The following is a 72,089-nucleotide window of genomic DNA, read 5'->3' on the forward strand; positions in this document are numbered from 1 at the left end:
CCGGTTTCCAAGATGCAGGAGTACAGTTTTACAATTGAATATGTGTCTGGGAAGGGAAGCTAACTCTGACAACAGTCTGCTGGCCCAGGTAACCTGTAACGAGCGGGGAAACGAATAACACAGGTGATATGGATGTTGTCTGGACAGTAAGTGATTACATTCTTTAGGGAGGTTTTCTTTGAGGAAGGTTTTCCAAATTGCCTTTTAAAAGACTATCGTCTGCAACTGATTTCGCAAGATATGAAGGACCTTCTTAAGAATAGTAGTGTGGACCACATCACAAAGGGCCTTTAAGTAATGAGCGGTTTGTGCGGTTTAGTAGAGTTCCTAAAAAATACACCAGAGAGGCGAGGAGTTGCCACGGTGATTGGAAAAATTATATTCAGTAAGATTATAGAGTTATCACATCACTCCGCAAAGTGCTAGATGGGTGAGTTTTTAAACTGCTTGAATGACGTGAAACTGCTTCTGACTTGCATTCATGGCAGCTTAAAAGACCTAATGTGATTAGGAGCAACAGGGAGAGGAAGTAGAACAGAGGGCTTTTTTGTAAGTAGTACAAAATGAAGGAGAAATAGGATGAGGAAAGGAAAGTGTGATTGTCTACTTTCAAAGAAGGCGATTGGGTTTCAAAATCAGCTCACACACCATTTGAAGGAGCAACTAACATCGGTCTACATAAGTGACAGCCTAGTAGAAGCGAGGCCCCCATCCATACACAGCTGAGCATGAATTATACGAGAAAGTGAGAAAGACGTGCTAGCAACAGAGACCTGGGGCAGAACCAAGGCAGCACCACCCACCGGGCTCCACCTCACATGATCATATCAGGGCTTGAACATGTCTGCTCCAGTGTGACTCTTTCTGCTGTGCCCCCTCTGGAAAACTAGATGTAAATTATATTGATAAAGACTTACATTTGGGTTTTCCGTTTTAAATCATTACGTTTTAGATTTCTTTACGGGCCTAAGGAGCTCAAGAGCAGCGAGCTATACAGGCTCAGTCAGGGCTGTAAAATAAATTATATTTTCAAGTATCCACTGCCATTTAAATGGCAGAGCTTGGCCCTCCATGGCACCAGTCTGTCGAGAGCAGCCAGTGAGCAGAGCTACAGGGTCAGTCAGGTTGAACATTTAAATGCAATTTTCAAAAAGTAATTCAGACCTGAGCGGGCCACGGCTACGACGAGTCTCCGCCAGTCTCTTTGTAATAAAGCTTGTGGGATGTCCCTTCCGTCCAGTCGCTAAAGGCACCAATTAACGGGTGGCACAGGCAGCAATGTGAGCAGTGCATGCAAGCAAACCAAAGAAACATAACTGCCCCTTTTTGGCGCCTTGGCCCACCTCACGAGTGACTACTTCCTGTCACTACGCCCGGTAAATTGACACAATGTATATTGTTGCAGTCACTTGACGCCATGTCAGGTGAATGCAGCCCCAGATGTAAATGCTAAGCGTGATGCGTGGTACTTGGCAGGACTGCAAGGGAAGGGCGTTAAACTGACTGCAGGCAGCCACTTCACACCATGTGGAGCAGTCATCCAGTCAATGAATCCACCCTTGGAAACATGGGCAGATCTCACTGTCTCTGCCATTTCACATGTGAGCTGGCGACACCTGGATGAATGTAGCACCTACCTGTAGGGATAGGGTGGCCGGTTGCTAGGCCTGCCAAGGTATCGGGGCTTCACATTTTCAGTTCTGGGGAGTCATGTAATGAAACGGTGCACTCTAGGAGCTCTATTCTTGTTCCGTTCAGTTGCACCCACCGATGTCATGCATTCTCAGCTACCATGAAAGTATGGGATATTACTTACACCCGTGCGTTTTTATCCATTGTTAAGTATTCGCCGGGAGCCATAAAATAATTCTGTCCCACAGAGCAGGTGTCCCGGGCGTGGAGCAGGTGTGATCAGCAGTGTGGCAAGGCAGCCGAGCCCCATGATTCCGGTGCTGCCCGCTAACCATTGAGCAGCCAGCCTTCACCTTCAATTTCATTACAAAATGTAACTCCTGGAGCGCACCCTGTCAGTAGGACTTGACGTTGGGTCCCCACACAGCGCCACGGCCAAGTTGACACACATAACTTATCTGCGGCAGCACGGCATCGGGTCGCAGGGCAGATCAAATGTAACATTGTGGCACTGAGAGCAGAGCACCTCGGATCTTTAACTGTTACATACTGAGCCTGCTGCCAAGTGAAGTCTGCTGTGGCCCGGGCCGAGCGCACAGCACACAGGTGTCAGAGGCGCCAGCGCGCGCGCTAGCATCTGGCGTAGGCTAATTAGAGCAGAGACCGCCAACCTTGTGCTGTAATAGTGACCACCTCAGGCAAGATCACATTAGTGGCCACCCCATGCTAGATTACTCACAGTGATCACTTCAGTACATTCGGCAGGACTGCCAGCAGTAAAGTAAAAAAGCCTTTTCAGATTGGAATGCCTCTATACGGTTAATATGACATCCATAGCTGCAATGCCCCTAGCATTAAGGTATAATATCAGTAATAGTGTATGATTTATCACTCAGATACTAGCTTTACATATATTTTGGACATTCAGACATTTTTGTCTCCAAACATTAACTTATGAGTTCTAAAAACACACACTTTTTTGTCTTAAATACACACATTTGGTCTGTAGATATCAATTCAACAAAGCAAAATGTTCCAATTTAGTAGGCTGGGATGCACATAAGAGAGCTACTTCTATCTTCTTGGAGAGCTTCCAGTAGCTCACAAGCTACTAGTTGGAGAAGCCTGTTTTACAGACTTTTGTATTAATTATTGTTTGCTTTGTGCACGGACATTGTAGGATAAACATAGTGTATATGAGATTCCCCATGCTGTGGGTATGCCACAGAACAATACTATGCACTTGTATTACTTTTGCCCAGGACCACTTCTGACCAAAGGGGGTCAGTCACTAGTACAATACATGCCCACTGCAGCACATGACCAACACCTCACCAAGACCTGCCCTTCTGAAGAAAACAAAGTATGAAACATATCAAAGGTGACCAAGCCCTCGGCTGCAACTTGTCATGCAAGAAAGCACTCTACAGCGGGTAAAATATGTGTTTGCTTACATGTAGCATCATGCATTGGAAATGGCTAGGACAGTCTTGCCAGAACCAGTGTGCAACTCAATACCTTGTTAATATTTTGAGCTCATGGTGCTTACGGTTTGTTCTAGGCCAGTCATCGCTGACTGGCACTGGGTTCATCCACAGAGACTTACATAGGGGGTCATTATGATTGCGGATTTTCCGCATCCTCGGGGCCGGCGGAAGCCACCGCCGGCCCCGAGGATGTGGAAAATCCGCAGCGGACTGACCAAGGACCCACCGCCAGATTAGGATGGCTGGTGGGTCCTGGTTTCCGTCCGCAGCTTTTCCGCCGCGGTCGGATTACAACCGCGGCGGAAAAGCTCTAATATGGTGATGGTGTCTTCCAGACACCGTCCACCATATTAGGATGGCCAGTAAAGTATGCTTTTCCGCGGCAGGTTTTCCGCCGAGGAAAAGCATACGGAACTTCACTGCGGGGGCCCGTTGCGGGCCCCCTAGGTGAAGGGAGGGTGGGGGGGTGCACATGGGGGGTACCTATGGTACCCCCCTGCATTTGCAGGCAGAAAGCGGCAGGCACCGCGCGGTGCCTGCCTCTTTCTGTATGCAAATGCAATGCGTGCATTTTTAACATTGCTGCGGGTGCAGCTTGAAGCTGCACCCGCCGCAATGTTAAAAATAGAGGATGTGACCGCCAGGGTGGCGGTCACATCCTGATTGCACAGGAGGGAACTCCGCATGCCATGCGGAGGTTCCCTCCTGCTCTGGGGTCGCGGACGGACGCAAGTCCGTCCGCGATCCTAATCGACCCCTTAGTTCTTAGTTTTAAGCCTCAGATTCTACATGAAAGCACATTTATTCTGAAACATAACAAAATAAATACACATATCCCAGAAAAGTAGGCTGCTCTAAAAGTATCTACAATACTGAATTTAGTCAGAAGTCATTTGTGTAGGTCAGTGCAGTAGATCAGTTTGCCACGATCCCTGAAGAATCAGGGTTGTCATGTTCAGTGGTTGCCAGAACCTACCTGCACCACTGTAGAATAGAGGCGGTTGGCAGTGGCACTGTAGAGCTAGCTGGTCTAATGGCTGACATATCCTGTGGGGGTTTCGGAAGCGGTAGGGACACTAAGCCCTCAGTTTAGGTCGTCCAAAAGACGCAGGTCCTGGGGGATTCCTAGGAACTACACGACAAGATGTCTTACGAGGTGATTAGACAAGTGAATACCAAGTCTGTTACAGCACATAAGCATGACACACTTTCAAGTCATACGCAGCACTTTATTAAACAATCTGAAGGAATATCCTGTACTATGAGTAAATATGACATGATGAAGAATGGTAGATGCGGGGAGCCTACACAGAAAGTAAATGTGCACAGGGTTAAGGGAGAAAATATTATGGTCATTTTGGTTATTATGATTTGCACAGTGTGCTATTGTCTAAGGCAACAATACTTTGACTAACCAGGGCTCGACAAATCTGAAAAATTGTACTAGTCCTTCAGGTCTAGTAACTTGGAAAATCCCCTCGACCCAACTGCAACCTACTTGACCTCTGTCTTTGAAAACAGAGCAAAAGTGACAAGTTAACAAGATTTAAAGGCATCTTTATTGCTTAGTTCCTTTGTGAGCAATAAAAATGCCTTTAAATCTTGTTATCTTGTCACTTTTGCTCCGTTTTCAAAGGCAGAGGGCAAAAGTTAGTTTGTTTCCTACTCGCCAGAAAGGGCGAGTAGGAGCTAAAAATAGCTTGTCCTCATCCATTCTCCCTCGCAAATGCGAGCGGGCGAGTGGATTTGTCGAGCCCTGCTAACCTTTCAGATATGTAATCAATAATATGAAATGACAGCGCAATTTAGAGACATAATTAGATTGTGATGCTGAGTGGTAATGGGTTAAATAACAAATTTAAGGCTAGCACAATAGATTTATGGCTGAGAGGCCCCTCCCCGGATGCAGTATTGATTCAGGAAACACACTAGATTGAGACAAGCATTGGAAATGCAATAGGTCTCGCAGCATTAGAGTTAGTGCTTTTAGAATTGTTTATGGGTTTTTTTGTAAATCTTTAGCATTTTTGTTTCCTGTAGCCAATGCTAAAGAATTAAAAAAAAAAAGCCATAAACATTTCTAAAAGCTCTAACTCAAATGCTCCGAGACCTATTGCACTGTGTGAGGGTGAGGGGTTGAGGGTGAGTGAGGGTGAGTGAGGGTGAGTGAGGGTGAGGGTGGGTGAGGGTGGGTGAGTGAGGGGTTGAGGGTGAGTGAGGGTGAGGGGTTGAGGGTGAGTGAGGGTGAGTGAGGGTGAGTGAGGGTGAGTGAGGGTGAGTGAGGGTGAGTGAGGGTGAGTGAGGGTGAGTGAGGGTGAGTGAGGGTGAGGGTGAGGGTGAGTGAGAGTGAGGGTGAGGTATTGAGGGTGAGTGAGGGTAGAGGGTGAGAGAGGGTGAGGGTGAGTGAGTGTGAGGTGTTGAGGGTGAGTGAGGGTGAGGCGTTGAGGGTGAGTGAGGGTGAGTGTGGGTGAGGGTGAGTGAGGGTGAGTGAGGGTGAGGTGTTGAAGGTGAGTGAGGGTGAGGGTGGGTGAGGGTGAGGGAGGGTGAGGGGTTTAAAATGTTACTCAACAAGTGATTAAATTGCATCCTAAAGTACGTAACAGCTTTTTACTAACAGAGCCCCTTCTATCACTCAGAGTAAATTATTTATTGAAAAGTTGCAATTTGCACTTAGCACAAAAAAGTCTATGTGCACACTTATAATAAAAGGTGCCCCTCTTTTATTATGTGCATTCCGGTGATGATAAGGTTTTTTTCAAGCAAAGCAGTGAACTGAAAGAATTTGCTGCAGTGGTGTGTTTACCAAAACATATGGTAATAGCATGCGAGATAGTTTGTTTAAACGCTCTCTCCAAATATTTGTAGGTGAAAGGTATAAATCCATACAGGGCCTGCCTAGCATTCCATCCTTTTGAAGTAGACAAACAAGAACCACGGCGTTGGCTAACAAGCCAGTATATAAGTAAAAAGCGCTTGTGTTTTTTTGCAGTGCTGTAACAATGGAAACGATTATTCCACATTACATTCGTACAGAATTCCACCCTAACAATTGTCAAGCAAAAGCTTAGATTATGGAGTGGCGTGTGTAAAATCATCTGTAATCAGGCTTATTACAATACGGAAGTTAAGCTCTTTCTTTCGAAAATGTAGCCTACTTTAAAGCTGTTAAAAAATGTAGCTCATGTCATAACAACAAACGTAACTATAGACTGCTTGGGTAAATTAACAAAAGGCACATCGAGTTTTCCCGCGCTCACTTGACACAGTCGATCATCGGACAGAGTATTCTGAAATAGGACAGCAGTTTCTACCTACGATTCTCAGGAAAAAATATTTAGGCCCAAAAAGAAATCCACTGAATTATCCATCAACTGCGTGGACGCTTCGTCCAAAAGGGGCCGCGATATTATCAGAGGAAAAGATGGAAGCCAGCTAGTCATATTATTTATGACAAGCCGCACGTGACAAGCTGAAGGGCAGGTAGAGAAAAAAAACAATATCCCAACTGGTAATATTTAGGAGACAATTAAGTATGTATGCTAAAAGCATTACTAGTACCGAAATAAGGAGACTGAGAACAATTTAAGGACTTGATTTGTTATTCATCATATGTTAAACAAGAGGAGGGAAAAAAGAACAAATAATAAACAATTATACAGTTATGGCAGCACTGTATGAACAAATCAAAAACAACCCGATTGTACTTGGTGCTCAGGTATGTGCAGGTGACATAGGTGGCGACGCAAGTAACAGAAACGGACAGCGTGAGCGGCGCAAGGTGAGTGATAGTGTCAATATATACAGTGAAAAAAGTGGCTCAAGAATGAATTACAGAGGTGAAAGAATTTAGAGAGTTATTGATTTGAAATGAGTCATCATGGAAAACTGCGCCATGTCTTGCGCTGTGTTGTCGACGACGTTTCGATCCTCGTCAATTGGGATCGTCTACAGGACAAGATTGTGTTGTTTAGAGGGTGCTGTGGGAGGGAAAGAAGAGGTCAGGGAGGGAGGGTAGGAGGTGCGTGCAAGACTATAGAGCGGCTCCTAGGTGGGCCGTCTAAGAGACTGCTGCGCATAAGAGCAGGGGGCATGAACACTACCAGGGTGGTGAAGTAAGAGCCTGGACATAAGGTTGTGTGTCAATTCTGGGGCATCTGGGTGAGTAGGCAATTGGTAGGGGAGCAAGGGCGGCCAGGTGGGGGGAAGGGGTGAAACACAGAGTGGCGAAGAAGCTCACGGTGGCTGTGCAGTAAGCGGGAAGAACAGAATGAAGAGAGTAGCCTCAACGTCTGCAATCATGTCATGGTAATGGGCTAGGAAGCCGGCAGGTAGGTGAGTCTAGAAGAACATACCGAGGCGGAATAGCGAGAGGCAAAGGACCCGAACTCGCGATGTGCAATTAAGTCAGACTAAGGGTGACAACGAACAGTTTCAAGGTGGGGGCCAGGAATGGGAAGTACAAAAGCCGTGGGTTAGTAAGGTCAAAGTGCAGGAGGAGGGATGTCGAAATCCTGGGGCTGATTCACTCGCGTAAGGCATAGTATCAGTGTGGCGGCATCTGGAAGTAAGCGCTCAAACCATGGCCAAGTTGTCGGACCGGGTGGGGTGACATACCGGAGCAGTGCGAAAGAGAAGTGGCCAGATGAAGCGCTTAGGCGGCAGAGTTACCTGGAAAAACAATGTAGATCGGAAGATCAGTAATTAAGGTGCTTCCAGTCGGATGGGCAACATCTGTAGTGGGGGAATAAAGGAGTGGAATGAGGGACGAGGGAACATTGGTGAAGCCGGGCGGGTGAGCTGGGGGGAGCGTGTAAATACCTGAATAAAGCGGGAGGCACAGCGCGGGCGATCGGTGCCACATCCGTGGACGTCAGGTGCTTCGCAGTCCGGCGTTCCACGCGTTGTGGTAGAATACCTGGCAGAGGAAAGGGAGGGGAAAGGCTAAGGATAAGGACTGGTGGAGGACGGTCGAGGAGAGGGGGGGTAAAAGAACACGGCGGGCTGTGTACCTGAGTCAGTAGAGGAGCTCTCATGGAGTCAATCCAGGGGCCGTTGTTGCTTCGGCAGGGTTACTGTGGAGCCGGTCGACAAAGTTGAATACCAGGAAGTGGTGTGTCACGAGGGGTGTGATGTGGTAGCAAGGGGCCAATCTGGATGTGGTGAAGGGGCGGGGCCGGGGAGGGGAGTGGAAAAAGGGGAGCCTGGCTCTGTATAACAAGCAAATATTTTATTCAAACTGCTGAAGTAAAAAAAACTCTAGCAACTGAATAATATTTATGGAAACAACAAACCTTTGCAAGTCGATGGTTTTCATAAAGTTGTTTTTAAGGAGGGAAGAGAGGGGAGGGGGGAGGAGAAATGCGAGACGGCGGGAAGGGGGCAGACATGGCGGGGAGGGGGCGGAGCGGGGGAGAGGGTGTGTGTGTTGTTAGGAGGGCATTGCGAAATGTGAGACGGCGGGAAGGGGAGGGGGCGGAGCGGGTAAACAAAGACGGACGTGCACGCGCTTTTAAGGTCAATGCGCATGCGCATAAGCTCAATGCGCATGCGCATTGACCTTAAAAGTCACGGGCACTGCAAGGAATCGCCACGATTCCTTGCAGTGTGGATAAAGAGTGGATAAGTCGCAATACTCTCGCTTGCTCGATGCGCATGCGCATCGACAGGCGAGACCTAAAAAAGGAACCAGATTTCAAAATGTTCACGCAATGGGCCGGATATCAAGTGTTTATCATGTGCAAATGCAACAGAACAGGGGGTGTCACTGTATGTGAGAAAGCATTTCCCCCTACAAGTTACTTTTCCCAAACAGATACGGAAAGCAGATGGGCTTATATTTTAGTGGATTTCTTAATAACAAAAGGATTATGATGGCTACAATATACGCCCCAATTACTGGTAATCCAGCCCCAATTATAGATTTAGATGAGGTCCTACCTAATATCCCAGGTTTTTTTATTGTAGGGGGGGATTTTCATTTTCTTTGATAGCCGGAGGTGGATTCATTCAAAAGGAAACATAGACAAATTAAACCCACAATGGCAGTAGCCATTTCAGAAGTTAAGCAAGGGCTAGGTTTATGGAGAGAAAAGTTCCCGTATAAACGGGAATACTCATGTTACTCAGGCAGGCATATGTCAGCGGCCAGACTCTCTACACAAAATCGCAGCTAAAAACATACTCTCATGTGTGAAATGCTTTGTCAGATAATGCCTTAGTAAAAATGGAGGAAGCAGGAATTAAGGTAAAAAGACTGATGATGTAAGTTGGACATTTACCAAAGTGAATCTCGAAGATCAGGAATGGTGCAAAGATATGGAGATATAGACAGTTAATTATTTTAAAATAAATAATAACTCAACTAATATTGAAATTGTATGGGAGGCTTATAAGGCCATGATATGTGGATATATTACATCGAAAGAGATTGTAAAGAAGAGGAAAAAGTCGATATTAAGGGCCGAGCTTGAAACAGAAGTAAATCAGGCATGTTTAAAAGTACAATGCTCAGCAACAAAAGCTAACAAATACTTACTTAGGAAAGCCAGAATATGCATGCAAGAGTATTATGATGAACAAGGATACACAACTAAAAACATATATTTACAAAAGGTATTTGAAAAGAGTGAGTTTGGGGGTAAGCAACTGGCTTGGCAGACAAGAGATCGCCCAGAGAAAAATAAGATAATATCAATAATAGATCCAGAGACAAAGACAAGTATCAAAGACCCTGAAGAAATTCAGAAGTAATCTTTTAAGCATTATAAAGCAATATATAGTACCCAACATCAAAGGGATATAAGAGCACGTACTGAATTTTTAGTTAAGCTAGAAATCCCAAGGCTGAAAGAAAACCAACGTAGGACGTAGGTGTTCAGCAGCGAGTACCTGCGGGGCCCCTGAAGGGAATGGTTGAAGCGACGCAGTCAGATTTGAAGGAGAAAAACCTCAAACGCATTTCTCGACAAGAAATAATCTCTAATAATGGGAACTGTACTTAGTAACATGACTGCAAGGAGGAGAGTAAACCTCCGAGCGTGATTGAATTGTACAAAGTGGCGCCCTTCATTTCATTTTATCACAGGGCAGTAAACTCGCGCTTCCCTCAAAAGTGCATTGATTGAAAACAAGCACTGGCCGCACCCGCGCCTTACGTTTAAAGTTAAAACAAGCAACAAGGAGGGGCAGGACAGCAAGCACTCCCCTGAGGACGACTTCTTCCGCCGGCGGTCGGGGGGAAATGGCAGAACAAAAGTGCCACCATCTTCGCAATTCGGGGGGGGGGGGGTTTGCTGAGTGACAGATGACGTCACTGATTAAAACATTTTTAAAAACACGCCCCCGAATCTGCTTAAGCCGGAGCTAGAACCGAGTGACGCCCCTCTTCTCCAATGGCTGGCCAGCATTTACGAGGCCAGCCAATGGAGAAGAGGGGCAGGTTCAAGCCCCCATACTAAACAAAATTAAATCTCCGGCTCCGCCCACTGCTTTGCAGTGCGACAGTAGAGTCAACCTAAAAAGTCAGATAGAAGACTCTGCAATGGTATATAAAATGAAAGGCACAGATATTCAAGCACTGCAAAATCCCAGTGATTAATGGTGTAACTAAATTGACGGCTGTGTATGTGGGGGTTCGCCACCTAGTAGAAAAGAAATGCAAATCAGTCTTGACCCAGTGCCTCATGGGAACAGTCCAGACCTAACTGCCAAGCCAGGTCCTCCCTGGTTGGGTCTAAACTGGGGTGGCATGGTGAGCAAAAGAATGATGGATTTAACCCAGATCTCTTGACTGGGGTGAATGTATGATTTATTCAGTATTCCACCCATCATTTGTTTGCATAGCACTTTTCACCCTAAGTGTGATGGGTATGCCCAGACGTGGGTCCCTTTCTCACTGTGCCACTGGATTCAAGCTAGCCTGGCTGATAAAGGGTACTACCCAGAACAGGTCCCAGGATGCTTGTTTCCGGTCCAGGTAGGACCTGGCTTGGCAGGTCGGTCTGGACTGTTCCAATGAGGCACAGGGTCAAGACTGATTTGCATATGATTGGGTCTAAACTGGGGTAGCATGGCGAGCAAAAGAACAATGGATTTAACCCAGATCTCTTGACTGGAGGTGAATGTATGATTTATTCAGCATTCCGTCCATCATTTATTTGCGTAGCACTATGCACAAAACCTAGGCATAATGCTAGACTCATCGCTCACAATCTAAGGCCAGATTAACATCGTATCTTCGGCCTGCTTCAACACCCTTCGTATACTCTGAAAAGCTTTCAGATAGATCCCATCCGAATCCAGAAAAAGGGTCATGCGCGCCCTCATCAGTAGCAGACTGGACTACGGCAATGCTCTCTATGACAGAATCTACAAGACACGACTCTGTTAAATCCAGAACGCCCAGAACGCCACAGTCAGACTGATCCTAGACATCACCTGTCGCAACCACATCACCCAACACCTCCGAGATCGCCACTGGCTCCCCATTCAATGAAGAATAACCTTCAAGCTCCCCCCCACCCATACAAGACCCTCCAGAACTTCGGACAATCATACTTAAACAACCGCCCTGTTTCCACGCACCCAAGAGACACTTCCGATCACCTGACCTCTCTCTGGCCACCGTCCCACGCATCTACAAAACCAGGACTGGAGGAAAGGCCTTCTCCTACCTCACAGCCAAGACCTGGAACACCTTCCCACTCCACCTCCGGCCCATCCCTACACTGCTTCTGTTCAGCAAGGACCTCAAAACCTGGGTCTTTGGATGACCCCAGCACTCAGCGGAGCCATCCCCCCTCCCCCAGCACCTTGAGACCCTTGTGGTGGAGTAGCTGCGCTTTGATGGAGCAAGGTTGCGTATGAAAAGCAACTTGCTCGGACTCAGCCCTCTCTAAATAACTTGTAAACCTACTAAACTACATGTTTTGTCTTATTAATATTCCACCACGTGACATTTTTAGTATCATGGGGAAGCTTGCCTATGTGCTTTTACTAACCGTAATCCTTTTGCATTATTATGGGCGCCACAACGCAGGATCTGTTCTGCGCATGCGTCAGTCATACTCATGTGACATGATGTACCTTTCGCTTGAGGCGAAAAGTTTGCTTCTGCGCACTAGAACTTAAAATGGGTTCTCTATGTCATAACCTGATAATGCTTGCTTTGCTGCTTTCACTAAATTGTTCATTCTGCTTAACCCCTAACGCTATAGTTAAAATTATGTAATGGGAATAGAGTAGAGATAAGTGGTCTACAGAACATTCATTTATTCTTTGTTCTAAAACTGTTTGTTTTCTATTTTTACATGTATCACATTTCGGGCCTGATGAAATCCCACTGTACCCATTTTGGACATGCGCAGAAGAAACCAAGAAAGCCCAAGTCATGGCATTGAAGGAGTGCCAGGGACAGTCTTGACTGAGATGCGCCTGGGAAGATGACCTGCTGAACTCTCAAAAGGAAGTTATATTATAACATTGTTAAAGTTCTGCGAGGGGTTTGTGAGTATTCAGAAATGTTTTGGTGCACAACAGGTAGTGGTTGGGTCAAGAGAAATGTTAGCTTATGGTTGGTGCAACTGGATCAGAGAGAACCCTAAACTCTGAAAAACAGGGGAGGGGGAAATCCTTCCCTGTGGTTAATTATAAGCAAAGTCCGATGCACACAACAAGTCAGTTTGATATGAATGATCACCCATAAATGATAAGGATGGAGTCACATAGATGTGTTCTTTTTGTGTCGTTTTATTGGAATGCATATATTAGGAACATGAGACCAGCCGACACGTGTTTCGTCAAGCAGGGTGTTAACCCGTGACTCTTCAGGGTTGTTAAGAAGTCGTGAGAGGCGGGGTTGGGGGAATGGTGATATTTCCAACCCGGTCCTGATCGGGTGTTTTCACAAGATTGTGAACGTACTATTATGGTACGCTTTAAATGTTCCCAGTATAGAAAGCGTCGGGAAGCAATCCTGACAAGTAATGCTTGTGGCGTGTAAAGCCGTCTATAGTTGCCGCAGTGTTTAGAACTGGGGTTCGTAGTGGGTCCGGGTGTTGTTGATGGCAGGTCTCGCCGGGTACGGAGAAGACCTGGACCCACTACGAACCCCAGTTCTAAACTTCCCCCGACCCCGCCTCTCACGACTTCTTAACAGCCCTGAAGAGTCACGGGTTAACACCCTGCTTGACGAAACACGTGTCGGCTGGTCTCATGTTCCTAATATATGCATTCCAATAAAACGACACAAAAAGAACACATCTGTGTGACTCCATCCTTATCATTCATGGGTGATCATTCATATCACACTGACTTGTTGTGTGCATCGGACTTTGTTTATATTATAACATTGTATTGACTATTAGAACATCCATCGTTGGGTGGAATAAACGTGCATGGGAAAATAAAGTTATGGGAGGGAACGCTAATTTCAATATTCTAAAGAAAAGTTTCATTTTGATATGGTGTGATGACCTCTCCTCGTCTTTTGTCCAATCAAAATTTGGGATCCTTACACTTGCAACATTGGGGGGTGGTACACTGCCCTGAAAAATAGTATAACTAGAGTAGGCTTAGCTAGTTAGTTTTATCCGACTTGTCTGAATAGCTGACCTTTCACTGACCCAACGCCAGGCGCGGTGCGTCCATTGGGCGTGGGGGCGTAGCCCCGCCGCCCGCAGCTCCGACGTTTCTGAACTTAAGTAAACTGAATAGTTTACAAGTTCAAACACCAACGCCGAGGGAGAACTGACAATGCATGCCAGTCAGCATGACGTCAGACCGCCCACCCCCTTCACAGACTGAAGGGGGTGGGCGGTCTGGCGTCATGTTGACTGACATGCATTGTCAGACATGGGGGCAGCAGGCAGCAGCACAACACAAGTGCGCATGAGTGGGGACGGAGGGCGAATTTTCGTACCGTGCCCACTCATGCGTACTTGTAAATGTAAATGTAAATTGATACTTGTATAGCGCACTACTCACCCGCAAGGGTCTCAAGGCGCTTGTACGAATACCGCTGTGGAACCCATCCTGGCTTTCCCTGTGAGGTATCCACTCCTGGGCACCCCCAAGGTGGAGGCCAGGCATCCTTAGCGTTGTGGGGGCCGTTGTGTTCTTACTTGTTAGCGCATGCCCATTAGGAGCCCCTTGGTGTCCTAATGGGCGTGCTGCGGGCGAGGAGTAACTCTGCTCTGGCGCTGCAGATTGGCTTAGGGGTTGCCACTCAGTGCTGCTGCTCCTGTTCTGGTTCCTGTTTGAAGATGAGGCGCCAACGCGGAGCAGAGGCGGTCAGGTAAGTTTTCTCAATGTTATTCTCCCTTGGCGCACCCCCCACCGTGACCCCCTCCCCCCGCAACCCTCCCGCCACCCCTCCTCGCGAGTACTGCGAGCCGTGACTGTTTGAATGGTTTTAATTAACTGTGAATAAATAAGCACTGGGCAGTGAGCGAATGCTACACTCACGGAGCAATGCACGCACACTACAATCATTGATAATTCCTCTATACCCCTTGCACTGGGTCTTGGGGGCACACTTTAGTTACTGGGCAGCGCGTGTACTCTACTCATAAAGCAGTAGGCGTCGACTGCTGTCACCGGACTGCACGTATTCGTTTATTACTGCACTACCGCTGGCAGTGAGTGCACATTCAGATTACTGGCCAGCCCTTTAACCGAGGGACAATGCGCTTCACCCGCTGTGCATTATGTGTGCACTGGTAGCTGCAGCGCGTGGACTCTATAACCGCTCGCTCGTACTGGTGTTCTGGCGCCAGTCCCCTGCGAGGCAGACTGTATTTATGGCAGAATTCAATGCTCAAGCCTTAATGTGGCAGAGATGTCTGGGTTGGGAGCGTGTTCAGGCAGCGCTAGGAAGGATCCTAACAGAAATAGTGACACAAACCCCAAATACCTCCCAGGGGTGAGCTTCTACCTCTGGGCACGAACAGCTCACGTCACTTCTTTGTTCCTCTTGGGTACAAACCTGCCAGACAGCAAATCCCTTATTACTAGAAAGCGGATAATAAATCCCTGGGGCAGCGATTTCAGCCAAGACCCATAAAAAGCATCACTGACAATAGAGCATGTGGCGAGTCTGATATGAGAATAAAGCTTGCAAACGAACTAAATTAAATTTGGGCAGAGCGCGAGCAGGCACATTGACCCATGGTTCTATTCTGGCTGCTGCATCTAAACCCACTTTCCTTTGCAGTGCAGGCTGTTGCAGTGACGAATATCCTACAATAACAACACCAGTGTCTGTGGGGGGGCTGCTTGCATTCTTGGGTTTGTGCTGAGCACCCCCAGCTGCTCAGAGGCCCCAGCTGACGTGGTGTTATGTACAGGAGTCTGCACCAGGCAATGTCGGGCCTACACAGGCTGAAAGACATGAAACCTATTGAGTGTAGTGCATTGAAGGGTGAGTGATGTCTGTGTGAGTGCAGGGTGAGCAGTGCGCCTGTGTGAGTCCAGGGTGAGTGATATCTGTGGGAGTATAGGGTGAGCAGTGTGCCAGTGTGAGTCCTGGGTGAGTGATGTCTGTGTGAGCGCAGGGTCAGTAGTGTGCCTGTGTGAGTGATGTCTGTGACAGTGCAGGGTCGGTGATGTCTGTGTGAGCGCAGGGTGAACAGTGTGCCTGTGTGAGTCCAGGGTGAGTGATGTCTGTGTGAGTGCAGGTTGAGCAGTGTGCCTGTGTGAGTCCAGAGTGAGTGATGTGGATGGGTGAATGCTGGCTTAGTGATGTGTCAGGGAAGGGTGAGTAATGGGTCTATGAGTGTAGGGTGGCTGTGCCTATGCGAATGCAGGGAGAGAGATGTATCTGTGCAAGTGCAAAGAGACTTCTCTGGCTACTCCCAGAGATGTATTGGCCAAGATATCTCTTTCTCAAATGTGCTTGAGAATGCACCATTTGCCCACTCTTTTTTCAAAATGTTCTCGTGGGAGAACCCCTGAATCCCCCATAGGTGTTTGGGACTTGCTCGCTGCGCTCGCTCGCCACAGTGCAGTATTTACGCCTACCACTTTCAAATGTCACCAGCCGCCCCTGCCCAACGCACTCAATAGGCAATCGAGAGCAGAGGTGCTGGCCGAGCACTTTGTCAGAAAAATCGATAGTAATTTCGGTGTTTCTAAGGGAGAAGATTTGATGACCCAATTGGGGTTCGACTGTTAGCTGTAGAGAGGGTTGTTACGCTGGCGGAGCAACTTTAGCTGTGGGTGTCGGTCTTAACCTATGGTGGTCTTGTCCTGATCCAATTTGGCTTTACCTGACCTGCTTCTGGTCTGCACCTGTTTTATCCTGGCGGAACCTGTATATTCGGGGTTCTGTCCTTTATCCCAGCCCGTTGCCAGGGTTGGTCTTCACACTATTTTAGGTAAATATAAATAAATGCGGGTATGTTATCGTCTGTCATCCCTTTTCTCTTCCCTACCTTTGTTTAAATGGCAAAATTAAGTTTCACAGCGTCTTTGCATATTATTGCTTTCATCATTATCTTCCTAATTGAAAGAGCTTTGATCTTGCATATTTGGACTGTGACATTTAATAATTTTCATAGATAAAGATTTGAAATCTTCCCTGAGTTTGTGGTTATTTAAGGTAAATTAAGTATTATTGTTCTACCTATTTTCTTGCTAACTCCCTTGATCCCTTAGGACTTTAGGTACCGATGATAAGGATTGGTAAGACAATGGTATAGGTCCTAAAACGAAATTCATAAATCACTGATTAGAGTTGGCGCCAAGGTCACCTGGTGGTTGTTAGGCTTAGTCATGCGTATGGGCCCAGGTGAGGATGGTAAGACTAGTCGGGTGACCTGCGCGCTCTATCAGCTTCACCAACCTCTGATTGATTGATTTCCTGCTCCCTGATCACCTCCTGCCCCTCCCCCCAGGGGGCCCCATAGAATCCTTTACCCCTGCCCCCACCCCAGGGGGCCCCATAGAATCCTTTACCTCTGCCACCCCCCCAGGGGCCCCAATAGAATCCTTCACCTCTGCCCCTCCCACCCAGGTGGCCCATAGAATCCTTCACCTCTGCCCCCCTGCCCCTCCCCACCCCAGGGGGGCCCAGAGAGTCCTTCACCTCTGCCCCCCGCCCCAGGGGGCGCCATAGAATCCTTCACCTCCTGCCCCCCTCCACAGGGGCCCCATAGAATCCTTTACCTCTGCCCCCCAGGGGGCCCAATAGAATCCTTCACCTCTGCCCCTCCCACCCAGGTGGCCCATAGAATCCTTTACCTCTGCTTCTCCCCCCCCCCCCCCCCCCCCCAGGGGGCCCCATAGAATCCTTCACCCCTGCCCCCACTCCAGGGGGCCCCATAGAATCCTTCACCCCTGCCCCCACCCCAGGGGGCCCAATAGAATCCTTCACCCCTGCCCCCACCCCAGGGGGCCCAATAGAATCCTTCACCTCTGCCCCCCCAGGGGGCCCATAGAATCCTTCCCCTCTGCACCCACCTGCCCCCCTCCCCCCAGGTGTCCAGTGACTCCCCTCAGCCTGGCTCTGGTTCAGCCCTCACTGGTGCTCGTCAAATCCCATAATCAGGGGTCAGCTGTCAGGACAACACACTGGTCCCTCAGCGCATGCGCAGACGCCTACAGGAAGCAGTCAGGGGTATCATACTGGTCGCACTGCGCATGCGGAGACCCCGGCGGACCTCTTTCAAGGTATCATACAGGCCGTGATGCGCATGCGCAGGCCCTTAAACAGGGGGTTTCCCTCTCAACTTGTAACGGAAGGTGCGCGCATGCGCAGTTATAGTCGATCTTTTCACAAACGCGTAGCCGCCGTTGCGCACGCGTAGATCTACACTCACTACCTGCACTGAGCTCACTTCCCCATAAATACGTAGCCAGTGGGTGGCGCATGCACAGATCCGCATTCACGACCTCCGGAAGTGACGTCCTCCGTACTGCAGCCAAGAAGTGCACTCGCAGACAGTGGAGCTGCAGCCCCGGGGGCGCCTCGAAGCGGAGGCTTCATCTGCAGGCGCTGTGAGGCCTGGTGAGTCAGAGGTGAGGCTGAGGAGGGGGAGAGAGGCCCGGTGAGTCAGAGGGAAGGCTGAGGAGGGGGAGGCTGAGGAGGGGGCTGGGGGGCGGGGTCTCGTCCATGTTCCCCCCTCTCTGTCATCCACCCTCATCCCTCAGCATTGACCCCACAGACCCTGTGTTGACTCCTCCTGGAGGCTCCTCGAGGCCCTGAGCTTTTACAAGAAAGAGTTCATCAACCATTCGTGAATTCTGTATCTATGTCCTCAGAGCACAGGCCCTGAACAATCATTGACAAAACCAATAGCTGTCACCCATGCACAATCTCCTGGCTTTGCCAATGTCTGTTTGTTTGTTTAATGCTTGTAAAAGAGAGGAGATCTGCTGAATTTCTCAAATGGAACGGCAGATCATTCCAGACCTTAGATGCGCAGGCGATGAAACTCCTAGCTCCCCAACTGGCTTTTTAGGTCTCGGTAATATCCGGTCAACAGACCGGATGTCCGAGAATTAATGATTCTTAGTGGGACTATTTGTCCCACCTCTATTTTAGCCTCTCCCCCATTGGCTGGCTTCGTAAACAGAGGCCAGCCATTGGAGGAGAGAGCTGTCCCTCCGAATAGGCTCCGTCTTTTTCGGATTCGGGGGAGTGATTTTTTGCGTTCTTTAGCCCTGTGACGTCATCTGTCACTCAGAGCGCAAAAAACACGCCCCCGAATCTGAAAATGGCGGTGCTTTTCTTCATGCCATTTCGCAACGACCGCCGCCCCAAGAAGTCGCCGAGTCCTCGCCCCTGCTGCTGCATTACTGCAACGGAGCTCATCCCAGGACAGCAAACCCGTTCACTTCACTCTAGTATACTTTGGTTTGCTGAGGAGCCAGTGCTTGGCTTTTCTGTTCCTTGAATCCACGCGCCTTCCCTCAGTTCTCTGCCGGTTTGCTGTCTCTAGCCCCTTCCATCCGTTTCCAGCGTTTATTGCCTTCCCTGGTTCTCCGTCCTGGGTATGCAAGCCAGTGTTACTGCACTCCTTATCCTAAAGCAGTCGTCTTGTTCCATTCCTCACTGCCGTTTAGGAAAGGTCACGGTGTCCGTGTTTCCCGTATTCCGCAATCGCGTCTTGTCTTACCTTGCCCCCTTTCATCGGAGCAAGCTTCCGCTACACATTCTCACTTGTGCAAACTACTGCAAAACCAGGATTTTTTTTTATTCTAAATTCGCCTCCCCTGGTTCTCCGTCCTGGGTGTGCAAGCCAGTGTTACTGCACTCCTTATCCTGAAGCAGTCGTCTTGTTCCATTCCTCACTGCCGTTTAGGAAAGGTTACGGTGTCTGTGTTTCCCGTATTCCGCAATCGCGTCTTGTCTTACCTTGCCCCCTTTCATCGGAACAAGCTTCCGCTACACATTCTCACTTGTGCAAACTACTGCAAAACCAGGAAATTGTTTTATTCTAAATTCCTTTATTCCTCATTCTGCTGCAACTTGTTAAACCGGCTACAGCGCCAAAATGCTGATGTCCGAGTTGTGACTGTCTGTGTCTGTCTGGCTTGTGCATTTAGTGTTTAGTGTATATTAAGGGTGTGTGTATAAATGCCTGCATGCATCTATGCCCCGAGTGGGTGTTTCAGGGAGCTGGTCTGTGTCTGAGATATGTGAGCTTATTGTGTTCAGTGCATCAGTTGTGTGAATGTTCAGTGTCTGTGTGTATGCTTCTGGGTGGTGTATGAAGTGTGTATGCACGTATCTGGTTCATTTATATGCATGTATGTGTCGTGCTTGTGCATGCTTTGGCATCTGTATTTTGTTGTCTAGTGTGGGCGCTATGTGGTGTGCTTTGTGGTAGTTATGTGGGTGGCATTGTGCAGGCGCCTGCAGCCTCTTTAGCACACAGAAGCCCCCACACTTTAGGGGTCCTATTTACTCTGAGGCCTAGGAATGCCTGTATGATTAGACTCAGCGGCTCCACCGCAATCTGTAGGGGGGTATGATTTAGCATCCACCAATGTGTGTGTGTGAGAGAGTGCAAGTGAGAGGGGAGAGAGAAATGTATCCCAGGCGGTACATACGAATACGGTGCAAGGGTGACTCAGGCATGTGTCTGACGTGTGTGTAAACTGATGAGCGTGCACAGCGGATGGGTCTGTGCAGGACATAGCTTCTGTACAATGCATAGACGGTAACAATGTATGTTAATTACCTTTGCACTAATTAGAACAGTCTTTGTGCACACTGCAGGCTATGTACGTTGGTCACAATGTCATATAAAACTGTTGTTTAACAGACGCTCCTTCGCCACTTCTTATTGGCACATAAACAGAGTAAATACAATGAAGAACCTTTTACAGCGTCACTTGCTATGGTATGCCATACTGAAAATGTCTCATAGCTAGGAAGTGAATGTTAGAACTGAAACTGGGTTGCTGCTATTCTCCTCACGATAAACACAACTGATTTTATTCATTCTCGTGGGGTCACATTCCTATTGGTGCATGTGGCACCAATATTTACCAGTGCCGCTGCAATTTTTCACCGCTCGGCACAAGAACGAAACCAACAGTTGCATTGAATGACCAGGGCTTAAGTGAAACCCGATAGTCAGTTGGTGCAAGTGTTACTGTTGTCATTGTTGTTTTAATGATTGTTATTAATCACAGAATACATTTTTAAATTAATTGAATTAATACAAAATGTTGCTGCAAGTAGTAGAATCGCTCCTACACTGGTGCACTCTATGTAAATAGACCCTTAAAGGTCTGCATGTTACCCATGCTTGCTTTCCCAGTGCAGTATTTTGATACTATGGTAGTTCTGTGTGCAGACCTCCTTTGAGAAGAGACAGAGGCTGCATGGTCCTCTATTACTGCTCAGTATTTCCAGAATGTGTATTCATGGCACTTAATACACCTGACTCTAATCAATTATCGTACACCAATCAGCCTCGACGAGGACTTTGTGTGATGGCTTTGATTACCGATGTGAAAAGACTGTGATGTTTTCAGTTTAAGTACTTCATTGTCAGCATGCGCAGTGAAAAGACATGTAACAATCGAGGGTACACTAAAATTAAATAAAAGTATTATTTAGGGAGAAATTCACAGCCCTTAACCATTTACTCCTAACACTATAGAAGATTCTAAGCCATGTTTCATGATAATGGATTCCTGGAACATTTTAACAGCTGTACTATATGAAGAGAAATACAACTTAACTTCAGTTATTAGTTAAGCATGTTTGCCAGTGAAGGGCTACTTTTGTTTTCTTGTCTTTCGAGAAAACAGGCAGCTATTAAGGCGGTACAGCGCCACATAGTGACGTGTGCGCATACCGCCAATAAAATGTCACAATGTTTTGGGCTGTCAGCTGGAGACCTTTTTTCCAGCCTAAAAGTTTAATTTTGCGGTCATCAGGCTAGTCAGCTGATTTCCTAATTGTTTTGTGCATCGCAAAATCCTGGAGGGTCTGCCTACTGTTGTAGAGTCTGCTCCACCCACAATCTAGTGTCAGGCATAAAAGTGGCACACCTGGCTACCTTCCTTATAACACAACTGAACCTGTGGAAAACAGAAGGACTGCACCTGATGAACCAGAGGACTAGAACTCAAAAGACGGACTGTGTAGGAAAGTGGGATCTGCTTCTTATGGTTACCGCCACTTTTCTCTGGATGTAATGCTGTTTAGGTCGAGGATCGGAGGCTGCGCTTGCGCAGTCTCCGGGAGGAGATTTAATGATTTGGAGTATGGGGGCTTGAACCCGCCTCTCTCCTCCTCTCTCCTCCATTGGCTGGCTTCCTAAACGGAGGCCAGCCATTGGAGGAGACAGTCGTCACTCCAATAAAGCCCCTCCTCTTTCGGATTCGGTGGCGTGTTTTTTTGCCTTCTTTCGACTGTGACGTCACCCGTCACTCAGAACGCCAAAACACGCCCCGAATCTGAAATTTACGTCCGTTTGCAGCCGCCATTTTTTGTTGTTGTGGTCTTCGGGGGCACCGTCGCCCGCACCGACCTGCCTCCTTTCCCGCAAATGCCGGTCTTCAGATTTCTAGACAACCACAGGATGCTCAGAAGCCGCTTCAAGGAAATTAAACACTCATACCGTAAGTTATAATTTCATTTATACAAAAACTATACAGCTCTCCCAGCATCCGTAATGCAGTCAGTCTGGAGCCCTTGCAGCTGGGAGGGCAGGTCAGTGCGGGGGCTTCTATCAGCCCTACGAGTTGGGGGTCAGAGAAGGAGGCGAGGGGGCACCGCGGTAGCAGCTGGCACCTCTTTTAGGCTGCTCTCTGGCCTTTCTTATGCAAACCACAGCACTTACTCTGCGTTTATACGAGCTGGGAAGCTGGGTCCATCCCACACGTCCTAAACTCAAGGCGTGCGAGCGGACAGAGCGAGGCTTTGTATTGTGGGTTGTACGAGACTTTGTGGGAAAAGAGTGCCATCTGACTCAGCCACCCCACACCCCAAGACCGATTTTAGGAGTAACATAGCTCTCAACTTTCCCAGTTCTATTGGTGAATAGCACATAGGTTCCCGTTTTTTTTTCCCTTTGCGTGATGGGATTTATAGTCTTGGTTAACCTAAACACTTTAGGTTTGGAAGCATCCAATAAACCAGAGTGATTTCCACATGCCAGGAGTAGGACGTCTGGAATGATTTACACACCCATGGCCACCCAGGCAGTCCACCACGGGGGTGGGGGCTCTGTCCGAGCCAGGTGAACCTCTCATCAGAGGAACCACTGGCCTTGTCCCACACCAATTTTGTTATGGTCTGTGGAGGATGTGGTGAGGGGCGCTGTGGTGAGGGGCGTCAGGCTCTGGCTGTAAATACAGAACTGTCAGCAGGAAAGCAAAGCTGCCCGTCGGATGATAGGACTGTCACCATGAGGATGCGTCTCTGGCCTGGAGAATGACGCTGCTTACTGGGGAGGAAGACCTGGGCTGCAGCACATGACAGGCTCCTGGAAACAACATCGGCCACGTGAAGCAATCAGCCTGCTGTAGGATAATGGATTAGTCTTTTGCTTAATACAGTCGCCCAATGGTGCACACCGATGCCCAACGACGAGAGCCTCTGCCAACTGAAGAATAGGGCTCGCCGCTGCAGATCACAGCAGCCAGTTGAACACCATGACTGCTCACCGGAGACTAGATTTCCGCTGCTCAATCCAGGTGTCCACTGGAAAGCACAGCTGTCCAAGAGCCCAGCTACCGGCCAATGAACCCAACTATTCACTTGGCGAAAAGCTTGCCGTGCAATGATCAAAGTTTCAGCTACATCAAAGAGTCGAACATGTGAGCTTCTCTTTAAAAATATATTCCCAGGCAGCAGTGGGGCCGACAGAAAGGACTGCCCGTCCCCTCCTCCGTACGGCTTTTCGGGAGTGACTGAGGTTTCACAGAGCCTGATGTCTTACAGATGTACGGAAAAGCTGCATTCTCAGCTTACCCTTCCTGGGGAAAAAATAATTTTTACTGAGTTCAGCGGTTTTGTTACGACTCCTTCTCCCTTTCTCAGTTGGACCAAGTAGCTTTCTGGCACTTCAAAAGACATAGCCTGGCATGTACAGGGAGGTGAAACGGTCGGGTGTAAGTGCGCTATAAAAGTACTTTTAACATAACATAGCATTTCAGGTGGGATGGGGGGCGCAGGAAGAAATGAAATCTGCAGCCCCCTGGGAGACCAGGGAGCTTATTAAAGGGCAGTAGTTACGAGGCAAAGCTTTTGTACTGGGCCTGATGGTTCGCCGGCCCCTTTACCCACTCCACCCGCCTACAGCACTACCACTAGACACTCTGATTAAGAAACTATCGGCCAGCATTTGACTGAGCCCAGCTAGCTTTGCTTGAGTGGTCTAATTACGCCTTCCTCACCTCTTTGCAGAGGCAATACCCCCAAACACCACAAGATGCGTGTCAATCCCCCTGGCTGTGCTTGCTTCCCTGCCCCCTCGCTGTGCTTGCTTCCCTGACCCCTCGCTGTGCTTGCTCTCCTGTGGGTGTATGTGGCTCTGTGTGTGCGTGGCTCTGGGTGTGTGTGCCTCTGGTGGTGTGTGTGTGTGTGTGTGTGTGTGTGTGTGTGTGTGTGTGTGTGGCTTTGGGTGTGTGTGTGGCTCTGTGTGTGTGTGTGTGTTACTCTGGGTGGGTGTGTGTGGCTCTAGGTGGGTGGGTGTGTGTGTGGCTCTGGGTGTGTGTGTGCGGGGCTCTGGGTGTGTGTGTGTGTGGGGCTCTGGGTGTGTGTGTGTGGGGCTCTGGGTGTGTGTGTGGGGCTCTGGGTGTGTGTGTGTGGGGCTCTGGGTGTGTGTGTGGGGGGCTCTGGGTGTGTGTGGGGGGCTCTGGGTGTGTGTGGGGGGGGCTCTGGGTGTGTGTGTGGGGCTCTGGGTGTGTGTGTGGGGCTCTGGGTGTGTGTGTGGGGCTCTGTGTGTGGTGGTCTCTGGGTGTGTGTGGTGGTCTCTGGGTGTGTGTGGTGGTCTCTGGGTGTGTGTGGTGGTCTCTGGGTGTGTGTGTGTGGCTCTGGGTGTGTGTGTGTGGCTCTGGGTGTGTGTGTGTGGCTCTGGGTGTGTGTGTGTGTGTGTGGCTCTGGGTGTGTGTTACTCTGGGTGTGTGTGTGTGTTACTCTGGGTGTGTGGGTGTGTGTGTGGCTGTGGGTGTGTGTGTGGCTCTGGGTGTGTGTGTGGCTCTGGGTGTGTGTGTGGCTCTGGGTGTGTGTGTGTGGGGCTCTGGGTGTGTGTGGTGGTCTCTGGGTGTGTGTGGTGGTCTCTGGGTGTGTGTGGTGGTCTCTGGGTGTGGGTGTGGTGGTCTCTGGGTGTGTGTGTGTGGGCCTCTGGGTGTGTGTGTGGGGCGTTGGGTGTGTGTTTGTGGGGCGTTGGGTGTGTGTGGGGGGCTCTGTGTGTGCGGCTCTGTATGTGTGTGTGGGTGGCTTTGTGTGTGTGGCTCTGTGTGGGTGTAAATGCATAGGTCCTGCATTTGCGAGCGATTACGCTATTGGCATTGTAAATGACAATGCCATTTATTTAACGATTAAGCTATTGGCAATGTAAATGACAATGCCATTTATTTATGATTTAAAAAAAAAGTCAAGAGCAATGCCAATAGCTCTACCTTTAATAATGCCGAGACCATTGCATTGTAAATGCTTGTTTAAATATAGGAACTAGGACTTGTCTTGCTCCTGTGGACCGAAGAGTCCTTCCAGGAACATACCATTTGAATCTTTGCCTCAGATGGTCAGGCCTATTCCATTGAGGGCTTTAAATGCCGTACAGAGGGCCTTAAATCTTACCCTTTGTTCCACAGGGAGCCAGTGTAGTTATATTAGTTCTTTTTTGACAATATTTAGCTGTCCCTGTCAACAACCTAGCCGCCGTGTTTTGCACGATATGAAGCCTGTTAATGTGCTGTTTTTGGGCGTTTAGACTGACGCTGTTGCAATAATCCATACGTGCCATAACAAGTGCCGTGGCCACCGTCCTGAGACTTTCTTCTGGAAGATAAAGCTTTATTTTTCTTAGGATTCTGAGTATCAGAAAACAAGCTGACACCACCGTGCTTATTTGGTCACTAAACGTAAGTTTGTTATGCACTAACACCCACAGATTTGTTGCTTGCTGGAATCAGGGCAAATACCAAAATCTTCTTTCTGGTCACCAGTCTGGTTTCCATAGGTGTGGATTATTCCTGAATATGATGACCTCTGTTTTGTTTGAATTTTCCTCGAAACCAACAAATCCCTCGACTCCTCATAGTCCGGCTTCCGAGCCAAACACAGCACGGAGACCGCCCTCATCGCAGCAACAGACAACATTCGTACTCTACTGGACAATGGAGACACAGTCGCCCTCATCCTCTTAGACCTCTCCGCAGCCATCGACACAGTCTGCCATAGCACTCTTCTACAGCGCCTCAAAAACATCGGGATCCAAGGAAAAGCACTGGAATGGATCACCTCATTCCTCACCGGAAGAACCCAGAGAGTCCGCCTCCCACCATTCAAATCCGAGGCCACTGAAGTCATCTGCGGCGTACCCCAAGGTTCATCACTCAGCCCCACCCTCTTCAACGTATACATGAGCCCCCTCGCGACCATCGCTCGCCAACACAACCTCAACATCATCTCCTACGCAGATGACACCCAACTGATCCTATCACTCACCAAAGACCTCAACACCGCCAAAACCAACCTACATGAAGGTATGAAAGAAGTAGCAGAGTGGATGAAGCACAGCCGTCTGAAACTGAATGCAGACAAAACAGAAGTCCTTATCTTAGGCACCTCCCCCTCCGCTTGGGACGACTCTTGGTGGCCAGAGGCCCTTGGAAAAGCACCCATCCCGACGGACCAGGCACGGAACCTGGGCATCATCCTGGACTCCTCACTCTCTATGAACAGACAAGTCAACGCAGTCTCATCTTCATGCTTCAACATCCTCCACATGCTCAAAAAACCATTTCGCTGGATCCCCACCGAAACCAGAAAAACAGTCACCCATGCACTGGTTACAAGTCGCCTGGACTAGGGAAACACCCTATACGCCGGTATCACCGCAAAACTCCAGAAAAACTCCAACGCATCCAGAACGCATCAGCCAGACTAATACTAGACATCCCCCGTAAAGACCATATCTCTAACCACCTGAAAAACCTCCACTGGCTCCCCGTCAATAAGAGGATTACCTTCCGCCTCCTAACCCACGCTCACAAAGCACTCTACGAACTCGGACCCGAATGCCTCAACACACGACTTTCCTTCTACACCCCCCCTCGCCAGCTACGATCTTCCAACCAAGCCCTTGCTACCATTCCTCGCATCAATAAAACCACCATGGGAGGTAGATCCTTCTCCTACCTCGCAGCTAAAACATGGAACTCACTCCCCACTCACCTACGTGGCACTCAGAACCACCTAGCATTCAGAAAGCAACTTAAAACCTGGATATTCGACAAGTAATTCCCATCCCTTCCTCAAGCGCCTTGAGACCCTCTGGGTATGTAGCGCGCTATATAAATTTCTGACTTGACTTGACTTGAGTTTCAAGCAGTTGGTCGACATCCAATCCTGAGATGGCTTTCATACAATCATGAAAACGTGCCCCAGTTTCTTTTTCCTCCACATCTCTAAGATATAGCATAATTTGAGTGTCGTCTGCATAGGAGGTGAGTTGGAAGCCAAAGGATCTTATCAAACATGCCAGAGTTATCATGTACATATTAAAAAGTGTTGGGCTTAACGGTGAGCCCTGAGGCACCCCACAAGAATCAGGAAACGGCTTTGACTTGTTGTCTAGATCGACTATTTGTGTTCTTTCAGCTAGAAAGGACTACAGGAGGTTCCAAGCATCAACCTGTACCCCTGCTTCAGACAGCCGGTCCATCGGAACTTCATGATGGACCGTGTCAAAGGCCGCTGACAAATCTAGCATAATCAGTATTGCCTTGCCTCCACAGTCCAAGGCCTCCCTCACTTCCTCTGTAGATTTAATTAAAGCCAGCTCTGTGCTGTGTTCACCTCTAAACCTGTATTGAGATTGGTCGAGTAGATTATTGATTCGGATAAATACACTGAGCTGGGAATTCATAGCTTTTTCAGCATTTTTTGCAAGAAGCGGAAGCCATGAAATTGGCCTATAACTACTTGGGTCCTTAGGAACCAGAGTTGTTTTTTTTAATGGGGGAGGATAGAGGCCTTCTTTCAGTCCCTGTGAAATATGCCGGTGGTGAATATGGTGTTGAGCAAAGGGGTAAGAGCTTACCCTTTGACTTCCGGAATTAATTTCAATACAAACGCCGGACATGGGTCCATGGAAGACCCTGATCGAATAGAGTTCAAAAGTTTGATTGACTCTTATATTTCTAGCAATAAGAATTTATCTAAAACTGGTGTAGGGTTGGGTCTATTAGGTTCTAATTTAGGTGGCTGCACCTTTTCACCTTTTTGGGCTAAAGTGAATGTAGAAAAAATACATTCCACCTTTTGTTGGAAAAAAGGAGCACATTTTTCACACAATTCAGGACCACTTAAGGTCTTAGGGTCTGGTGCGGCAAGTTTAGTAATCGTTTTAAAGAGTTCTTTGAAATTGGACTTAGCTTGAGAAATTTGTTCTGTAAAAACTTCTTTTTTGTTTCCAGCAATAGTTCCTTATAGATTCTGAGACTTTGCTTATAAATTTCTATATCCTTACTTTTATACCCTTTCCTCCATGCCCATTCTAATATTTTACAGGCTGTTTCAGGTTTTTAAAATCATCTTAGTACCAGGGGTCTAAGGGTTGGGCCCGTTTAAGGGTTCAATGTTTAACCGGAACTAATTTATTGCATGCTGTGTCTATCCAATCTGTATAGGCCGACGTAGCCTCGTCCACCCGAGAGGGGAGAGAGCACGTGGTTCTCTTCAGTGCACCTTCTAATGCTAAACAATCTGCATTTTTCCAGGCTCTTTCTGCAATCTTCCTTATGGGTTCAGGTCTGGGTTGAAGGCCTTTTGACTCCTTCAGGTCAAATAAAATGGGACTGTGATCGGACCACGACAATGGAAGTACCACAGTGCAGGTCACATTTGGATTATTAGAAATTCTCAGCATATTACAGGACTGTATTTTATATGGATAGCTCAGTAGGTTAATGCGCCTCCGGCAAAGAGTCTGCCATAATATTACAGGACTGTATTTTATATGGAGAGCTCAGTGGGTTAATGTACCTCCTGCAGAGAGTCTGGCAGCATTTTACAGGACTGTACTTTATATGGTTAGCTCAGTCAGTGGGTTAATGCGCCTCCTGCAGAGAGTCTACCAGCATATTACAGGACTGTATTTTATATGGGTAGCTCAGTTGGTTATTGTGCCTCCTGCTGAGAGTCTGCCAGCATATTACAAGACTGTATTTTATATGGATAGTTCAGTGGGTTAATGTGCCTCCTGCAAAGAGTCTGTCAGCATATTACAGGACTGTATTTTATATGGATAGCTCAGTGGGTTAACACGCCTCCTGCAGAGAGTCTGACAGCATATTACAGGACTGTATTTTATACGGATAGCTCAGTGGGTTAATGCGCCTCCTGCCTAGAGTCTGCCAGAATATTACAGGACTGTATTTTATATGGATGGCTCGGTGGGTTAATGTGCCTCCTGCAGAGAGTCTGTCAGCGTATTACAGGACTGTATTTTATATGGATAGTTCAGTGGGTTAATGTGCCTCTTGCACAGAGAGTCTGTCAGCATATTACAGGACTGTTATATATATAGATAGCTCAGTGGGTTTATGCGCCTCCTGCAGAGAGTCTGTCAGCATATTACAGGACTGTATTTTATATGGATAGCTCAGAGGGTTAAAGAGCCTCCTGCAGAGAGTCTGTCAGCATATTACAGGGCTGTATTTTATATGGATAGCTCAGTGGGTTAATGCGCCTTCTGCAGAGAGTCTGTCAGCATATTACAGGACTGTATTTTATATGGATAGTTCAGTGAGTTAATGCGCCTCCTGCCTAGGGTCTGCCAACATATTACAGGACTGTATTTTATATGGATAGCTCAGTGGGTTAATGCGCCTCCTGCAGAGAGTCTGCTGCATATTACAGGACTGTATTTTATACGGAAAGCTCAGTGGGTTAATGAGCCTCCTGCAGAGAGCCTGTCAGCATATTACAGGACTGTATTTTATATGGATTGCTCAGTGGATTAATGCGTCTCTTGCACAGAGAGTGTCAGCATATTACAGGACTGTTTTTTATATGGATTGCTCAGTGGGTTAATGCCCCTCCTGCAGAGAGTCTGTCAGCATATTACAGGACTGTATTTTATATGGGTAGCTCAGTAGGTTAATGCGCCTCCTGTAAAGAGTCTGTCAGCATATTACAGGACTGTATTTTATATGGATAGTTCAGTGGATTAATGCGTCTCTTGCACAGAGAGTGTCAGCATATTACAGGACTGTTTTTTATATGGATTGCTCAGTGGGTTAATGCCCCTCCTGCAGAGAGTCTGTCAGCATATTACAGGACTGTATTTTATATGGATAGCTCAGTTGGTTAATGTGCCTCCTGCTGAGAGTCTGCCAGCATATTACAAGACTGTATTTTATATGGATAGCAGGGCTCTACAAATCTAAAAAATCTCACTTGACCTGCAAGTCGAGTGAGTAGACTTTTCTACTCGACCTAACAGCAATGCACTCGACCCACAATTGATCGTATAATGGACTTTTTTCAAAACATTTGCAGCGCCAACAACCTAGGAACTAATTAACTAACTAATTGAAAAATATAACTTGAATTTGTACAAACTACAATACTGGGTTAATATACATTTGCTCTCAATAAAACAATGATGGTTCCAATATACATTTTTAACTACATCAGATCTGTAACTCACTGTGTGGCACTCTCAGATTCGCACAAAAGCACTCCAATTTGAAATGCGCTCAGCCTCTAATCAATGGAACTGAACGATGTGCAACACCAGTGCAGCTTATGAAATAACTGACTCACTATTGAGACTCACTAGTCTGCTCTTGAGTATTGCGGGTTCTAATGGGGGACGGAGGGTTATAATACCTGTTCAGTAAAACTAAAGTTTAGGTCTGTCTGACGCTTCCCCCTCCCAAAGCCTAACTCTGGGCCTAAACTTACTTTTTGGGGGGAAACTGGGTGGTAATTAGTGGTCACACAATCTGCACAATCCGCACCTTAGCCTAGGTGATGGTGACACTGTCTTGTGTGCAAAATCAAGCAATGAAGGTGAGGAAACATAAACTATACCAGCATAGTAAACCTGTTCTAGGAATGCAACTTGCATAGCAGTATAAACTCAGGGAAGAGACATTTAATTTCCACCTTCACATAATAACTGACAGAAGTTCGGACGTTTATAAAAGAGTGCAGAAAACCCTACGGTGCAACACAGCCAAATCAAACTCTCCACGTCAATGCGCTTCATCCGGCCAAGGCAAGCAAACCTTTTTTAAACAGTGAGAGCGGGCACAGCACAGACAGTCCGACCTGTAAACAAATATTTGCACAATGGTCTCTCAGGCTTGACAACGTAGGGCGGTCACCAGGCAATTAGAGTGAGCATTAGAGTTTGTCTCTGCCCACATGTTGGGATCCAATAATTACATGATGTTTTCAGACAATGTGCCTGCACCAAAAAGTGTTTTTTTTGCTCTACACAGAGTGTCAGTGCACCTACTGTTCTACTACAGCATTGTCATTCTATATATGCAGCATAATCTGCCAATTTGCACATAACTTTACAGATTCATTAAAACATTCATTTTCAACTCACAGTTGCACAAATAATATATTGAATCCTATTTAAGACCAAAGGAAAAAATTCAATCAGTGCAGCGTACCTAGGCAGCTAATTACCAAATCAAGCAATGAAGATGAGGGAAACATATCGTAAATTTACCCCAATATGACCTAAGATCATGAAACTGCACAGCACTAGAAATGGAAGGGCACAGTACCATCAAGCATCCAGTAACTCAGTGTTCCCCACGAAGATGATGATAAGTCTCCGGTGTCTTGGCTCATCTTACTTTCTGGAGAAGGAGGGGGGGAGAGAGATGACACCCTTTCAACTGCCCCCAAGAGCATGAGAGACGCGGGAGTGATGCCTTGATGTCCGACAAGCATACCTGGGACTGCTAGCTAGGGACATGATCGGGCACACGCTTGGGGACGGTAAATTATCACGCATTGTACCTTTGAGGGTGCATTACTGTTTTCACACGGGGGTCAAAGCCAATAATTCCCTCCACTCCACCTTTATTTAAACGCACTGTCTTGGGTTTGGCAGGCCTCTAGGAAAATAGCAGCAGTGCGCTAGTGCCTCAAATCTGAAAATAATTACCCCCCGGAACACGAGAAGAGTGAAAGCCTCTGAGCCCTGCCCTGTGGTAAATGCGGCTCCTGCACTGGCAGTCACGGACATCAGCTGAGCTCGGCTGAGGTGAGGACCACTCCCATTAATCAGGACGGTACTCCAGGGAGAGCAGATAAACCTTCCGGAGACAGAACCTTGGCTCAGGAGGGGCCCTCGCTGCCTTGTCAACACAGGCCGCTTAACTGTAGCAGCGAAGAACCGCATCTCACTTCTGTCAGTGTTTCGTACACCCCAAAGCTCAGCAGTCCTTCCTCATGGTGCTGCATTTGCCCAGATTTTGCAAAAGAAACGCGCCATGTGTTTTGGCCATTTCACCTTCGATTGTGTTGCGGTGTTTCCTGGGCCCCGTAGGGCATATTTGTTAACTTTCTAGAAGAGATTTTTGGACTGCAGTTTGAGGGTGTAACGACGTACATATAATTTGTTGCATCGTAATTTTGCTCCCTGCTGGCTTACACAACATTGCATGCCCACCCAGTGGTTAGTAGAGTTCGCAATCATACTCCCTGTTTCCAAGCCTACTAGCGACTGGTTAAATCATAGTACTTATAACTTTGATGCTTCCTGTTTTCAAGGCTGTCATTAGTCCCCCCTTGTAAAATGAGGCAACTCCGTCGGGCAAGTGGAAAATACTTTATTTCCAGGCCGTCAGTCCCCAGGTCTAGGCAGCAACTGCCGTCCTAGGATTCGTTTCCCACTCAACAGCCCCCCACATTCCTGGACTCCACCAGAGCCAACACCTTGTGACTTGAAAGTTGTAGAATAAAGATCACATGCACACACAGACTGAATGATGCCCCCACCAGCAGTGTTATGACTTTCTCCAGCATGTGACTCGCACACAACACAGGCAGCGGCGCGCAAAGAGCAATAACTGGCACTAGCTCAGCGAAATCAGAAATACAATACTCACAATTAAGTTTTGCGGTCGGCCTAAATCGTCCCAACTCCACAGAGGGGAGCGCGTGGTGGCGTGCTACGTCACTGCTGCACTTTTAAGCAGCACAGCGCGGGGGCAGGCCAGGGCCGTCATTGGTAGCGCTTTCGCGCGCTACAAGATTGATGGCCCTGGCACCCAAACAAACAATAGGCAGTGTGTGCATGATACATGCGCTATGCTGCCCCCTAAGCCTTTCATCGCGCACCGCACCCCGCCACCTAGAGCCTTCCACAAGCTACTGCACCTACCAGAGAGGCACTCGCCAGGCCGGTCAAGTAGGCCTTGAAACTGACTTGACCTTCACAAAATTCACTCCCATTTGCGAGCGGGCGAGTACATTTCTAGAGCCCTGGATAGTTCAGTGGGTTAATGTGCCTCCTGCAAAGAGTCTGTCAGCATATTACAGGACTGTATTTTATATGGATAGTTCAGTGGGTTAACGCGCCTCCTGCCTAGAGTCTGCCAGCATATTACAGGACTGTATTTTATATTGATAGCTCAGTAGGTTATTGCACCTCCTGCAGACGGTCGGCTACATATTACAGGACTGTATTTTATACGGATGTCTCAGTGGGTTAATGTGCCTGCTGCAGAGAGTCTGTCGGCATATTACAGGACTGTATTTTTATAGATAGTTCAGTAGGTTAATGTGCCTCCTGTAAGGAGTCTGTCAGCATATTACAGGATAGTTCAGTGGGTTAATGCGCCTCCTGCACAGAGAGTGTCAGCATATTACAGGACTGTTTTTTATATGGATTGCTCAGTGGGTTAATGCCCCTCCTGCAGAGAGTCTGTCAGCATATTACAGGACTGTATTTTATATGGAGAGCTCAGTAGGTTAATGCGCCTCCTGCAGAGAGTCTGTCAGCATATTACAGGACTGTATTTTATATAGATAGTTCAGTAGGTTAATGTGCCTCCTGCAGAGAGTTTGTCAGCATATTACAGGACTGTATTTTTATAGATAGTTCAGTAGGTTAATGTGCCTCCTGCAGAGAGTTTGTCAGCATATTACATGACTGTATTTTATATGGAGAGGTCAGTGGGTAATGCGCCTCCTGCAGAGAGTCTGTCAGCATATTACAGAACTGTATTTTACATGGGGAGCTCAGTGGGTTAATGCGCCTCCTGCACAGAGAGTCTGTCAGCATATTACAGGACTGTATTTTATATAGATAGTTCAGTGGGTTAATGCGCCTTCTGCAGAGAGTCTGTCAGCATATTACAGGACTGTATTTTATATGGATAGTTCAGTGAGTTAATGCGCCTCCTGCCTAGGGTCTGCCAGCATATTACAGGACTGTATTTTATATGGATAGCTCAGTGGGTTAATGCGCCTCCTGCAGAGAGTCTGATGCATATTACAGGACTGTATTTTATACGGAAAGCTCAGTGGGTAATGAGCCTCCTGCAGAGAGTCTGTCAGCATATTACAGGACTGTATTTTATATGGGTAGCTCAGTAGGTTAATGCGCCTCCTGTAAAGAGTCTGTCAGCATATTACAGGACTGTATTTTATATGGATAGTTCAGTGGGTTAATGTGCCTCTTGCACAGAGTGTCTATCAGCATATTACAGGACTATATTTTATATGGATAGTTCAGTGGGTTAAAGCGCCTCCAGCAGAGAGTCTGCCAGCATATTACAGGACTGTATTTTATATGGATAGCTCAGTGGGTTAATGCGCCTCCTGCACAGAGTCGGCTGCATATTACAGGACTGTATTTTATAGGGATATCTCAGTAGGTTAATGTGCCTGCTGCAGAGAGTCTGTCGGCATATTACAGGACTGTATTTTATATGGATAGCTCAGTAGGTTATTGCACCTCCTGTAAGGAGTCTGTCAGGATATTACAGGACTGTATTTTATATGGATAGTTCAGTGAGTTAATGCGCCTCCTGCACAGAGAGTGTCAGCATATTACAGGACTGTTTTTTATATGGATTGCTCAGTGGGTTAATGCCCCTCCTGCAGAGAGTCTGTCAGCATATTACAGGACTGTAGTTTATATGGATAGCTCAGTGGGTTAATGCGCCTCCTGCACAGAGTCGGCTGCATATTACAGGACTGTATTTTATAGGGATATCTCAGTAGGGTAATGTGCCTGCTGCAGAGAGTCTGTCAGCATATTACAGGACTGTATTTTATATGGATAGCTCAGTTGGTTAATGTGCCTCCTACTGAGAGTCTGCCAGCATATTACAAGACTGTATTTTATATGGATAGTTCAGTGGGTTAATGTGCCTCCTGCAAAGAGTCTGTCAGCATATTACAGGACTGTATTTTATATGGATAGTTCAGTGGGTTTACACGCCTCCTGCAGAGAGTCTGCCAGCATATTACAAGACTGTGTTTTACATGGATAGTTCAGTGGGTTAACACGCCACCTGCCTAGAATCTGCCAGCATATTACAGGACTGTATGTTGTATAGATAGTTCAGTGGGTTAATGTGCCTCCTGCAAAGAGTCTGTCAGCATATTACAGGACTGTATTTTATATGGAGAGCTCAGTGGGTTAATGCGCCTCCTGCAGAGAGGCTGCCAGCATATTACAGGACTGTATTTTATATAGATAGCCAGTGGGTTAATGCGCCTCCTGCACAGAGAGTCTGTCAGCATATTACAGGACTGTATTTTATATAGATAGTTCAGTGGGTTAATGTGCCTCCTGCAGAGAGTCTGCCAGCATATTACAAGACTGTAATTTATATGGATAGTTCAGTGGGTTAATGTGCCTCCTGCAGAGAGAGTCTGTCAGCATATTACAGGACTGTATTTTATATGGAGAGCTCAGTGGGTTAATGCACCTCCTGCACAGTCTGTCAGCATATTACAGGACTGTATTGTATATGGAGAGCTCAGTGGGTTAATGCGCCTCCTGCACAGTCTGTCAGCATATTACAGGACTGTATTTTATATAGATAGTTCAGTGGGTTAATGTGCCTCCTGCAGAGAGTTTGTCAGCATATTACAGGACTGTATTTTATATGGAGAGCTCAGTGGGTTAATGCGCCTCCTGCAGAGAGGCTGCCAGCATATTACAAGACTGTATTTTATACGGATAGCTCAGTGGGCTAATGCGCCTCTTGCACAGAGAGTCTGTCAGCATATTACAGGACTGTATTTTATATAGATAGCTCAGTGGGTTAATGCTCATCTTGCAGAGAGCCTGCCACTATATTACAGGGAGGTACTTTATACGGATAGTTCAGTGGGTTAATGTGCCTCCTGCAGAGAGTCTGCCAGCATATTAAAGGGCTGTGTTTTTTATGGATAGCTCGGTGGGTTAATTCGCCTCCTGCAGAGAGTCTGCGAGCATATTACATATTGCTGCACTCCATTGCTGCACTCCATTGCTCTCTTTGTATCCGAGGTTGATGTCAACAGCAAGATGGTTATTAACATATGTTCAAGATCAAACTGGAGCCATAGTTTAAACATCTTCAAAGGGACTGGGGTGCTTGTTTCAACATGTAGGGGCTTGATGGGGGAGGGGGCAAGGGAAAGTGGAGAACACTATTGGTAATAACTCATGAGGGTTATTAGTGACGCCGTATTCTGTTTTCTGTTACATTTACTATTGCGAATCTGTTAATGGAGCACCTATCACCTAGACCCAGCACTATATAAATTAGGATACAAATACAGTGATTGCGTTTTTATTTTAATTTTTATTAAAATATAATTTACTGTCCCACTTTTGCATAAAATAAATGTCAGCTACAGCTTCATTTTCTTGTGTGTGTTTGCTTGAAGGGATGGTGGGTGTAGTTTCTCTTGCCTGTCAGTTGCGTGAATTCACAGGTGGCCGCATGCTATCACTGCTGCCTGGGCCTGGCGTGTAGAGATGGACTCATCTCCCTGGTGCTTCCTTTTTGGTTCATAGCTATAATGCAGTCTAATTAACTGGGTATCTCTGGAATCGCCAGGGTTCATCTCTGCAGTTATTTTTCTGCTTTTATTCTTTGCGCTATTTCTTGGCCAGAGGCAACAATTGTCTCGTTTTTTATTAACCTAATTGTAGCAGGGAGACGTATAGTGTGCACTCTGTCAACATGTGGACAGGCTACTCTCTGTGTTGCTTTGCGTCTAAATGCTGTTATGTTTGGCTTGATGTACGTTGTGGGAAACATGGCACGCATCTGATGCCTTGGGCAATATTTTATTAAAAATCAAGTATTAAAATAACTGCGGTGTGGATATCTTGTTGGAGGTTGGGCATCTGCTGTGGTGCAGTCCTGCAGCGTCACTCAGATCTATGTTTACACAGAGCTTCCAGTGATGGGTTCCCTGTCTTTCTCATGTTGCTCTGCTGGTAATGGGTTCCCTGTCTGTCTCATGTTGCGCTGCTGGTAAGGGGTTCCCTGTCTGTCTCATGTTGCTCTGCTGGTAATGGGTTCCCTGTCTGTCTCATGTTGCGCTGCTGGTAAGGGGTTCCCTGTCTGTCTCATGTTGCGCTGCTGGTAATGGGTTCCCTGTCTGTCTCATGTTGTGCTGCTGGTAGCCTCCCCTCACATTCATATGTGGGTCAGAGGGGCATCTGTCCGTTGACATGAGACTCGGGCGTCTGTGGCACAAATCCCAAGGCACGTCACTCATTCTGCCAGACTGAGATGCTGCTAGTTGACATCCTTCTCCATTCTTCTGGGTCATTTTGGGATTCCTCTTCTTTGCATAAATCAGTACAGTTCAAAATGTAAGTATTTTTAGTGTGTGTCTGTTTTATTTTTTCACATCCACTGGTAGCTCCTCCCAGTGTTGGTAAGCACAAGACACAGACCACTGTGAGGACTAGCGTGCTATGAGGACCGATTTCCCCATGGCATTTGCATGTGTGCGTGTGCTAATCACAGCACCTTCTTAACACATTTGTGCAATCAGCCTCTCACTAGCAGGAAAACAGTCTTGCAAATAAGTAGGAGCAACTATAAAAACAAGCCTTATTCTTGGAGACCTGCAGATGTATTTATTTATTTACTTGGGTGTATAGACCACCAGGCACATCTGCAATTGCCCCTGCTTACATTAATAACCCCGCCCCCTTTGTATTCTGTGACCCCATTGGCCACCCGCTCCTGCCTCCCAGCTGCTCCTCCCTCCCCCTTGGCCTCAAATGGAGCCGACACGGCGTAGGCGAGTGTGACCTGACCCTAGGACAACCCCACGCCGCACGGGCCACCAGCTGTAGGCGCGTCTCGGCCCCAGCGCCACAGGTTCGTCCCTGACCTCGGTGCCCCCTCGCTGCTGCTCGTTTTTTCCTCCCGCTGTTGCCCTCATCTTTGCCATTTCATAATTGTATTGTATTTTAGTGTTTTCTGCTGTCAGTAGTTTTTGCGTTTTTTGTCAATATTGTACCGCCGGTGTGACCGCTCCCCGCTTCCCGCCGCTGCTCCCTCGCGGCCCCGCCCCCTTTGTATTCTGTGACCCCATTGGCCGCCCGCTCCCATCTCCCAGCTGCTCCTCCCTCCCACTTCGCCTCAAATGGAGCCCGCGCATACGCGCTGCGGTCACACGCAGCGGGCACGCTGATTGTGCGCAGAGACCACGCCCAGCGCCAGGACCCCTGGTCCTCGACGATGCCAACGCACCCGACAAACTTACGACACCGCCACCCTCCACGCACTCAACGCCGGCCGAAACACCGCCTGCTACCAAGCCACCTCGAGGCACACACACGGACCCTTCACCTGCCAAGCCTGCCAATTCACCTGCCTCCGTACCTGCACCGCACCCGCCAAGCCGAGCACCAGCAACAACCACCTCAAGTGCATCCTCCTCAACACCCGCTCCGTCCACAGGCACGCCGTGGAACTCTGGAACCTCCTCGACACAACATCACCAGACGTCGCCTTCCTCACGGAAACATGGATGAACGCCTCCTCAGCCCCCGACATCGCCATAGCCATCCCGGATGGCTACAAGATCACCCTGAGGGACTGCGTCAACCAAACCGGAGGAGGCATCGCCATCGTCCACAGAAACACCAAACCTTATCACGACCAACTCCGACGACACCCTCACCGCCGCCGAACACCTTCACTTTCAGATCCACACAGACCCCAAGACCACCCTCAAAGGCACCCTCATCTACAGACCCCCGGGACCACACACACAATTCAGCGAAGCCATCGCAGACTTCGTCAGTCCACACGCCCTCACCTCCACAGACAACATCCTCCTAGGGGACCTCAACTTCCACCTGGAGAACAACAAGGACTGCAATACCACCGCCCTGCTGGACAACCTCGGACTCAAGCAACTGGCGAACACCCCCACCCACTACGCCGGCCACACGCTTGACCCCATCTTCTCCTCCAGCAAGCACATCTCCTTCAGCCACTCCACCGGACTACACTGGACAGACCACAGCTGCGTCCACTTCAACTTCAGGAGAACCACAACCCACCACCACCCGCAACAGGTTCCCCACAGAAGCTGGACCAAGATCACCACCGAACAGCTCGCCGCCACCCTCAGCCAGAACCCGCCCACCAACACGACGGACCCCGACTAAGCAGCCCGCAACCTCACACAGTGGCTCACCGACTGCGCCGACGAACTCACACCACTGAAGAACCCTCCCAGCAGACCCGGCAGCGGGAAAGCCTTGTAGTTTACCAACGACCTCAAAAACTCCAAGAAAACCTTCTGCACCCTCGAGAAAGCCTGGCGTCACGACCAGAACACATGACCGCCCTCAAGAACGCCACCCGCAAACACCACCAGCTGATCCGCACCACCAAGAAGACAGCATTCAAAGAACGACTGGACAACAACACCCACAACAGAAAGTAGCTCTTCAGCATCGTTAAAGAGCTCTTCAACCCCAGCGCCTGCAACACCGACATCACTCCCTGGCAAGACCTCTCTCGCCTCGTTCTTCCACCGCAAGATCGCCGACATACACAACAGCTTCGGCGCACAAACCACACTACCAACCACCGAGCCAGTGCCCCCCCACCACCACCATCTGCACCTGGACCCCTGTCAGCACCGAAGACACCACCCGCATGATGAACACCATCCACTCTGGCTCCCCTACCGACCCCTGCCCACACCACATCTTCAACAAAGCCGACTCCATCATCGCACCCCAACTCCGGAACATCATCAACAGTTCCTTCGCATCCGCCACCTTCCTGAAGAGCTGGCAACATGCCGAGCTGAGCATTTTGTGGTTTGGCTTTTGTTAACCCCTTCTGTGCTGCGCGAATTTTGCTGCGGTGCTGAGCGTTCCATTGGGCCTATGGAACCATGACGGAACGGTTCCGTCATAAGCACAGGCCAACTTACGCTCATGACGGAACCGTTCCGTCATGAGCATGGAAGGGGTTAATATGACAAATGCAAAACAACAGTTGATGGAGAGAATGCGAACAATGTCATACATTCACCCCAGTACAGAGATCTGGGCCTAAATCCATAGTTTTTTTGCACTCCACACCACCCCAGTTCAGACATGTCCATATGCAAATCAGCCTTGACCCTGTGCCTCATGGGAACAGTCCAGCCCGAACTGCCAAGCCATGTCTTTCCCAGACCGGAATCAAGCATCCAAGGACCGGTTTCTGGTTATCAGCCTTCTTCAGCCAGGATAGCTTGACTCCAGTGGTGTGGAGAGCATGGAGCTCACGTCTGAGCATACCCATCCCACTCGGGTGACAAAAGCAAAACAACAGTTGATGGACAGAATGCAGAAAATGTCATACATTCACCCCAGTACAGAGATCTGGACCTAAATCCATCTTTTTTTGCACTCCACACCACCCCAGTTCAGGCATGGCCATATGCAAATCAGTCTGACCCTGTGCCTCATGGGAACAGTCCAGCCCGAATTGCCAAGCCATGTCTTTCCTGGACCGGAATCAAGCATCCTAGGACCGGTTTCCCCATGAGGCACAGGGTCAAGGCTGATTTGCATATGGCCATGTCTGAACTGGGGTGGTGTGTAGTGCAAAGAAACAATGGATTTAGGCCCAGATCTCTGTACTGGGGTGAATGTATGACATTGTTCTCTTGTACTCTTTTACTCTTTACTGATCACGGAACCGTAGCCCTGGATTGCTTGGTGGAGCAGTTTTCCTTAGCTCGGTCTCTCTGTTTCCCTTGGCAAAAATAGTGGGAAACCTTGTACATAACAAACCTCTCTGGATGAGAATCTTTGTCATTGTACCCGATCAAGCTGACTGACGCTGCTTTTTCTGAATCTACACACAGAGCATTGTCCCGCTTTTCTAATCTTCTACCGAGGTAAGTAATGGCACATTCAGGCCGCTTGGCCGTTGCCCTCAGCCCTTCTTTTAGCATACTGACCTCTGTATCATTATTATTTGAATTGCCAGAGAAACTCCCAGTGCTGTTAATCCACAAAGGGATTTTACAACGGTACGGCTGTGACGTAAAATTTATTGAGCCCCTCTGGCCTACCTACATACCCTATTGGATTGACAGCCTGTCCTCACATTGAGGTAAGAACCTCGGTGAAACTTGTATTTGATTATAAACAGCACATTGTCCAATTATCAGTAATTGCAACATTCTTCTTTGCTTCTTTTCTCACAATCATAGTACCCGGACGCGTCCTCATGTGAGTAAATCCTCTATTGTTCATGTGTGGCACATCATTTTGACAAGGCTGCGCAATCATAAATTCAGGTACCGTATTTTCCGGCGTATAAGACGACCCGGCGTATAAGACGACCCCCTACTTTGCCTGAAAAAATTTAGGTTTTGTGCTATACTCGCCGTATAAGACGACCCCCCACTTCCAGCGCAGTCCAATGCAGTCCTGCATAGCCATTCCGAGAATGTACCGGTATTTTGAACTTACCGTATTAGTCTAGTCCTCCTCCCTGTGGGTGAGCAGTAAGGCTTTATCAGTGGACAGTGGGTACCTAAGCGTTTATTTTACAAACTCAAAGACTGAACTCAAACAAATTGGTTGTATAAACAATCTTGCTTTACTCTGAATATTTTTATTTAGAACCATATCAAAAACTGTCACTTCTGAATATACCGGTACGGTAAACATAAATTAGTGCATGAAACAGTGCAAGTGGATTAAACTTTCCATAAATCCAAGCGATTTCTACAGGATTTACAACGTTCCCTTTAAAAGCCTTCAAAATCCTCCTCTTCGTCATCTGATCTCATAAGTAAGTCAATGAGATCTTGTGGTACATCTGTAAGGCAGTCATCGTATGGATCTGGTACCAATTCCGTATCAGATGATGTGGTCTCTTCTTCGGCATCCTCTTCACCTTCCCACAAATAGTCGTCCTCCATACCATCTAATGAATTTGATATGCCACACTTCTTGAAAGACTTTATTACAGTTTCTGCATCAATGTCGTTCCAGGCCTTTATAACAAAGGTGCACAAAACATCCAACTGTGGAGCACGCATGTTTCCTCCTTTTGTGAATGTTTTTTCACCGCTAACCATCCACTCATTCCACTGTTCTTGGATGCGATCTTTAAATGGCTTGTTTAGGCACACATCCAGTGGCTGCACCAACAATGTCAATCCTCCAGGTATAACTGCAGCGTCTGTTTTTAGTCTTGCCAGCCTTTGCTTGGTGCTGGGAGTTAAATGAGCCCTGAACATATCCCACACCAGTAGACTACGTCTTTGTAGAAGTCCACCTGGTCGCCTGCTCCATACATTATCAAGCCATAGCTTTACCCCTTCTTCATCCATCCATCCTTTCTCATTCACATGCACAAAACAACCAACAGGAAACTTGAGTTTCGGCATTGTTTTTCTTTTAAAAATAACCATTGGTCTCAGTTTGCCACCATCAGCTGTGCATGCAAGTACCACTGTGAAACTAGACTTCTCATGTCCTGTTGTTTTTATTAAAATTGTCTTTTCGCCTTTTTGATGGACAGTTTTGTTGGCAATCATATCGAAATTCATTGGAGTTTCATCCATATTTCCGATGCTACTTAGCGCATAACCATGTTCATTGCGCAGCCTAATAACGTAGCGATGGAAGCTATGCATTTTGGCATCAAGATCCGCAGGTAATTTCTGGGCAATTTTTGTCTTTTGCCGCAATACCAGATTATGCCTTCCCAAGAATCTGGTACACCAGGATACAGTGGCCTTAAATCTGTGGCTGAGATCTGGATTAGATTTGGCCCACTGAAGTGCAACCAATCGGATTTTATTTCGGGTCACGACATAACCGCTTTGCCGATGCTCGGCCACCATGTCTGCTACATGCTTTTCGAGTTCTGGCCAATGTGGGGTGCCTCTTCTTAGTGCACACTTGCCCCTTGGCATACTCCGTAATGCTTTCTCATTTGCTCTCCAGGCCCGAACCATCTTTTCTGTCACTCCATATTGTCTAGCAGCTGCACAGTTATTATGTTCCGTGGCAAAATCCACAACTTTAAGTTTGTAACTGGCTTCATATTTCCTTCTTCTTGCCACTGCTGGAGCCTTGCTGAGTTCTTGACTGCCAGCCATTTGCACTGGATGCGCTGCTGGAGCCTTGCCGGGTTCTTCACTGTCTGCCATTTGCACGGAATGTGCTGCTGGAGCCTTGCCGGGTTCTTCGCTGTCTGCCATTTGCACGGAATGTGCTGCTGGAGCCTTACCGGGTTCTTGACTGTCAGCCATTTGCACTGGATGTACTGGTGCTGTACAGTATGAACAGGTGCAGAGACTGTCTTCAACACCACACGTACGGTACGGCAAATACGGTATCTGCTCACCAGACTGCCTTTCCTCTTCGCAACAACCAGCCAATCACGGCAAGTGCTCTACTGCCTTCAGTAACATTCGGGAACAATCTACAGTCCCCTTTCTATGCCCACGCCCATGTCAAGGAGAGAGGGGCGCGTGCCAAAACGTGCCAAACGTGTCAACACACCGGGCGCTGCCATCTTCGGCGCTGGCTGCCCGTTACCATATACCGTTTTTCGGACGTCCTGCTGCCTCGTCCTGCTGCCTCGTCTGCCTGGGGATGTGCAAGCGGTTGGAGGCACGTGTACAGCGGCAGCGGCAGTCGAGGTAAGACTCATGGCGCCATTTGCTCGCTTGTGAAGCGTTTTGACACCTTCGAGTGAAGTCCTTGCTATGAAAAAAACGCTCGCTTTCGATACTTCATGGCGCGGGGCCTGGGTGTGGACGTTGCCAGGGCCGGTGGCTGTATTTTTTAACATAAGGTGTGTTGTTTCTTGTTATTTCCTATTGTGAAGCGGTCTGACACCTTCGAGTGAAGTCCTCGCTATGACAAAAAAACGCTCGCTTTCGATACTTGCACAATTCATGGCGCGGGGCCTGGGTGTGGACGTTGCCAGGGCCGGTGGCTGTATTTTTTAACATAAGGTGTGTTGTTTCTTGTTATTTCCTATTGTGAAGCGGTCTGACACCTTCGAGTGAAGTCCTCGCTATGAAAAAGCGCATGAAAACATACCATAAAATTTTGTACCCGGCGTATAAGACGACCCCCAACTTTCCAGAAAATTTTAAGGGGTTAAAAAGTCGTCTTATACGCCGGAAAATACGGTACCTTTTGTCCAACTGCCTTTATTTTCTTTTTTCCGCATTTGTGCCGGTATATGGGCCATATGCTCTTTTTATTTCATTCCCATTTAGATGTCCCTTCATCAATAGTCCTGAAGAGACTCCACATTGTTTTGAAGGTCGAAACGTCGTCGACAAACAGAAGCGAACCATTTTCCCAGCACATATCATTGTATATAGCTGCTGTTCACATGCTACAACTGTCCCAGCTCGCACAGAACATTTGGAGATGGGCCATTCCACAGAACATATATCTGTTGGCAGAGCACCTTCCAGGAGTTCACAATCAGAAAGCAGATCTGTTGAGTCGGCAGACACAACAAATTCATGAATGGGAACTACATCCGCAGGTTCTTCAACCATTCTTTCACAAGCAGGGTCATCCAGACATAGATCTGTTTGCCACACACGAAAACGCAAAATGCCTAACCTTCGCCGCCAGGTTTCTACACCCGCTGTCCAAGGGCAATGCAATATGGATGAACTGGTCAGGAAGATTTGCATACGCTTTTCTGCCAATACCACTAATACCATTAGTAGTAAGCAAGCTCAGACAACAGTCTCTCAAACTAATCCTAGTAGCTCCCACATGGGCACCCAACTTGGTTTACCACACTGCTAGAACTATCTGTAGTTCCACACCAAAAGCTACGACTAACTCCATCCCTGCTAACACAGAACCATGGAGACATCCGACATCCAGACCCAAATCAACTGAATATGGCAATCTGGCTCCTGAAGTCTTAGAGTTTGGTTATCTTAACCTACCACCAGACTGTATGAACATTATAAAAGAGGCCAGGAAACCTACTACCAGAGCTTGTTATGCTGCTAAATGGAAGAGATTCACCATTTATTCAACAATAACCACATTGATCCCCTGAATGTCTCCATCCAGAATTTTTTTGTGTTACCTTTTATATTTACAAAGGTGTAACTTAGTATATTCATCCATACGCCTGCACCTTGCAGCAATTGCAGCATATTTACAAAACAGACATCTGTCTCTTTTCAGAGTGCCTGCAATTAAAGCATTATGGAAGGATTAAAAAGAATCATCCCTTCCAGGTTGCCACCTTCTCCAGTATGGAACCTAAACGTTGTTCTTACAAGACTCATGGGACCCCCTTTCGAGCCTTTACATAAATGTGAACTGCAATTCCTCATGTGGAAAACAGCTTTTCTTATTGCTATCACCTCTCTTAGAAGAGTAAGTGAAATACAAGCATTTACAATACAAGAACCATTTTTACAACTACATCGTAACAAAGTGGTTTTAAGAACTAATCCAAAATTCCTTCCAAAAGTCAGAACTCCTTTTCATTTAAACCAATCTGTAGATTACCTGTGTTTTTCCAAAACCCAAACTCTGTAGCAGAAAGGGCTCTACACACATTAGATGTTAAAAGAGCTCTTCTCTACTATATAGATAGGACTAAGTCTTTTCGAAAAACAAAACAACTGTGTTTGTCTTTCTCTCCACCTCATAAAGGCAACCCCATCTCTAAAGGTGGAATTGCCAGGTGGATTGTAAAATGTATAAAAATATGCTATCAAAACACAAAACGTACATTAACAGTTCCTCCTAGAGCGCACTCAACAAGCAAACTAGGAACCTCTATGGCTTTCTTAGGAAACATCCCCCTAGAGGACATATGCAAGGCTGCAACATGGTCTACAACACACACCTTCACTAAACACTACTGTGTTGATGTGCAAGCCAACCAGCAAGCTGCAGTAGGCCAAGCTGTCCTTAAAACTCTCTTTCAAACTACTGCAACAGATACAGGTGACCGCCGCTAGGGGAGACAGTGCTGCACAATCGATGCTAAGTGTACAATCTTCAGCTCATATGCCTCGAACAGAAAATGCTACTTACCAGTATGCATCTGTTCTTGGCATGTAGAGCTGCAGAGTTGTACACGCCCTCCCGCCTCCCCGGGACCTGTATCTGTTCCAGTTTTATCTTACCTAGATGCACACGCATGGACATCTTTTTTCTTTACTTCTACTAACTCCGTCATTTCCCATCATGGTGAAAAACAATCTAAGGATGTAGCCGATGCCCACAGTCCCTATCGTCCAAGGGAGGAGTCACCTATCTCGTGACTACAAAGACTTCTTCCAAGATGACTACAACATGCGATCATCCGAGCCCACCACCAGGTGACGATCTAATGCTAAGTGTACATCTCTGCAGCTCTACATGCCAAGAACAGATGCATACTGGTAAGTAGCATTTTCCTTACTAGTAAAGTCAGATTTAACATTACTATTTTAGAAAAGCTACTTTTAGAAAGTGGACTTTTCTCTGCTTGTACTGCTCTTTGTGCCTTATACCCTGTCTCTAGTACACGTCTGGGCTAGGTGACCGACCCCTTTGTGTATTCCTTCTAGAGAGCCACTGACACTGCAAGGGTTGGGTGTGATTTAGCACTTATCTGCATCCATCTGCATCCCAATGAGTCTTTCTGGGTAGATGGGAGGAAGGGGCCCACTCTTACCCTTCACAGGGTAGTAGACTGTCCCCATATAAAGGAATGATTACTCCCTTTGGTAGTCTGGAGTGAGTGCCGGGATTGAAAGCGATACTGGTGTACTTCAAAACTACTCTTTGAAGTTTCCCTCACAAATAAGGCCCATTTGGACGTAAGTGCTGAGTCTCTGGCCCCATCAAATCCGACTCTTTTGGATCTACATAGAACCGCTGTCAGAAGAACCGTGGTGCTACACAAAAGACTCAACTGGAGTCTTGGTTACTCCTTGAGTCCACACTCCACGATAGGAGGGCGTCAAGAAAGGATCATATGCCCTTGCTCTGCCTATGGCATCTTTACATTGAAAGTGTAATCTAGAATTTCTTCAGCACACTTGTCTATGTGGTGAATTAAATGTCTCATTAAATGCCAATAGAATTTCGTGATGGACCCACCATTTAAGCTTATCCAGTGTTTTTTTTTTCCAACAGGTGAAATAAATGCAGTAATGAACAAAAAAAGTGAAGTAATTAATCATCAGTTGTGTAGGAAGTGATGTAAAAACAGTGCACCTTAAAATTTCTTCCATTGAAGGCTAATGCCTCGCCAAAGTCTTTCTACAGCAGAAAATCCAAACTGCCCAATGTGGTCTGTACTTGGCTCTTAGGGATCACCTGATAAACATCGGCAAACTAACACACTGACATACTGAAGCAAGTCTGATAAGGTTCTCACTACGAAGGAAGAGATAACCTGGATCAGAAAGAACACACAGAAGAGAAACCGTTTGAATATCTAGAAGGTAACAACGCATTTATTAGGGAGAAAAATTAAGTGCAACATCAGAAAGTTATACTGGAGAAGAACCATATTGATCGACTGACTGTGGAAAAGTTTTCTCTGCCGTGAAAGCCATAATGCAGCATCAGAATGTCCACGTAGAGGAGAAACCATATAAATATAGAGAATGTGACAAAGCATTTATAACAATTGGACAGCTAAAGCGACATCAGAAAATCCACACTGGGGAGAGACCATATAAATGTACAGAATGTGACAAAGCATTTGTAACAAATGGAGAGCTAAAGCAACATCAGAAAATCCACACTGGGGAGAGACCATATAAATGTACAGAATGTGACAAAGCATTTATAACAAATGGAGAGCTAAAGCGACATCACATGATCCACACTGGGGAGAAACCATATAAATGTACAGAATGTGACAAATCATTTATAACAAATAAAGATCTAAAACGACATCACATGATCCACACTGGGGAGAAACCATATATATGTACAGAATGTGATAAGGCATTTAAAACAAATGGATTGCTAAAGCAACATCTGAAATTCCACACTGGGGAGAAACCATATCAATGTACAGAATGTGATAAGGCATTTATAACAAATGGATTGCTAAAGCAACATCAGAAATTTCACAATGGGGAGAAACCGTATAAATGTGCAGAATGTGACAAATCATTTAAAACAAATGAAGCCCTAAAACGACATCAGAAAATCCACACAGGGGAGAAACCATATCAATGTATAGAGTGTGACAAAGCATTCATTAGAAAGTCACGTCTAAAGGAACATCAGAAAAGCCACACTGGGGAGAAACCATATCAATGTACAGAGTGTGACAAAGCGTTCATTAGAAAGTCACGTCTAAAGGAACATCAGATAGGCCACAATGGGGAGAAACCTTATCAATGTACAGAGTGTGACAAAGCATTCATTAGAAAGTCACGTCTAATGGAACATCAGAAAATCCACACTGGGGAGATGCCATTTCAATGTACAGAGTGTGACAAAGCATTTCCTAGAAAGTCATATCTACTAGACCATCAGAAATTCCACACTGGGTGGAAACCATATCAATGTACAGAGTGTGACAAAGCATTCATTAATAAGGCACGTCTAATGTTACATCAGAAAATCCACACTGGGGAGAAACCATATACATGTGCAGAATGTGAGAAGGCATTCATTACAAAGGCACATCTAATGTTACATCAGAAATTCCACACTGGGGAGAGACCATATAAATGTACAGAATGTGACAAAGCATTTATAACAAATGGAAACCTACAACAACATCAGAAAATCCACACTGGGGAGAGACTATATAAATGTACAGAATGTGATAAAGCATTTATAACAAATAAAGATCTAAAACGACATCACATAGTCCACACTGGGGAGAAACCATATAAATGTGAGAAGGCATTCATTAGAAAGGCACATCTAATGTTACATCAGAAATTCCACACTGGGTAGAAACCATATCAATGCACAGAATGTGGCAAAGCATGTATAACAAATCGACAGCTAAAGCAAAATCAAAAGGTCCAAACTGGGGAGAAACCATACCAATGTACAGAATGTGAAAAATCATTTTTAATCAATTGAGAGCTGAAGCAACATTAGAAAATCTCCACCGGAAAGAGAACATTCAACTGCACTGAATGTGAGAAGGCATTTATTAGAAAGTAGCATCTTATGCAACATCAGATAGTCCACGTAGGAGAGAAACCCATGAATGTGCATAATGCAACAAGATATTTATTACTAAGCAAAGATAAATACTACATCAGAAATTCCACACGATATCAACTCAGGTGCTACTCTTATACAAAATTCAAGTGATATGTCTAATATTGCACCCATACCTCCTTGTCAATGTATGCTGGGAACTGTAGTTTAGCCATGTATTCAATCTGATGCCCATTCGGTCTCTCTCCTGGAGCAAGGCTCTAATCTGTTGTTTGCGAATGGTACAGTCATTACTCCAGAGTCTGGTCTCGATTCAAGGGGGCCAGAGAGCACTGAGGCCACAGATACATTTTATTCAGTTTCGGATCATTCATCAGCGGAGGAGGATCCGGAGTTTGATGCTGAACTTGAATGGTCCGACTACGACAGTGAATCAGGGGATTAGCGCCTTAGTGAGGCTTCTAAGGATGTGAATGCTGCGAGCGCTGTTAATACAGTTTGTAAAGCCCCCTGCCCCAAGGGATTGATAAATACCGCCTGCCTACATAATATAGTATTAGACCAAGCTGTAACGAACAGTGGAGCTACACCTGACAATCCCTATGGCTCGTCAACAGAAACCTCTGAGGAAGTTACCCTCTCAACAATTTACCAAACTATCATCACCCACAGCGAGGCTAACAGACAGGAGAACATTCGTACACAGGGGGCGTGCCGTAGAATGCAGAACTCCTTGCGCCGAGTGGTGAAAACATGTACTGACATTGCCTCCAGGGTTGGGGAAGCTGAGGAGCGGATTTTGGCGTTAGAGGATGCAGTGGTGGCCCAGAAAGAACTCACAACAGAGATTAAAGAACAACGTACGCGTATCCTATGGAAGCTCACGGACTTAGATAATCAAGCAAGAAGAAACAACTTAAGAGTCTTAGGAATCGAAGAAAATATAGAAGGCGAAGATGCTAGGCAGTTCATAGTCGAGCTCTTTTCGGTGGCGTTCCCAGAAGTTACACAATGGGACTGGAATTTAGAAATATAGCGGGCCCACCGGTTTACATTTCAGCAGCGGCAAACCTCAGCTTCTGGTACCAATAAAACCTTCCCACGTGCCATCCTGATATGCTTCAACAATTTTCTCGCAAGTGAGAAAATATTTGATCTCACCAGACCTGATAAAAAGCGGACTGCGAAGGGATGTCAATTTTTTGTGCAACCTGATTTCTGTCCAGCTACAGTTGAGAGGTGATGGCACCTTCGTCAGCTGATGCCCTTGTTCCAGGCTAAGGGTGCTCAAGCCTTTCTACTCTTTCCTTCTATGTTGAAAGTGATCTGTAAAGGTCAGACTAAATACTTTACATCAGAGATATTGGCCAAGGAGTTTCTTGGGACTATCTAGGTTGAACTGCCTTATTTAATTTAACTTGTTGCACTAAATTCGGATTGACTCGGGATGGGATGTTTGCTCACTTTGAAGATTAGTGACTTTAGATGACCTGACAGATAGTTTGCTAGATTTTCTCTCTTTGGCTTTTTTGTTTATCTGGCGGTCAGGTCTTCTGTAGTGCTTTAATGGAGGGAGGGGGGGGGGGGGGTCTCCGGTTCCGGGAGAAAGTGGGTCTCACCAACCTGACCATCAAAAGGACCATGGTCCTGTTGCTCTACATGGGGGGTGGGGGCGAGGGGTGTTGGGAAGGTGGGGGGGGTTGTATAGGGGGATTCAGGGGGGGTGTTTTGGTGGCGGGGGCTCAGGAGGCTGTTTCTGTTTCTAGTATCTTTTTTGTGTTTAGGAAACATGATTGACGCGCTAATGACTCAAATATTGTCTACACTATGTATATTCGTGTTCAGAGGTCCAGTAATTTTTCTGTACAGTACTATTAGTAAATCGAGTCTTGTTGGTTGTTGGTTTTTCTACTTTTTGAATGGGGTGGGGTAGGCTACGCTGTGTCTCATGGAATATCTGTGGTTTGACTGATCCGAAGAAGTGTAGGATGGTTTACAAGATTCTCCAAATTCTACTGGTCTGATCTAATTTGCTTACAGGAGACTCATATCCCGTGGACTAAACGTAGCTGGTTAAGATTTCCTGATATGAGTTGGTTGCCTGTTCTAGACAAACATCTACAATCAGGGGTGTAGCTATTCTCCTGAAGAATGGGGTTGGATCTATTAAAAGGGTGAAAGTGGATAATTTTGGAATATGGGCAATTATTGAACTCTTGCTTAACAGATCTCCATTATCAGTCTGCTCAATATACGCTTCCAATTTAGATGATCCGCAAGTTCTCAGGAGCCTAAATTTGGAATTAGTGGGATGGCCCCATCCAATATTATTTACTGGCGACTTTAATATTAATCTTTCTAATCAATCTCCTAACTTGTCGTAACTATGTGGGCCGAAAGCCTCAAGTATTCAAGGCTCTCCAAATTCTTTTGTTGGACTATGGTCTTATAGATCTATGGCACTATCACCATCAGGATATGGGTGGATATACATTCTATTCTGCCCCACGTAATAAAATGGTACGCCTTGACTATGCTTTTCTTTCGGATCAAAATGCCTCTTCGGCACACATTGAAGTTGCCCCCAGGACCATATCCGATCATAATCCCATAATTATTGATCTCTCATGGGACCGTCCTACTAACCAAATTAGGCCATGGACTTTCGAGAACAAGCTCCTTATAGATCAGCAATATCAGGAGCGTATGGCTATTTGGATTCCAGAATTCTTTAATATTAATAGGGGTACCTCTTCTGATTCTATCGCCTGGGATACATTTAAAGTGGCTTTACGTGGGTAAACTAAAAACTTTGCCTCCCACCGTTGGAAACCAGCACAGCAACACACTAAAGATAGACTCGAAGACTTGCAACAAGCTGAACTTGAATTGTGTAATAATATCCGCCTGGGCCACGATGTATCCAATAGTCAGAAAGCGGTCACTATAGCTAATTCTAATCTGTTAGAACCTTTGTATTAAGATTTAGCAGCCAAATATTTTCAATTTCGTACGCTAATGTATGAGTTTGGGGAGAACTCAGGCAAGGTTCTTGTAAAGAGACTGCAACAGAGGGCTATGGCGAGCCGAATTGTCCAAATTACAGACCAGCAGGGCCGTCTGCAAGAGACCCCGGCGGGGGTCCTTGATGTTTTTGTGAGCTTCTATACTAAATTATATACAGAAGATCCTAGCATGGCTCAAAACCAAGTTGGTCTGGATGACTTCTTTCACTCCTTCAACACCTTGCGGGTAACAATGGAACAGAATGAAGTCCTTTCAGCACCCATTAGCTGGGATGAGGTAGAAACCGCTATTAAATCTCTTTCTAACGGTAAGGCTTCTGGCCCGACCTTATCCATCTTGAGTTTTATAAGACCTTCTCACCACTGTTCAGACAAGAAATGTTAGCGGTTTTTAGGGCTGCCCAACTTGGGGTTGTTCCTGATTCTTGGCGCAGGGCCACCATTGTGCTGTTTAAAAAGAAGGGCAAAGATGAGCTAAACCCTGCCTCATATCGGCCGATTGCACTCCTTAACACAGACAGTAAGATCAATTCTAGAATTCTAGCTTTTAGACTAGCTCAAGTTATAGTCCCCTTGGTCTCAATCCGGCAGCATGGTTTTATTCCCAGAAGGGACACAACAGATCACATTTGGCACGTCATTGCCCTTCTTGATTGGGCTCAGGCTATGAGCTCTCCCCTCGGGGTAAACCTGTTGGACGCCGAGAAGGTGTTCGACAGGGTCTCCTGGGGGTATCTTTGGGCGGTAATGCGTTGGAAGGGATTACTCCCGAGTTCATCCAGGCCCTCCAGGCGCTTTATCTGGCTCCAACCGCCGCAATTCGTATCTCAGGGAAAGAATCTGCCTATTTTACTATCAGTAGGGGAACTAGACAGGGCTGTCCCTGTTCCCCCCCTACTATTTGCCCTGTTCATCGATGCCTTCCTGAGTATGATCGACAATTGCCATGGGATTGCTCCAGTCAGGGTTTGCAGGGTGGACTACAAGGCATTGGCGTTTGCCGATGATATTGTACTAACTGACAGTGTTGGCTCTTCTTTTTCAGCGTTAGAGAGTCTCGCGGCTCAATTTGGTGCTATGTCTGGGTATAAGCTCAACATCTCAAAGACCCAAATAATTCAATCCTCAGCTATGCCCCTCTCGCATGTTTCTATAATCAAAGAGGCCACATACTATGGGGTTCAAATTTCCGCCGATGTTGATCAGATTCCAGACCTAAATTACCTCCCTGTAATTGATTCGCTTCATAGGAAACTTGGGAGAATGGACCATCTGCATCTTTATTTATATGGACGTTGCAATATCCTGAAAATGCTTGCTCTCCCAAAGTTCTTTTTAGGTCCACCCCACTCTTAATCCCTAATTCAACATTAGTGAGAGCTGATAGAATATGTCAACGGTTTCTCTGGGGGTATCGCAGGCCGAGAAGGCCCGCTAAATGGACATGTCTCCCCCGGGAGCCAGGTGGCTGGGCCGGTCCTAATCTGTTATATTATTATTGGGCCGCCTTGATTCAGCACTTTGGCCTCCCCCTTCTTGGGGATAATGTTGAGATTTCAATCTGTGTGTCCCCATCCATTTATGAAATAGCACTTGGGGATGCTGCCAAGGGGGTTATAACACGTGTACTGGAAATCAGTTATTTTAAAAAAAACTAATTTAAGATCTGCTGGGCCTTATTCTCTGTATGGCAGAAAATTCGCTCTCGTCTGGCCATTCCAAAACTTAATTATTATACCCCATTAGACGCCTCTGCCTTGCTTCCTCCAATATTTTATGATGGTTTAATGATGAAAGGGAGGTCTTTAGGGTTGAAGGGAATTGGTGATTTAGTCCAGTCCGATCAATTGGCCCCTTTTCCTTTTTAGGTCTCGCCTGTCGATGCGCATGCGCATCGAGCAAGCGAGACTATGGGGGCTTATCCGCTCTTTATCCACACTGCAAGGAATCGTGGCGATTCCTTGCAGTGCCCGTGACTTTTAAGCTCAATGCGCATGTGCATTGAGCTTAAAAGCGCGTGCACATGGCCCCAGCCGCCTGCCTTGCCTACTCTCCCGCCCCCTCACTTCTTGATTGCACGGCCGCTAGGCCGTGCCTCCCCTACTCCTCCTCCTACTCTCCTCCCGTCCGTTCCCGCACTCCTCCCACACCCCCGCTCCGCCCCCTCACTCTCTCTGCCCGCCCGCTCTCCACTCTATCAGGCAGCCAGCCGCACTCCTCCCACACCCCCGCTCCGCCCCCTCACTCTCTCTGCCCGCCCGCTCTCCAGGAAGTACTGAAGCATGCTCGGGTGAGCCAGAAAAACACATGTCGGAACAGTTCTCGACTTCCTTTTTTGGGTGGTGCACTGCTGACCTTCATTTACAGTTGTATATTGCTCGAGCTCGGCACAAAGGCATTGAAGTGCTTTACATGAGCACTATATTACATTACATTACATAATTTCAGAATCATGTTTAAGGCATGGGGCGATGACTCGATGGATGCTAAGCGGATTTTCCCTTTGTCACCGTGCTTTTAATGGGCAGGACGCCTTCCTCCAATCAAACGGCGCGCTCACTTTTCAAGACAGCCGGGGAAACCCCAATCAACCTCTTTCCACCGCCGCCATTCTCTGATTTCACTCCCAAGGTGCTCCGTGTCTGAAACAAACACAAGTAATTGCCGCCACTTCATTACTAGCGGTTCACACTCAACCTTTCATCCTAAATGCGCACCATTACGCTGGGATATATATATGTCAATAAAAACGAAAGAACTGCTATCCCAAAACGAAGACACCCGCATTAACCCACCCATCACTTACTGGACATGCTTTGGCCCGCTAGTCGTCCTTATGGTTACCGTCCCATCCTTAATATATGCCGTTATCTATTTCAGACCCTGGTATCATTTTTGAACACGTAAATATGTCTACACGTTTTTCATTTCACAACTGTTATCAGCACAGTAATATTCAAGGGCAGTGTTACAAGTTCGCTTTTTTATCGAATGTATATTTTAATGCGGCCTCTTCTCCACAATCTTATTTTATCCTCTACTCCACTGTAAAGCGCTTTAACGTGGACTTCACACGATCCGCGCTATACATAACCGGAAATAAATACATTAAAATAAACAAGGGAATGGGTAGCATATAGGGCTACCAGTTATTAATGCCCCTCTACCACCTGCCCCTCCCCCGCCCAATTGCTTCTCTCCTTAAGAGAATTCACTGCACAGGAAAACAGTGCCAAGCCCCCCAGGGGGCCTGCGTGCGCGTGCAGCAGCTTTCACGCCAGGCCCAGGATGACACGCCTTCCTCCAATCAAACGGTGCGCTCACTTTTCAAGACAGCCGGGGAAACCCCAATCAACCTCTTTCCACCGCCGCCATTCTCTGATTTTACTCCCAAGGTGCTCCGTGTCTGAAACAAACACAAGTAATTGCCGCCACTTCCTTCCCACCATTGTCCGCATCAGCGCTGCTGGAGGGGGAGGGCTTCTGCCCTTAAACCCCGCGTTTCTTCACATGTTACTCTTCCGCAGCAGCGTTTGCTTGTCAACGTACATTGGTTTATTTCTCAGGAAATACTTCAAGGGTGTTACTATCCTTAATTTTCAAAACAGGGCATTTCTGGCACGAATTTTACATCCTGGCGTGCACCTCGACGCACGGTACAAAAGGAGTGTCTGTGGCCCAATAACAATTATTCCCATCAAGTATACCAATATAGACACCCCCATTACAAAACTGTGGATGTCACATTCCATTTGACTAGTATTATTACAGCACTGCGAAATGTACATGAGAAAAAACACTGTTTACCGCCTCACAGACTGCATGTTACAATGACCCTACATGTCTTCTAAGAGTGGGAGGCCTCTTCAAAGGGAGATTTTCTTACTGCACACATTTAACCCCTTGCATTCTGGTTTCAGTTATGTACCTTGATTTAAAGCAAAAACATTTATAAAAAAAATACCATGGTATAAACCATATATGCAGAGTGTAATAAGTCACAATACCTTAAAGCTATTTTTGAAACGCATAGAAACAACTAAGTATCATACCATTATCGGCACTACAGGTCTTGTGTTGCGGATTGAGTTTCCTTTTAGAGGAAAGTTTGGTTCTGATTTGCATGTGTGCCAACTGGGGCCTCTGGTCAAGAATTGTAACTTCTGTCATTGCACAGAGCCCTAGAACTTTGGGTGGGCTCGCTCACATGGCGGCCATCTCGCAGCTCGGCTAGCCACGCACCCCCAATGAATCACCGAACTTAGTGGAGAATGAATCAAAATAGAGTGGGACATCACAAGAAAAACACACTCACACTCACGCAACGTCACACACCCGAAGCCTCACACTCACCCTCACACCCCCTAACGCTCACACCGCCTAACGCTCACACCGCCTAACGCTCACACCCCCTAACGCTCACACCCCCTAACAATCACCCCCTAACCCTCACCCCCTCACTCTCACCCCACACCCTCACCCCCTCACCCCCCCACCCTCACCCTCCACCACCCTCAACCCTTCACCTTCAACCTCTCACTCACCCTCACTCACCCCAGCCTCACCCTCACTCACCCTCAACCCCTCACACTCACTCACCCTCAACTCCTCACCCTCACTCACCCTCAACTCCTCACCCTCACTCACCCTCACTCACCCTCCCTCAACCCCTCACCCTCACTCACCCTCAACCCCTCACCCTCACCCTCAAACCTTCACCCTCAACCCCTCACTCACCCTCACTCAGCCTCAACTACTCTCACTCACCCTCAACCCCTCACCCTAACTCACCCTCACCCTCACTCACCCTCAACACCTCACTCACCCTCACCCTCACTCACCCTCACCCTCAACACCTCACCCTCCACCTCAACCCCTCACCCTCACTCTCACTCACCCTCACTCTCACTCACCCTCAACCCCTCACCCTCACTCACCCTCACTCACCCTCAACCCCTCACCCTCACCCACCCTCACCCTCACTCACCCTCACTCACCCTCAACCCCTCACCCTCACACAGTGCAATAGGTCTCGGAGCATTTGAGTTACAGCTTTTAGAATTGTTTATGGCTTTTTTTATTTGTAATTCTTTAGCATTGGCTACAGGAAACAAAAATGCTAAAGATTTACAAAAAAAACCCATAAACAATTCTAAAAGCACTAACTCTAATGCTGCGAGACCTATTGCATTTCCAATGCTTGTTTGAAGGGGAAATTAGTCTTACAATCTAGCTATTTTTTTTTATATTTACAGATTAGAAGCTTTTTCGACACAAACCTCTCCAGAAACCCCTATCTGTATGTTAAGATCAATTTCATTGAACTAATTCGGAAGGAGTCTAGAATTAGCTCTCTGTACCAAAGTCTTTTGTCTGAACTTCCGGATGACCTATCTGCTCAGAATGCAAAGTGGGCTGCTAAATTTGGTGATCCAATATTAGACCTGGAATTTCTGCTTGAATTAGCTAGATCTGTTCTTGTCTCTGGCTCACTGCGCAATCAAAGTCATATGGCCATGTTTAACTTGTATCATACCCCTGCAAAGATAGCTAGTTGGGGGACTCCTAAATATTAGCGGGGGCCCTTGTCCTAGATGTAAAATGGCTCTGCTGATGCCATACATATGTTCTACTCGTGTCCCATTTAAGTTCCTTTTTAAATGAAGAGGAAGTTTTTCTCAATCACTTCTAACTCCGGTTAAGATCTCAGCGGAACTAATAATAATTGGATATGAATATTCAACTGGTTCTCAAAGAACACATCATTCATCAGCGTTTTTGTTCATTGCAATGGCTATGATTAGACTGTGTATAACATCGCAATGGTTAACTCCTGAAACTCCTACCTTTATCCATTGGAAAGCTAGGATGCTTGCATGGTACAAATTAGAGTCATCGGTGCTGTTGTTGGGGGGCGGAGAAGGCGTTTATTGGCATTTAAGAACTGGGATTCTCTTGCAGATTGGCTCTCTTAGTAACAGCTTCATTATATATTTAACTGTGTTGTGTACTCATTTGGTTATGTGTATATATATATATATATATATATTTGTATCAACATGTACTTCTAAACTATGTACTTTGTTCTATTGTCTCCTGATGCCCTGTTTTTCTTTGAAAATTTAAATAAAGCAAAAAAAAAAAAGAACTTCCACACTGGTTAGAAACGATATGGCTGTACTGAATGTGACTTAGCAGTTATTACAACGCAATGTTTAAAAATACATCAGAATGTTCACACATGAAAGAAACCATATCATTGTACAAAATGTGACATAGCATTTATTCCAAATGGAGGGTGACCATTCAACTGCACCGCACGTGACAAGTTTTTTATTATAACGGGAGAGTTAAAGGAATATCAGCGTCCACACTGGAGAGAAACCACATGAATTTATAGAATGTAACAAGGGATTTATTACAAATCAAAATGTAATACAAGATAAGGAAGTTCACACAGAGGTGAAAACATATGTATGTTCTGAATACCACAAAACATTCATAATAAAGGGAAAACTGAAGCAACATCTGAAAATCTACATGGCAGGAAATCCAATGTATGTACAAAGTTTAATCAAATCTTCCACAGGAAGAATACGCTAATGCAGCATATACAAATCCACACTAGGGAGAAACCCTATTAATGAATAGAATGTGACAAGGGATCGATTACAAAACAAAATGTAATATATCATAAAGTTCACAGAGGAGAGAAACTCAATAAATGTGACCATGCATTCATCAATGGAGAGCTAACTCGGCATTAAAAGTCAACCCTGAAGACCTCACTGAATTTAGCAAGGCAATTATTGGCAAGGGAGAGTTAAAACCGCATCAGCAAGTCCCCACTGAGAAAAATCTATGAATCTACAGACTCAATCAATCAATGGGTATTAAGCGCTGTAAATCATCAGTGAGGTTCTCAAGGCGCTGGGTGAGGAGTTGTTGTCCGGAGGGACCGATCAGTTGAACAGCCAGGTCTTGAGTCCTTTCCAGAGTCAGTGATGAGGCAGATCTCAGGTGCAGGGAGAGTTCATTCCAGGTCTTTGCAGCCAGGTGGGAGTAAGAGCGAACTCCGTTCCTTGTGCCTTAGACTCTAGGAGTTTAAGCTAGGAAGAGGGAGGCTGAATGCAGGTATCTGGCAGGGAGCCATTCAAAGATCTTGCGGCTCATGCGCATTGTGAGGAAACAGATGGCGGAGATCATAAAGCCGTCTTTGACCTGCTAAGGTCTGCCTCCCCTTCCCCGGTCAGATTGGAATTCGGCCTTCACCACCAGAAATTCCGGGGAATGAGCGGTTTCATTAAACTCTCAAAGGACCTGTATCCATTTTGGAAAAAGACCTTTCAATCAGAGACGTGTCGATTATGCGGCTTCAAACAAGAATCTCTAACTCACATATTATGTGCCTGTCCAGCAGTTCTCGTCTAGAGGAGACAGTACCTAAAACACATCTTCAAGGATCTGATTATCCGTTCAAGCAGGCAAGCGGTGATATGATGGCTGGAGGGCACATCCATTATTCTCGCTTGCCGGGGGGCTACATTCATTGCAGAGGTTAGAAGACTTTTACAGCAAGCTGATGGAGAACATGTACAACAAGTGGACCCATGCAACTTTGTAAAAGCAGAACTCCCATTGGCCAAAACAAAAAGGACAGGTCGGGAAATCGCCATTGAACAATCGGGTCTTACTAATATCATTGTTCTCCCTAAGGGGTTTGTACAATGTGAATCCTGACGTTCTGAGGTTAAATCGTAGCCCTTTTGGTGCTGTCTTATGCTGCCTATTTTACTGCCCGTTTTTCTATGCTCTAGCCAGGAGCCGAGGAAGGACTACATTGGAATATAGTCCTAGAGCTATACTGGTTTTATGTCAGGAGAACGGCGTTAAAGTAGGAATTCTTAATAATGAATTTTGTTGTTAATCATTTTGTATGGAAGTACATGAACCATGGTATTGCGTTAAACCAGGTGAATTTTAAAATGGGATTGTATTGATTTTTGTTAAGTAACTTTTAATTACTCCAGGGGGGTATTGTAATGATTTTAATTAATCAAACAATAAAAAAAAAAGAATTTGAGGTGGCGGAGATCATGTTGATTTGCTTCTTCATAGAGAGCTTGTTGTCCAGGACAATGCTGGACTCACAGGGATGGTCAGTAGGGGAGGGGAAGAAGCCAGGTTCTGCTGACCACCATGCGTTGCTTCAAGGAGATGCGTGGTTACTGAAGATGAGGACTTCTGTCTTGTCCATGTTCAGTTTTAGGCAGTTGTGCTTCATCCAGTCAGTGATGTTGGCCGTGCACCTATGAAAGTTGTCTCTGGAGGTAGTGAGGTGGGTCTAGTATGTGTAGATGACCTTCAGCCCATGCGACCTGACAATGTTGGCTAGGGGTGTCATGTAAGTGTAGGAGAAGGGGGCTTAACAGAGGATCCTTGTGAGGAGCTGTTGATGATGTTCTTGGGTTCAGGAGTAGAGTGGGAGTCTGATTGAGGTTTTCTAGGGAGGTAAGAGGTGATCCATTTGAGGGCATTTCCTTGGATTCCGATGTAGTAGAGCTTGTCGATCAGGATTTGGTGGGAGACCATGTTGAAAGCAGCTGAGAGGTCAAGGAAGATGAGGGCTGCAGTCTCACTGAGGTCCAGGAGGGCTCTGATATCATCTATGGCTGCTGTCAGGGCAGTCTCTGTGCTTTGATTGGCTCGGAAGGCGAACTGGGAGGAGTTCAGTAGGTTGTTGTGCTCCAGGTGTCTGTTCAGCTGCCTCTTGATCGACCTCTCGAAGACGTTGGCTGGGAACGAGAGCAGGGGCATCAGTCAGGAAATCTTCAGCTGCTCTAGGTCTGCTGAAGGTTTTTTTCAGGAGGGGTTTCACTTCTGTGTGTTACCACTCTTCTGGCAAGGAGGCCATGGCGATGGATCTGTTCAGTGGTTTTATGAGCTCTAAGCTGATCGCCTTACTCCTGAGGTTAAAGATCAGATGGGGGCATGGATCAGTAGATACCCCAGAGTGCATCAACTTCATTATAGAGGTGGTGTCTTGTGCGATGAGGAGGTCCCAGGAAGCGGCCAGAGTTTGGAGTTAGTGTCAGTGGGTGTGTGGAGGTCGAGGCTGTCACTTGCGGAGAGCTGAGATTCAAAGTCCCTGTAGATGATGGCGATCTTCTAATGGAAGTAGTCAGCAAGCATGTCGCACAGATCCCAGAAGGGAGTTATGATATTCTCAGTGGACGCAGGTTTGCTGAATTCACTAACGATGGCGAAGAGCTCATTGCTGTGGTTTGAGCTGAGCTCTATGCAGCATGTGACGGCACTCTTCTTCGCTTCTTTAAGGAGGAGGTGGTAGTGGTTCATCGATGTCCTGAAGGTGGTGTAGCGCACTGGATCCTTACTGTTACTCCATCTTCTTTCTAGCCAACAACATCTCATTGAGGGGTCTAATGTTTTGGGGTAAAGAAGTTGACACACTTTGTGGATTCTCTGATCTTGTTCGGTGGGGTGGGGGTGACTTAGTCAGTGATCCAGTCTGTGAAGTTCTTGATGGCCTGTTTAAGGTCTGGAGCTGTGTCCGGTCAGTTGGCATGGAGAGTGCTGTTCCAGTTCTCGTCTGAGATGGTTTTCAAGTTGCTCTGAGGTGTGTTGGGTGGTTTGGCTTTGGTTTCTGTAGCGTTGTGCCCTGTGATGGTGAAGTGGACAATGGAGTGGTCGGTCCAGGTGAGTTCTGTGACATGGTGGTACTTGATTGTTTCACTGGAGATGAAGATGGAGTCAAACATGTGTCCTACGATGTGCTTTGAGTCGATGACGAGGTGGATGAGGCCGATGCTCAAGCTTTCTATTAGGTAGTCAGTGCTGGCATCGCTATGGTCTTCCATGTGGAAGTTAAGATCTGCTAAGAATATATAGTGTTCGGAGGCAAGGGCAAGTTGGGTGATGAAGCAAGGAATGACTTTGCAAAACTCGGGGCGAGTTCCTGGAAAATGTGACAAAGTGTTCTTAATGAAGTATCCGTATGAATGTACAGAAAGTGACAAGGCATTTATTAGAAGGGCCCCGCACAGCCAATGTACCATAGGAAAGCCCACCCTGGGGAGGAACCATATAAAGGGCCAAGGGTATGCCCAGACGTGGGTCCTAGGCTCCCTGTGCACTGGATTCAAGCTGACTGATGAGGGGTGATACCCCTAAACCGGTCCTAAGATGCTTGTTTCTGGGCCAGGGAGGACCTGGCTCTGCAGTTCGAGCTGGACTGTTCCCATGAGGAGCAGGGCCATTGGTTTGCATATGGCAGGGTCTAAACAGGCGTGACATGGTGAGCAAAAGAACAATGGATGTAAACAAGATCTCTCGACGGGGTGAATGTTTGATTTATCCTGAATTCCGTCTATCATTTGTGCTTCTTTTGGTTACATATATAAGCACCATACAAATTTTGAACCAGCAACAAAACGCAAGAGACGTATCAATTTTATCAACTCTATGCCCGCATCCTTAGATTGAGGTGGTGTGCGATGTCACTGCTGGTTGTGGTGACGGGATAACACATCCAGTGATCTGTCTTGTTTACAAAGCCGACTCATGGTCAATAAGCAGCTTGATAAAGCCCTTTTCCTGTCCCAGAGTCTACTATGATAAATTGTTATGATAAAGGCAATAGCACTATACCACGCTCCTCTCCCACTGGGCTACCACCAAGTAACAAGAATAGCAAACACAATACTACTGAACTGCATGGGCCCATTTGGTGAGTGAAGAGCCACAGTGGGAAGAATACAAAAATAAATCCTCAGCCCTTGAACGGACAGAAGGGGCAATTGATAGGTTAGTGTTTCACCATCCTGAAGACAACAATACTTGGATAGAGGCTATAAAAAAAACTGGTCGCTTTGCTTTACTTGTTTATGAAAGGCTAACTGTTAATTCCACTGCGATCAAGGCTTCAATCAAGCAGGATTTATAAAGCGCGGCTAATCCCCGCAGTGTCTCCTTCCACAAACACTCGGGGCAGACCCGCCTCGTTGCCAATGTGGTGTGGGGCCTCAGGCCCACATTGTGCAAATGATGGACACAGACACCTGGTGACTATAGTGTAGTAACCGGCCACATGCACTTGCACTCTGGCCCTTTTATTGGCGGCCCACGTCACTCGTGACACCTGTGATAGATGGGTGTGGGAGTGCATGTGTGTACAGCCTTCAAGGGAGTGGCTGGGAGTACAGCTTCCTGCTGAACACTAGAACGTGTCCAGCAGGACACTACACCAAGTATGCCAGCCCTCAGTGCAGCCTCTCTACCTCATGCAACACCAGGAGGTCAGAGTCCCAAAGGGGTAAAATAGGAGGGAGGCTGTTTAAATCAGACAATGGCCCCCAGCGCTGAGATAGCAAAGCAAGATCTGGAGCACTAGGTAGAACACATTATTGTTGTAATTGTCCATTTCAATCTTTTTTTTTAACTAAAACTGTTGTTTTTGCATTTGTCACCCCTAGTGGGATGGGTATGCTCAGACGTGAGTTCCGTGCTTTCCGCACCACTGGAGTCAAGCTATCCTGGCTGAAGACGGCTGAAAGCCAGAAACCGGTCCTAGGATGCTTGATTCCGGTCCAAGGAAGACATGGCTTGGCAGTTTGGGCTGGACTGTTCCCATGAGGCACAGGGTCAATCCTGATTTGCATATGGCCATGTCTGAATTGGGGTGGTGTGGTGAGCAAAAAAACAATGGATTCAGGCCCAGATCTCTGTACTGGGGTGAATGTATAACATTGTTCTGCATTCTGTCCATCAACTGTTGTTTTTGCATTTGCCACTCCCTGTGCAGCATCACGTTCAGTTGGAGCTTGACTGTCTTGAGTCACACGCAAGTGCGTCAAGTGAGCTGGACTATGTACCTAAGGCACACACATTAGGCGGAGGGGTTCTGGTAGGACCCACAATATTGGGGACTGCATCAGAACATGAAACTGCAACTTTAGAGTCGACAAAAGGTCCCCACAGCACTCATACTGTTACCAGTTAATCGGGCCTTGAAGAGGGTCAGCTGAACAGCAGGGGTTCAACTGCACTCTGGAATTTCCTTTAGCGAATCAATGGACAGATTGGAATTATACAGACATACATTCCTCAAGGCTACACGTTTAGAAGCGCCAGAAGCTGGGCAGGCACGTAGCTTGGTGAGGACGGTCGCAAACATATGTCCATTCTAGCAAGACATTTTCACACCCTTGCTACTAACGGGAGCTTCTATGTAGTATACAGTAGGTGGTGTTTGCATGAGTGCAGAGGATATGAGGGCTAAAGAGCATTTCAGGGTCCCCATGGCTTTTAGCCAAAAGACCACTGCACGGCGGGTGATTACGAAGGGCAGAGGATGGGTGATGGCAATGGCAACGCTAGACTGCCAGCTTGCTGAGTAAAATGTATCATATCACCAAGTAGAAGGGTATTAGGAGGCAAACCAGTGAACAGGTAGGCCTTTCATTCTGGTAGAGGGCAATCAATTCCGTGGATAAACCTATTGTACTAGGTCCAATTCTTCGATTGGGCTCACTCAGCAGTAAAGAAAGCAAAAGATTTAGCACAGTTCTAAAACAAATCTAGGTGCTCACTTGCAGACGCACAAGAGACAAACATTCACTGAAACCAGATTTAACACCATTAACTTGTTCGCCATAGTTTACCAATAATACTGTCTGTGCAAATGTCTGGTCAATTCAGCAAAGAATCTGCATTCCGTAAACAAAGGCATGCTTCAGATTGCACAGTCATATTAGTTCATACCACACCACAGAGGGGTGCTTCGGTTAAGATAGAATTTGCCTGCCTCACCGCCACTGCAGCTAGGCGGGTTGTTAAAGGTATCATCTAACAAGTGTGCTGTGGGTCCAAAAGTTGGGGAAGCACTGGGTTAGAGCACAAATAGGCTACAAGGTAGTAAAAAACATTGGCATTCCCATTATTCAATAAGGGCAGGGAACTGTACGTATGGTTCTCCTCCTGTTCCCACCCACTTGCCTGCTCCTTGGTGTACATTAGCACCAAGGACGAAGTTTGGATTTGGACGACTTATGCCAGGGTGGGGCCATCAGCATGGGGACAGCACCCAAATAGCAGTCAGACGGTGAGGGGCTTGCATGCAATAGGGGCATGGAATAAGCAGAATACTGGGGGCGCAGCCCCTCCTCGCATTAGATGGTAGGGCAGTGGGACCCGCAATGCTATAGGCATTACGCTTGCCCCTATATGAGCAGAAGGGTACATTGGCAGGAACCTGCAATAGAGTGGGTTTAAAATAAGTTTTTCTTTTGGCCATTTCTAGTAAGGATGTGCACTCTGTAAACGTGAGCATATGGCTCACAGGATCCTGCATTTAAGGAAGCCTGGTGGGCTGCCTTGCTTGTCACTCCAAAAAATGTGCTGTGACTCCAATAGTATGGAGAAATATGGGTTCAGAGCAGAAATGGTGACAATTAACGGAACTGAACGCATCTTGCATTCATATTCAAGAAGGTGCAGGTATAATTGGTCATATGTTATTCCATGCCCTCACAAATCCAAAAGCATTAGCAGTGGCATCTGTTTTAGCACCCTGGTATGCCTTTAGCAAAACCTGGCTTGGGGCTACACAAACTAGGGTGGGGAAACCAGCCCGGCGACACAGCATCAGGAGACGGGGTTTTGCGGGCAGTAATGACGTGCGTGAAATGTGGCAGGATTTAGGAGTATCCGTAGGGGACCTCAGGCCCAATGCCCCCCACCCTCTGGCGGTCAGATCTACCTTTGCCTTGTATTAGGTGGGGAGGTTCACCATGCATCCTCTAAGGGATATGAAACAGCTTAGAATCGATGCATGGCATATGAATCCATGGGGAGAGGGCTATGACTAAGGTGCTAGCTCAGGTGGGGGTGCCATTGGTCATTTGGCTCCACCCTGTCCCCGCCCAATGACCCTCTGTAGGGGACTCCATATTTCACTGCTGGGGCGGCAGCCGGTTATCAGTCCGAACCGCCAGAATGTGGGACTAGCCACATGGTAGCTAGCTAGCTAGTGGTAAACAAGGGATTAGTCAACCCCAAATGTAATGCACATATTTATACACAGTGCACAATGGATTATATCAGATAGAACTGTAGTTATGAAGAGAGCAGTAGTTTTAAATTCCCTATGGGTAATTCTTGCCGGCGCTGTACTCCCAATCATGTGGAGGTCAGGGGGGAGAGATAAGGGCATGGTGTTGGCCACATATACTAATGGCCTTGGAGGCGAACTCCACTATGCTTACCTACGGCTGGGTAAATGAAGCTGTGGTTAAACAGAGAATAGCAGTTCCCGACTTCAGGGAGGCCATCTAACTTTCCTACGGCAAGATAAATAAGTCATGAACAAGCCCACCAAGCAGGAGGTCTTGGTTGTATTCTAATGAAAAATCAAATAGAAAAAGAAGGGCTTGGTAATTATGCGTGGCATCTTTAGTGCAAACTCCCCTTGGTACCCCCGATAGGTTCGGGTACACACGTCAGAGGTAGAAATGAGCTATCCAGTAGTAGGACTTTTAACCGCAGGTTGTAGGCGAGAGGAGTTGGCCTAATTGCTAGGGCAGTCAACCTCGAATCTGGGGAACCGGGTTCGAATGACTCTGAACATTCTGTGATTCTGGGAAATCACATAATCTCCCCGTGCCTAACAAAAATGAATGTGTCCTCATGTAACGCAACTGCTGCTATGCTATGTAGAGCGCTCTGATACCCGATACCAGGTCAAGTTTGCGCTATATTAAAACTCTGTAAAAAAATGGCGCCTGCCACGACCATGGTTGAAAATGACATCGCCCCGCTAGTCCTTCGGGCGGTTGTAAGCCTGAGCGACCGGGGGCTTCCCTGGCCACGCTCCTCCGGTAAAAAGGCATAAGTAAAGTTATGGACTGGTGGCCCATGGTTTTTAAGGGGGATAATCTCCACTTAAATGGTAGGACCGATTGGGTTGGCTACGGCGTAGTTGATTCATCAGGCGGGCGGGACGGCTTAGGTTAGGTTCTGCTGTCTGCCCTTGGATCGCCCATAAGTTATCCCACCACGTTGGCATAGTTCCTTGTATAATATAATCCTGCAGCAAACTGTTTTCCAACAAAATTTGTGAGGACTGATTTTTTTACAGGGCACTTAACTGCTAAGCAGTGGGGTTCCTGATATCAGCACTATGTGCCCTCACCTCCTGTCCCCTTCTCTTATGTCCTCGTGTCCTGTCCCCCTTCTTTCTGTCCTCCTGTACAGCACACAGGGCAGCATCAGGTGTGCGGTTTAGTGCTGCACACTCACTGTACAGTGCCTCACTGCACGTCAGACACCTGTGCTCTTGTCTCCAGTACCCAGCTCCTGTGCCCTCTTCTCCTGTGCCCTCCTCTCCGACCACCTTCCTTTTGTCCTCATGTACAGCACATAGGACAGCAGCACGTGTGCGGTTCAGTGCTGCACACTCACTGTACAGTGTCACTTTACACGTCCTTCCTGTGCTTTGGTGGCCCCGCCCTTGACCTCCTCTGCCCTTTATCTTCAGGCTTACGCAGTCCGATGGACGCCACCTGTTGAAGAAGAAATGGGATTCAGTGGGGAATTCATGGCTGCGAGTAATCTGCTCCCCACCCAGCCAGAACTGGAAAATAGGTGGAGGGCAACTGCTGTAGAGAAGGCCCTCCACTGGTCGATGTACCCACAGCTGACCCAGCCCCACCAGCCTCTCCTGGATATTGTTCTGCGTGCCTGCCCCGAGGACCCCTCCCCCTCCTTTCCAGCGCTGCTCTTTTCCCTGCACTGGGACCTGAGAGAGGAGCCTGGACTGCCTCTGAACTCCACGCTCTTAAATAAACATCAAGTAAGTTGGGAAAATGAAAGAATACCTAGTGCATGTTTTTAAAAAAACATGAAAATGTGGAACGTCTTATCAGCTGTTTTTCTTATGTTCTTTTTTAATGTGTACCACTGCTTTGTCTGTGTTCAGGGATGTGGTCTTTTAAAACTCGTGGCACACCCTACCACAACGTTTGCACAGATACGTAGGAAAACATTTACTCAGGTAGAGAGGGGCACAAGGGTGGAGCTTTATTTTTCTACCAGTCAGTGGGTCCAAATATTGGTGCAAAACTTCCCAGCATCCGGGCAAAATTAGATTTCACTTGTGCAGATCACGAGGCCTGGTCCATAGTGTATCGCATCTGAGCCTCTGCGCTCAAGACAGCCCGTAAAGTGACTGCGTTGTCCCTACTCAGTTCATGATGACACCTGCAGCCAGTGCTTAATTTGAGCCGGCTGTTGAAGGGGCGGATATTCAGCAGAGTGATTCCATGAGTTAAACATTCCCCGCTGAGATGTGCGGGCCATTAGTCGGAATCACAGAAAGGCTAACTGAGACCTTGATCCTTCAGAGGATGGTAAATTAAGTCTAATTTCACAGTGTTTTCAGGAACTTCTATTCTTCGAAACGTGGGTTGAAATTACCCTTAAAATATGGACAATTATAGGACGGGATGTGAGGAAGGTAACGAGGGACAAAGCCACCTGCCTGTTAACTTCATTTTAAGAGCCACTCGTGGCAGACCTCCCAGAGGGGGTCCAAAGAGACCCACCCCTGAAAGGAACAGTCTTGCCCATTCTATTGACCCCCCTCCCCATCCGCTAATACCAACAATTCTCAGCAGCCTGGATGCCCTCACAGTCTCAATTAAGAGTCCTTCCTATGTGTGAATTGAGCCCTGATAGTGAAGGGTGGCACGCATAGAAGCAGTGTTCCCTTCTGCTTCCCCGTCAGCACTCTTAGCTTATGTTCTCTCTCGCATACCTACACTTAATTCTCCTCCTCTCCATCAGTGTTTGGAAGTGGCGAAGTCAGCCACAAAGCAAATTCCTGCCACCAACTCCATACAGCCCTCTCCTATCCCCTGCAGTGCTCTGAAGCGGCCAGCAGATGACTTGTACTTCTAGGAGCTAGTGCATATGATGGCTCTTGAACGCCGTGATGCCACGCCAAGGATCAATTTATTGTTTTATAATACAGAAACTCCACACAAGCAGGTCTCGGAGTGCTGTGCACAAGAGGGTGTTGCAACACAAGACAACTGTGAATTAACTGGTGACACAACAGAGCAGATATAGCCTACAGTACAGATCTGCTGGGTAGCGAATAATTACTTTAGGCAAGCAATCATAGTATAATCATTCAGCAAAAAACATGAATTGTTTTAAACACACTACACCAATTTTTGACCAAAGTAATGTATATATTTTATTGTATCAAATGATAGTCATTAAGAGTGGGCTGTCCTACAATACAAGAAATAAAGTGATTGAATAGTGACTGTTACATGAAGTGAATATGGAGAGACAATGGAAACAAGAAATGAAAACACTAATAGATGGATAACACAGATTGTTGGCCAGTAAATATATATCTCTGTTCATGTGAATAAATACAGTGGTAACCTGTGCCTTCAATTATTTATGGATACACTGTTATCGGACATAAGAGATGGCACGTCGCTGTTTCGACTCAAAATGTCTGTTTCCTGGGGACATCAAGGTGGGTCTTCTTCAGGGCGAAAAGCGGGGGAGTTTAGACAGCCAAGTCATAAGCAAACTAACTCCTCCAAGCCTGAATAGAGTGAGAGTGGGGCGTCTTGTCAGGTCATCTATAAAAACGGGTTGGTGCCTTAGTAAATGTGACGGGGAATAGCAATCCCTTTGAATGTGGCGTGAGAGTCAACTCACCATCAAAAGGACCAGGAGGGAGTGTTCCACTCCGAGAGTCAAAAGTCGTAGGTGCTTGCATCTAGATCTTCCTCGGGAGTAGGTTCTTCAAAGAGAATGCCGAACTGCAGAGTTAGGGAAACGAGGGACCGTTCAAGATTCCAATCAGGTCATGAGGTGCGTCTCTCAGAATGTGGCGTTAGTTACAAATCCTCGGTAAGGCCCTCAATAGTAAAATATATCACTGTGTGGACAACTTGAGGCAGGATTGGAAGCGAAGCTTACTCCCGGTGTCGTCTCAGCCAAGTAATAACAGAGCAGAGCAGATTGTTGACAATGCAATATCGGCCCTTGATGAGCAGAGGATTTCGGAACAAGGAGTGTAACATCCTCTGTGTAGAGGATGCTGTGGTGCAGTGAGGCACACAAACGAGTTTATTTGAACAAACTGACTACACTGAATGGGGTACTTGTGCACCCTAAACTGAAAACACAGTGAATAACACAAGAGATGTGGGATTAGACAGTGCAGCTGAATCTGGGACTAGTAGAAAGGCCATGAAGAGACAGGACACACAGCTCCTACCCTAAAGAGCTCCTACGCAGACGACACCCAGCTTATCCTTTCCCTCACCAAAGACACAAACACCGCCAAAACCAACCTACACGAAGGGATGAATGAAGTAGCAGAGTGGATGAAGAACAGCCGTTTAAAACTGAATTCGGACAAAACGGAAGTCCTCATCTTAGGATCATCCCCCTCCGCCTGGGACGACTCATGGTGGCCACCGGCCCTGGGAAACGCACCCATACCAACGGACCATTCACGCAACCTGGGCTTCATCCTGGACTCCTCCCTCTCGATGACCAGACAAATTGACGCCGTCTCATCATCATGCTTCAACATCCTACGTATGCTCAAAACAATCTTCTGTTGGATCCCCACCGAAACAAGAAAGACGGTCACCCATGCACTGGTCACAAGCCGACTGGACTACGGAAACACCCTTTACGCTGGAACCACAGCCAAACTACAGAAAAAACTCCAACGCATCCAAAACGCCTCAGCCAGACTCATCCTAGACATCCCCCGCCAAGCTCACATTTCCGGTCACCTGAAAGACCTCCACTGGCTCCCCGCCAACAAGAGAATAACGTTCCGTCTCCTCACCCACGCACACAAAGCCCTCTACGAACTAGGACCCGCATGCCTGTCCTTTTACACCCCCACCCGCCAACTACGATCGTCCAATCAAGCCCTCGCCGCAATTCCACGCATCCAAAGATCCACCATGGGGAAAAGATCCTTCTCCTACTTAGCGGCCAAGACCTGGAATTCTCTCCCCACCTACCTCCGCCTTACACAGAAGCACCTCTCCTTCAGAAAACTAAAAACGTGGATATTCGATAAGTAAAGTACCCCCCCTCTCTTGGGCACCTTGAGACCTTCTGGGTGAGTAGTGCGTTATACAAATTTTAAACTTGACTTGACTTGAGTGATCCTCTTCCTTGAAAAAGCACCGGCTGGGTCACACAGCTTCCAATTCACTTATGGCAAGCATGTCTCTGAACCAGCAAGAAGAGAGTTTAGCCTCTGGCACAACACAGGAACCTCTGCCTCAGCAAGGGTTCGGCTGGGAGTTACCTCGGCCTGGACCCAAACCCATCTCTGCAGACTACAACTTCTCTTCAACTCAAAGTCACAGGAGTGCAGATCCGATGACTGCATTCTGCCTTTACTTCTATTCTGTATGGCATGGCCCTAAAACACTTACAAACTTGTCTAGAAGTAAAAAATAAACATTATTATATTGCTTGTTAGAGAGTTTGTTAAAGGCGTAAACTTTAAATGATCTGCCAAAAAGATTACGCATAGTAAAGTACAGGCAGGAATT

At 46.9% G+C, this 72,089-nt stretch overlaps 1 protein-coding gene across 1 annotated transcript; it reads left to right on the forward strand.

The window, feature by feature from the left end:
* The first annotated feature begins 18,032 nt into the window (after positions 1–18,032).
* LOC147709870 (uncharacterized) lies at positions 18,033–50,989 on the forward strand. Its single transcript, XM_086928322.1, has 2 exons — positions 18,033–18,134; positions 47,426–50,989. Exon 2 carries the CDS (start codon positions 47,852–47,854, stop codon positions 49,214–49,216), a length of 1,365 nt encoding a protein of 454 aa, XP_086784448.1. The 5' UTR covers positions 18,033–18,134; positions 47,426–47,851; the 3' UTR covers positions 49,217–50,989.
* Positions 50,990–72,089: the final 21,100 nt, after the last annotated feature.

The sequence above is a fragment of the Lissotriton vulgaris genome, chromosome 6 (assembly GCF_964263255.1).
Source record: "Lissotriton vulgaris chromosome 6, aLisVul1.2, whole genome shotgun sequence".
In the NCBI taxonomy this organism is placed as follows: domain Eukaryota; kingdom Metazoa; phylum Chordata; class Amphibia; order Caudata; family Salamandridae; genus Lissotriton; species Lissotriton vulgaris.

Coding starts and splice junctions, on each gene's coding strand:
- LOC147709870 (XM_086928322.1), top strand. CDS start 47,852: ATGCAGCATCAGAATGTCCACGTAGAGGAGAAACCATATAAATATAGA.